Source organism: Cibotium barometz, chromosome 35, assembly GCF_041138505.1.
Source record: "Cibotium barometz isolate CiBa-2024 chromosome 35, ASM4113850v1, whole genome shotgun sequence".
NCBI lineage: Eukaryota > Viridiplantae > Streptophyta > Polypodiopsida > Cyatheales > Cibotiaceae > Cibotium > Cibotium barometz.
The window spans coordinates 50,039,393-50,111,481 of NC_141080.1; the positions used below are offsets into that span (position 1 = coordinate 50,039,393).

The following is a 72,089-nucleotide window of genomic DNA, read 5'->3' on the forward strand; positions in this document are numbered from 1 at the left end:
GAAACCACCCTACTCCTTTCTAAGGTTTTTTTGGGTAATGATGTAGCACTTGGTTCCATCATGTAGCAATGTGGGACTGCATTGCCAAGTGGCACATTTAACCTTTTTTTGGTGATGTAGCATTGTGCGCCTGCATTGCCATCTGGCACACGTAACCCTATTCCTTTCTAAGTTTTTTTGCATGATGATGTGGCACTACTACCATGTAGAATTATGGGCTTGTTGCCATGTAGCATTGTGGGCGTGCATTGCCACACATGGCACACATAACCCTACTCCTTTCTAAGTTTTTTTGGGTGATGATAGGGCACCTACTACCACGTAGCAATGCGGGACTACATTGCCAAGTCACACATGTAACCTTTCTTTAGTGATGTAGCATTGTTGGCTTGTGTTGCCACATGGCACATGCAACCTTTTTTTAGTGACATAGCATTGTGGGCTTGCGTTGCCACATAGCACATGCATTTTTTTTCCTTAGTTTTTTCTTCAAGTGATGATGTAGCATTGTTGGCCTACGTTGCCACATGGCAACCTTTTTTGGTGATGATGCGGTACCTCGTGCCACATGGCACTATTGATCCACATTGCCACATGGAACACACAACTCTTTAAAAAATTTATCAAGTGTTTTTTTTGGTGATGACATGGCACCTCGTGCCATGTGGCAACATGGGCCTGTGTTGCCATGTGGTACACAACCTTTTTTTTCACTATTTTCTTTTGGGTAATGATGTGGCACTTGGTGCTAGCGGTAACGTGGGCCTACATTATTACATGGCACATGCAACCCTTTTTTACCATTATTACATGGCACATGCAACCCTTTTTACCATTTTTTAAAAGATAGATCTGTATGTGTGTGAATTTTCTCCAAAGGAGGAGGGGTTTCAAATTTTAGGGGGAGGAAATTCAAAGGATCTATTTCGAGTACCTTTTTAGAGAGAGGGAGGATTAGCTTTTAGAGGCCTCTATGCGTGCATGTATATGCATATGTTTCCATGTGTAGAGAGTGTGCACATGCAAGCATGGGTGTGGGTATGTTTTGTGTGCACATAAGTGCATATGCATGTTTTTAACTTTTGGTTGTTTTTAGTTTTGTTTTGGGTTTCAAGTTTTTAATCATTCCTGGGTATATGTGTATGTTCAATTAATAGGAAGTGCTACGTTACATATGTACAACATGGCTTTAAGGTTTCGTCTTACACTACTGTGTGGCCTCACTAAGCAAAGGTGGAGAGTCACCCATCCACGATGAATGCCTTGACTTCACCGCCACACTGTCTTTTTTGGCGCACTTGATTGAGCTTTGTCTTTCGAGTTCTAGCTATTGACAAGTTAGTCTTGTAGCACGTTGCATGAGTGTTATAGAGTTCACGAGTGTTATAGGTCATGATAATCTTTTTGAGCCTTGGGGTTCCTCAACAAATGCCATGGACGTGTGTGCATAGTATTCTTTGGGGTTTGGCACCATGGGTAGCTCATATTTGATGAGAATAAAGATGGGTAAGGCCATTACACATGGGCAAGGTATTGCCTATTACTCCTTGGCATCCACAGACTCCTCCGACATCTTTGAAGGTGGTGTTGGCACATGAGTCGAGGTGGAAACCGTTGCTCTCATTCTTGGAATAAAGAGCTACAACTCCGTTCCTTTGTTGAAGTCCGAAGGACATTTCATGCTTAAGCTTTGGGGTTGGCGTCAAAGGTATGGCTTTTGGTCTACACTCCATCTTTGGTTTAGTGTTCGATGATGTGGTGGGTAGAGAGGCTTGTGGTGTGGTTTTTCTTAACTTTGGAAGCCAAATGAGGGATTCGCATAGTAGCCTTGTGCTTCTAACAGCCTAGTTTGACCCAACAGAATGGCACCTAGGCTTGAACTCGTGTTTGGCTTTGGAGATGTGCCATCTATGAGGTTTTTGGGACCCAAACACTACGTCCATTGTAGAAGCCTTAAGCTTCTAGTATCTTGATGAGGATTCAATGGGGCTTGGAGGCTGGGTAAAACTCTTTTCCATGGGACTTCCACTTAGCAACAAATCTCTACTAATGGGAAGGCTTCTGGCTAAATGGTGGCTCCCACCTAGTAACAAATCTCTCCTCATGAATAAGCTTCTGGCTAAATGGTGGCTACCACATCTTTGCATGGGCATCGTACTTTCCTTGCCTAGCCAAAGTACTCGTGGGTACACTTCTTCAACGTGACCTCCCTAAACGCTTATTGAAGTTAAGGTTGAGGTTTGGGAGGTGGTCTTCATCTTCGTTTTGACGAGGTTTTGGATCTCCATAATAGTTTGAGGGGGTGGTGGATGACGCGATGAGGCAAGAGGAGTGTGAAGTGTAATAAGTTACCTGAGGTGATGGCTTATAAGTGGAGGATGAGGTTTGGGATAATGATAGTAAATGCAGGGTGCCCTCATCCACACCAAGGATATGGTACCTATACCATTGGTAAGCTCTTGTGTTACGGTTCTTTTATGCCAACTGACTATACAATCAGTGAGTTGTCCCAAGGATAATGCTCTTTTATTGTACCTCACATAAGACTTGCAAGCTGCAAATTTAGTTCCAATATAAAATTCAGCTTCAAAACAATCTCAACGATCATCGATTGGGAATTGTTTAGCATGATAATGATTATTGTGGATGGTGCTAGGGGTGAGTGGCCTAGGTCCATGTCTCCCAAGACAACATGTTGTGGCTAGCCCCAGTGTCAATTAGGTGGTCTTTCTCGGATCTCTCTAGGGGAACTCAAGCTCAAGGTGAGCAGGTTCCACTCTTGGCTCTATTTCAAATGCATTGCGTACAACAAGGGTGTGATTTCGACACTGTCCAATAATCATGAAAACCTTATCCCAAGTTCTATGGAAGAGTTTCCATAGTTTTCAAAATGTGAATCCAATCCTCAGAGTCGCAAGTTCTAGGAGAGACTCATAGCCTTGGTTTGTATCTTCACCGTTCAACATCTTGTTACAAGATTTACAGATATCAATTGATATGGTCGAAGCGGTTGTGTCAGACTCATTGGTCAAGCTCATTGGTGTGAGAATGCCTCAATCCATGGGATGAGTCTTCCTTACTTTCTAGTTTATTTTTAAGGATAAGCATGGACAGTTTTGGTTGTCCTTTTATCTTAGGTATGGAAGAAGAGCTCTCAATGTGGCACAGCTCATCCTCCTCATCTTTAGATTTAGGAGTGTGGGCTCTTAGTTTCCCAATCATATAGTTAGATAAAAATCTCCAAAGTTAAGAATTTCCTTATAAAGGAGGACTTATCAGAACTCGAACTTCCAAGGATAAGAAGGTGTGAGGCTTGCTATGTCCCTCATGCGTATCCACGCTCACTTAGCTCGTACTCACTCGAAAGTGGACTCCTGCCAATTTATAGGAGATTTGCATTTTCCCTAGGAGATAGTGCCTCTAATGGGTTTGAAATGAACTCGTCATCTATCACATCAGAGAAAAGTTAGTGAGTATGATGGTGTTATTTACAGAGCTAGTTAGTGAATATGGGGCTTCGAGAATAGTTGTTCCTCTGCATATCATTTGCTGGGATCGAACGTTGCGTGGGTTTGAGAAAGTGTGATTTGATGCACTATAGTTTATTGTATTATCATGTGCAATAATTAGTCCAAATTAGCTTTGCATCAAGGGTTTCATTTTGGTGAAATGGTCTCTAGTGCTTCTTGAAGCATGTCTGAAACTGAAGCACGACTTATGTTGAAGCTACAAAAATTGTTATCTTTCTCACAAATATATATATATATATATGTGTGTGTGTGTGTGTGTGTGTGTGTGTGTGTGTGTGTGTACATATATGTATACATATGTATATATATATATATATATATATAAGTTTTGAGATTTTTTAGTTTTTTGAAATTTTTTTTCTAGACTCATGCCTCTAGGTTCATGTGTGTTGACTCACGTTTCCAAACTTACATCTATAGGCTCACATGCATTAACTAATGCATGTTCACTCGGCTAACACACTTTTTGTATGACCTAACCACATACTTTATTTATGAAATAATCCTACTTGGGATAAGGACTTTTATGTCGTAATTCTATTATGACAAGGTTGGTGTACAATGGGTAATAATTATACTTTAATGCCTTGACAATTACAAAGGATAAGAATTTTTATTAGAATTTGTAACTAGTAAAGATTGTATGACAAGAAAATGCTTAAAGAGCATAAGTAGATATGTCTTGAATTCCACTTCTAATCATAGTTACTAAGCGATTCCTTGGCTCAACACAAAAAAATCTAAACCTTTTGGGCTCCAAAATCATGTAAATCACGAAAGCACCGAGATTTTTTTCTTCCAAGACATAAAAATAGAATGCCCTAATGCAAATAAACTTTAAATCAAAAACAAAAACAACAAACTAAACACATCTAAGAGAAGGCACCGAGATTTTTTTCTTCCAAGACAAAAAAATAGAATGCCCTAATGCAAATAAACTTTAAATCAAAAACAAAAACAACAAACTAAACACATCTAAGACTCCAAAACCGTTCGTTATTCGAACTATGATCTCCATATCAACATCGAATTATATAGGGTAATACCTATAGCTTAAAATGAACAAATGATTAGAACTAAGCCCAAGGATAGTCCCCATGAGCAACACTCGGAGATATATTCAAGACAAGAGCTAACCATTAGAACTAAGCCCAAGGATAGTCCCCGTCAACAACACTTGGAGATATATTCAAGACAAGAGCTAACCATAACCTTACTAAATTATGTGCCGTCGGCAAATGCAACTTTTCCATGTGGATGCACTAGCTCCTCCATCGCAATCACTCCGTCACAAACGAAATGCTCCGTGCGATTGGGTGGAAAGAAGAGCTCTCTTTGCGTAACTAGAGACAATAAAGATTATCCTTCACGATGGTTTTCACACACAAAGTGGAGGAATAAGAAAACTAATGCAAGAGAATAACCTACAAGCAAACTTATTCAAGCAAGCATGCATCTAACATGCATGAATCCAATAGCATACAAGGAAGTGAGTGGAGACGGAGAGCTTAGAAGTATTCTATTGCAAAGGAATAATGGTGTTTTATTTATTGTCAACAATGACATATATACAAGTGGCTAGTTTTCACAATAGGTCGACCAAACTCAAAAATGGTCCAACCTCTATTTAAGCAACCATGTACACTAAGTCCTTAGACTTTTCTTATTTGATATGAAACACAAGGTAAGATCTTTATACATTCTAACATTGTCTTACAAAAGATAAATGCCCGTTCGAACAACAAGAAAGATGACAAAGCACCTTACAAGTAAAACCATGTTAACCTATGGAATGATTAACAACCTTCTTAGCTCAAAAGATTGCCTCATTACTAAGTTAAGCATTAAAATAAGTGTTTTTGTAAAACTTTGAAGCCCTGACAATCATCTTCTCTCCACCTAATAGTCCTAATAGCAATTAATAGTATTTGGCCATATGTTGTTATCTAAAACTATAAGAAAGCTTCATGTCCATATTTTGAAACCTTGATTTAAAAAATATAAAATTTAAAAAAAAGTACATCTAACCAACAAACAAGCATGTTTTACTCTTCGTAAATTTGACCAATAGGTGTAAATTATTCACCATAAGCTTAGCATAAGGTGTAAGTGGCAATTATCAACAATTTATCACTTATTTCAAAAATGTCACAATTTTCTTGGAAAAACACTTTTAATAAAAGTACTAATGTAAAAAATATCAATGAAGCATCAAGTATAGAGGAAATTTGCTTTTACCGACAATCCTGTAGCTCAACTATAGTAGAACCATCGGGTTCCATGTTGAGGACATGATTTTGATACGTAAGGACTACACAAATGCACCCTCCCCATCGGGTTCCATGATGAGGACCCGGGTTCGATACGTAAGGACTACATGACTGATGGCACGCACAATTGCACCCTCTTGATAAAAAATTGCTTTTAAAGTTTCTATATGCACACGTCCCATGCCCATTTTCCTCCTCGTCTTCCCATCCTCCTCCTTATCCATAGAAATAGTAATAATTTATCCTTATGCTGAAATTAATTGATAGATCAGCATCCATTGTGTGGTCATGGATTTAGAAAGGAAAGGAGCCATTATGGGGATGTGTTGCTATTAATGAAAACAGTGAAGAGCAGAAGATATGCTTCTCAATTTGTCACTACAGAGAGAGGGAGGGAGGGAGGATGGGAGGTAGAGGTAGTTCTAATAAGATAATAATAAGAACAGAGTAGGTGCGATTATTCACTTCACGGGCGAGGTCTCTGGTTCAAGTCCAGGATGGCCTAGCTGCGCCAAGGGGAATCAAGAGAAGCATCTAATCAGTTCACGTATGCTTTACTTGGCCCGAGCACAGGGGATATAGCTCAGTTGGTATCTCCCACCTGAACTGGTGGCTAACTCTTCCCCAAAAATGGGGGGGAGGACCTAACCATGCCACTGAGAGGCTCTGCTGGGACAAAGATGAGCTCTCGTGTAGGGCGGGGTAGGATGGGTTGTTGGTTAGATCCATTACGGATCGTACATGAGCAATAGTTGGAGTCCGCGGCTCTCACAAGGCTACCTCATCCGGATTCCTAGGGGAGAGAATCGAGCTGGCCCTTGCGAACAGCCTAATGGACTCTCTCTTCAACTCCCTGGACACAATGTAGCGAAAGGACTCAAGATCCATGGAAAAAACCCAATCGCTACGAACCACGGTGTCGGGGAGTTCGAATCCCTCCTCGCCCACAATCAATCATCCCTAAATGAAACGTCCCTTATATTTTGTTTTGGGAGTCGGCATGTAATCTCGGGCGTAGATCAAAGCCGATTAGATCTTGATCTTCGATTCAATTTCTCAGTGATTGAGAAGAATAGAAAGAAGAGATAGGAGCATTCTATTCATCTATTTTTAGATGAAATATTTACATTCCTATTTAAAATGAAATGGGAAATTAAAAGCGGTTAGATACTTGTAACCAAATACTAAATAGAGGGATAGGATTTTGAGTCCCATCCGAAGGATTTTGAGTCCTTCCAAAGGATGGGAGGCAGAGGTAGTAATGTCCTCAAAGAGAGGGAAAGAGAGAGGTATTAACGTCCTCAAAAAGACCCTTCTTTTTGTTTTTTTTTTTTGGGGGGGGGGGTGGTTGGGCCCACAACTTGAATGAAGAATCAGAAGGAAAAACATGGCAAAAAGATATACCAATGGAAAGTTCAAGTTATTTCGCAAACTTCCAAAAAAACAATGTCTGTTCTACTCACAAACTTAACAAAAACCAAAGTGCCATCTTGACTTCATGTCAGCCTACTCACAAAGCCGTGAGAGAGAGAAAGACCTACTCAAAAAACAATCACGCATTCATCCATGAATTCAGTGCACCATAATTTCTTGTCAGCCTACTCACAAAGCTGTAAGAGAGAGAAAGACCTACTCACAAAGCTGTGAGAGAGAGAAAGACCGAGTTAAAGAGTCATTACTGTTGTCTGCACCATGATACAAGGGAGTCCCACATTGGATTCGGAAACACCAGTAAAACGCATACAATTCCAACTTCCCACAAGAAACTTTCCCATGCAATTCACATACATAATGTCGCAAGCATCAGCACCAAATCATATCTCATGCATAAGATACCAGTCTATGAAGCCTCTCCAATTTGCACCTGCCAATTTATGGGGGTGATGCACTTCGATCTGAAGATTTTGCCTGTACAAACACTAAACATCAGCTAGTTGCCAACCCTACAAGGGCTCTATCAATAGGTTCTTCACCCACCTCTTCCCTGCCCTAGAGCTAGCCCCCGTAGGCAATCATCACAAAGGTGAAAGTAGGATTTAGGCATAGAAATGAAAAATACATACAGCAGGAGAACGAGAAGGCGACCGACTTCTGCTCAAACTGTGCCCTCCATCCTTCTGCAGATAAACATTTTCAATTAGCAGCAGAAACTTTTAGAAAAGCTCTTCTCAGTAAGCTTTAGTTGGCTTAAAATTTTGGGGAAAAATTTGATCATTAACAGATGTCCATCATTCCCAAGCATGGGATTTGATAAATGTTCCAGACAATGCAAATCTAGCAAACTTACTGCACCACGAGGTGAAGCAGACTTTGACCGGCTCCTGTTCAAAATATATTAGAAAATTAAAACTGATCTAGCAAACATCCGACAGAGGGCAGACATATCTTCTACCCCACATGAAAAGCCAATATAGGTGAAGTAAAATGTGCAAATGTTATTCCACAGGCTTTTGAGTACCCCTTCGAAGCTTACAACATAGACGTGTAAAAGTGGAGCAGAAAATGTACCTGGAAACACGCTGTGGGGAGCGGGATTGTGGTGACCTTGAGCGCGAACGCGAGCGAGATGCTGACTTGCTTCGAATTGATTTACTGCGAGATCGGCTTGTCAAAAAACACAAGTCAAAAGAAAAAAGGTTCACCACAAATCTGGACTCCCTTTTTAAAATAATGGTACCTCCCTCTCTTTCTCTCTCCCTCACCATCGCCTATGTATCACATATTACACCGCCATTATGGTACTGGTTGGAGCTAGACAGATCTGCATTGCATTCTTGCATACCTCTAGCAGTAGTGCTCCATCCATCACACCCCCCGACTAGCTCAGTACTTTCATAGTTTATTTCACGTTCATTTTGTCCTTTTTTTTTCTGGACATCCAGAAGACATTGATTTGTCTCATAGGTCGAGTTCGGCCTCTAGTAGACGTTAATACAGCTTTCTTCCTTTCTTTCTTTCTCTCAGGAATGGATGGGAATCTGCTATTATGGGCCAAACTAGTACCATTGGTCACTTTTCTAGCGCTGTATTTTGCTGTCCATCAGAGAAGGTAGGAGACGCTACTTTCAACGCAGCCACCAAGAGGAGGAGAGCAGTCCAAGATCCGCATCTTGTTAGCAGAGGTACATAAATTTTGGGGCTTTCTTTTGCATGCATCAGTTTTGGCAAATTCAAAGCTTCTATGCTGCATTTTTTGGGGATTCCTGTTCAAAGGGGAAAAACCTGTGAAGTGGAAGCATCCATAGGCACCCCAGTACAAGCGCACACTCTAGGCACACCTATTCTTGTGCATAGTTCCCGGAGCCTTGTTTTGCTCACTCAAGTAAACATTTTGTTCCTAGTATACTTTGGCAATTGCGTCCTAAATTTCGACAAATCCCGGTATCTTGTGTACACATTCTAGTCTTCATTCAATAATTTCTTACAAGCACATAGGGTGGGTGCATCAAGGGATCTCTTCCAAGGGGGGCCCTCCTGTTTTGAGTGCACATACGTTGCTTTGAGAAATCAGCATTGTGAGGAGAGATGGCACAAAGAGGATCTAATATTTTTGGGTTTATGGCCACCGAGCATAGAGTTGACGGCTCTAACTATTCAGTGTGGAGCTTCATGATGAAAAGCTTGTTGATGGCCAAGGGGTTATGGGAGATTGTCACTGGGGATTAACCATGGCCCCCCTCGCCAACAGTACCCACAACATGTGGGGCCAAACAGTTGATCACGTGGTTGCTAAAATTCCAAAGGTGGCTGCTGCTCCTACTGAAGAACAACATACATGGGATTCTCGAGATGCCCACGCGATGTGCACAATCACTCTCTCAGTCAAGCGGTCCATCATACCTCACAGTCGATCTTGCAATTTTGCTAGAGCTACATGGGTGGTCCTCGACACCATGTTCTAGTCTCACACGGGTCATGTACCTCGCGGGAGCTAGACAAGCTAGACAATTTAACCATGAATGAGGGTGATTCCATCGCAAATTACCTTACCAAGGTAAGGGACCTAAAAGAACAGATCTTGAATATAGATGAGAGAGTTGATAACAAGAAATTGGTCACCACCATTCTTAATTGCTTACCTGAGTTCTATCAGAGTTTTCATACTTCTTTGAATCTCTCTATGAGAGGAGTAGGCAATCCTATATCCTTTTGAGGGGCTGTCATGTGCACAGTGGGTATCTGCCGTGTGCTATACGCATGCAAGACTAGTTTCGAGGCTTGGGGAAGCTTGGAACTAGGCAGGCTGATTGACGAGCTGAGTTAGGGAAATACTAACGGGCGGGCACCCAAGTATGGACGGGCGGGCACCCAAGTGTGGACGCCCAATGACCGGCCAAGAGCCTATAAAAGGATGGCCAAGATTAGTTATTGTATTATAGAGAGTCTCGCGAGTTTGTGAGAGCTCTATGGTCTTGGAGCCTGGATCTAGTGCAGACGTGCACCTGCTTTATGCAGCCGAGGCCGGCAGCAGTCTCGAGGCCCGCGAGGGCAGCTTCGTGGCGGTATGGGACGTCGCGAGGAGGAGATTGGTCGGTGCGTCATCCTAGTTAGCTCAGCTCGTGGCTCGGTGGGGACAGCCAAGACTGTGGGCTTGCCCACGACTGTCATGGTTGGGAGGTGAGTCAAGCCTGCACCCCCTTGCTTGTTTGTTTGTTCGTTTGTTTGCAGGATTCGAGTTTCGAACCAAGATCGATCACGAGGAGATCCGTGGGGATTTGACAGTGGTATCAGAGCATACCTCGTGAACGAGCAAGTCGGTAAGTAGAGAAGAAGAGGTCGAAGAACGGTATGTGTTAAAAAACTTGCTGTTTTTCTGTGCATACTGCAGTTGGTATGTGTTTTTTCTTCATCAAAGAAACCCATGTTGATGGGAGATGGTAGTGTAGTAGGGTTGAATGCTTTTGCAAAGAAGAGGAAAGATGTTGTGCAGTCGCATAAACTGCAGGGAGAGAAACAGAAAGAAAAAAGAGAAAAAGCACGTTTGCTTTTCTGGTTCGAACAAGAGAGAGAGAGCGAGAGAAGAACTGGATCGTGTATTGAGTTGGCGCGTGGGCATGCTGGCCGGTTAGTGTTGGACGCGTGCGGTTGGCCGTGTATACGTAGATGCTGCAGGCGGCCAGGCTTGCGTGGCCAGCTCTGCGCAGCCAGCCTAGGCAGCGCCTACGCCAGGCGGGCAGCGCCGAGGCCAGCCCAGGCCTACGCCAGGCATGCGGCCAGGCCTGCGTAGCCAGCCAGGCAGCGCCTAGGCCAGGCAGCGTAGCCAGCCCAGGCCCTGTGGCCAGGCATATGCGCGAGGGTGGCGCAACCTATCTATGTGCATTCAAGCGCCAGAAGAACGGACAGCGCAGGTTGACATCAGCGCTAGCAGCACACGCCGGCGGGCAATTCCAGGAGGAGAGAAAAAAACAAGAAGGAAAGCACGTTTTTTTTTAAAGCTTTCAGTTTTTTTTTTTTGAGTTTAAAATTTTTAAGTTTTAAAAGCACCCTCCTCTAAGGTTTCCAAGGTGTTTATTTTTTTTAAGAAAAAAGAATATATATATATATATATATAATTTATTCAAGAAAAAAAAACACAAAAGCTAAAGCAAAAGCTAAGCCTAGCTTTTGGAGATTTTTGGGCTTTTGGGAAACCTTTATAAATCCCCTCAAGTGGGCTTCTTGCCACACATCTCTCGAGTTCTCAAGTTCTCAAGTTTTCAAGCTCTCAAGTTCACTCGCACTTTTGTTGTGCAAAGATCGAATTTTCTCTCCACGTACCCTCTTCACGATGTCGACCCAAGAATCAGAGTTGGAGCCCCTCGTGGAACGCGAAGGCTTGCCGGCTACGGAAGGAACCGATGCCGATCTTTTTGACGATTTTGTGTCAAAATCAGATTTCCAAGAGTTCAAAGTAGCTCTCAAAGCTTCTTCGTCGGAACGTCAGGCACAAATCGCAGCCCAGATGCAAGCTTTGCAGAACTCCATCGCTCTATTAACCACTACCCTCTCTACTTTCTCAGGTATGGATACCTTGGCTTTTGCTTTAGGCCCCAATATTACTCCGGAACCGTTCGAGGGCGAGCAAAAGCAGCAGACCAAGGAGATCGTGGACAAGTGGCTACACAAGTGGCAAGTTCACTTTCAGTTTCATCCATATGATGATGGAAAGAAGATCCAGTTAGCAGCAGGTTTCCTATCCGGCAAAGCTTTGCTTTGGTGGAAGGAACTGAACCCAAAGCCAACGACTTGGACACAATTTGAAGATATCTTCAAGAAAGAATTCCTCAAGAAAGAGGATGATTATGATGTTGTTGCCCGGTTTTCAGCTTTGACCATGACCTCGCAGTACCTCACTTATGAGGTCTACCTCCAGAAGTTTCGTGACTAGGTATGGCCATTACGAGTTTCTCGTATTACCTTTTGGGTTAACCAATGCTCCAGCCACTTTCCAGCAAATGATGAACGATTTTTTTCGTGAACATTTGGAGAAATTTGTGGTGGTGTTCCTGGATGATATTTTGATATATAGCCGTACTCTTGAGGATCATGTCAGACACCTCACGATTGTCTTAGCTATTTTAAGACAGAATCGACTATATGCTAAGTTGAGTAAATGTGAGTTCTTTATGACCGACATCATTTACTTGGGACACAAGATCCTTAGAGATGGATTAAGCATTGACTATGACCGAGTTCAGAAGGTTTGGACTGGCCTATACCGCGAACAGTGAAACAACTTCGTTCTTTTCTCGGTTTTGTTGTTTTTGAGAGGAAGGAAAGCTCGTTGGGCAGAGTTATTGCAAGATTTTGATTTTGAGATCCGTTATCAGAAAGGGTCCATGAATAGTATTGCAGATGCGCTTAGTCGGATTAGAGAGGTGAATACTTTGTCGTTCATCGAGATTTCTACTGACTTATTTCAGTCATTGAGAGGGCTTTGCAGGACTGATAGTTATTTTGGTCCATTTTGGCAGAAAATCCAGGACGGGAGCTCATTGATTGACCGAGACTCGATGACTAAGCAGTCTACTATTCAGGCTGCAGGAGGTCAGTGGATTATTCGGAATGGTTTGCTATTCCGTAATGACAAAATTTGTGTACCACAGATCCCGGACATTAGGTCCAAGATTCTTAAGAAGTGTCACGACGCCCCTTCTGCTGGACACCCTGGGGTACACAGGACGCTATCATTAGTGAAACACACTTTTTATTGGCCGAAGATGAACGGGTATGTAGAAGATTATGTTCTCAAGTGTCAAATTTGTCAGGCAAATAAAGCTGAACGCTTTAGACAGACTGGGTTGTTGCATCCTTTGCAAATCCCAGGTAATAAATGAGAAAGTATCAAGAACACATCAAGGCGACGATTCTATTTGGGTATTTGTAGCTGGTACGAAGTCAAACGTGGAAAAAGTTGTGTTAGCTAGCTGCTACATAGAAGGGAGAGCTATCTCTTGGTGGACACATTGGGCCCAGGCAAATTCCCACTTTGCAGTTGCTGCTTATGAATGGGACCAGTTTGTCACACACCTCAAGAAGCGGTTTCTATCACCTCACTATCTTGAGCGGCTCGAATATGAGTACCAAGGATTGCACCAAAATGCACAGCCATTCCCCCAAGAGTCCAATGTGCCAATAGAGTTACTCATTGGGCTTTACAATTGCAAAAAACAAAGGAGAACAAGAAAGGGAAATTCCTCTATGATTTACACACGCAAATCCAATGGGATATACATATGTTTGAGCCACATACCTTTGATCGGGAACTTGCGCTTGCGCAAAGTGCCGAGATGAAATACAACAGTGGAAAACCGAAGACCTCCCATGTAACTATTTGCCCTTCCTAGTACCGATTCGCAGGCCTGTACCAATTCGCTACGAGTTGTGCGCCGCCTAATCTGTTCGCCGTCGTACACCAGTGTCGTCGCCTGCTCGACTGCGCCTAGCTCCCGCCGCCTGCGCCTAATCTGCGCCATCCGTATGACTGCCAACGCTGCCGCCTAATGAATTGCGCCGCTTGACTGCCATTGATGGCTTCGGGAAATACTGCCTCTATAGCTCCGTCCAAAGCACACCACTGTGGGAGGAGAGTATTACAAGCACCACATCCCAGCAAAAACAACACTAGAAACCACCAACGCTGTCAAAACCCCATCGGATCTCCTCGTAGAACGCTCTTGATTCGAGGCTCGAAACCTACAAACAAACAAATAAACAAGAAGGGGGTGCAAGCCTGACTCACCACCCAACCATGACAGCCGTGGGCAAGCCCACAATCTTGGTTGTCCTCGTACCGACCAATTTCTACCTCGCGACGTCCCATACCACCACGAAGCTACCCTCGCGGGCCTCGAGATTGCTGTCGGCCTCGGCTGCGTAAAGCAGGTGCACGTCTGCACTAGATCCAGACTCCAAACCATAGAGCTCTCACAAATCTCGCGAGACTCTACATGACTAATGACTAACCTTGGCAACCCTTTTATAGGCTCTTGGCCGGTCATCGGGCGCCCACCCGTCCATACTTGGGTACCCGCCCGTTAGTCTATCCCTAACTCAGCTCACCAATCAGCCTGCCTAGCTCCAAGCTTCCCCAAACCTCGAAGCTAGTCTTGTGTGCGTGTAGCACACGATCGATACACACTGTGCGCATGACATACTCCCCTTCCTCTAAGAGCTCACTCCTGAGCTCACTAAGAAGCCAGGGTAATCTCTCTGAAGAGTAGTCAATGTCTCCCATGTAGCGACCTTCTCAACACGATCCGTCCACTTGATCTTGTATTCCGTGATAAGCGTATTACGCAATCTTCTTTCACGAAATCCAAGAATCTTTTCAGGTTCGTGTAGAACAAATGTCATGTCCTCGACATCTATGATTTTTGGAGGAGTAACTAACTGGTCTGTTCCACCCGGTACTTCCTTAAGTCTACTGACATGAAATACGGGATGAACTTTTCACATGAGAAGGTAAATTCAATTCATATGCAACTGAACCAATCCTTCGTGTAATACGAAATGGTCCACAGTATCTAGGGAATAATTTCGGAGATCGACCTGTCCGTAAAGTCTCGGAATCTTCCAGAACTCGCAAATACACTATCGTTTCTTCAGAGAACTCTCTGGGTGAACGATGTCTATTAGAAAAAAATCTGTCTCGGTCTTGAGCACTTCTAATAGATTCTTTCGCAAATTGTAACATTTCTTGCATATCTTGCAAAAAATTACGTGCTGCATCATGCTGAAGTCCTGAGAATCCTACTATAACATGTGATCTAGGTTGAAAACCATACATAAACATGAAAGGACTAAAACCTGTACTCGTATGCTTAGTATTGTTATATGCAAATTCTAACATAAGAAGATAATCCTCCCATGAACTCTCCCTTTTGGATACATATGCCCGAAGCATATCCTCCAAAATCAGATTCACTCTTTCAATCTGGCCATCAGATTGAGGATGATATGAGGAACTCAAATTCAAAGTTGTTTCCAACTTCTCAAAAACAAGTTTTCAAAAATCACTCGTAAACTTAGAGTCCCTATCACTGACTGTGTCCTGCGGTAACCCGTACAGTCTAAACAATTGCTCGATAAACTGCCGTGCTAATTGCGTAGCTGTAATAGTCTTCCGGGTCGGTAAAAATCTAGCCATTTTTGTCAAGCGATCTACCACAACCCAAATAGAATCGTGGCCTTGATGTGTTCTTGGCAATCCGGTAATAAAATCCATGGAAATACTTTCCCATTTATTACCTGGAATTTGCAAAGGATGCAACAACCCAGCCTGTCTAAAGCGTTCAGCTTTATTTGCTTGACAAACTTGACATTTGAGAACATAATCTTCTACATACCCTTTCATCTTTGGCCAATAAAAAGTGTGTTTCACTAACGATAATGTCTTATGTACCCCAGGGTGTCCAGCAGAAGGGGCGCCGTGACACTCCTTAAGAATCATGGACCTAATGTCCGGGATATGTGGTACACAAATTTTGCCATTACGGAATAGTAAACTATTCCGAATCATCCACTCGCCTCTTGCAACCTGAATGGTGGACTGCTCAGTCATGGAGTCTTGGTCAATCAATGAACTCCCGTCCTGGATCTTCTCCCAAAATGGACCAAAATAACTATCAGTCCTGCAAAGCCCTCTCAATGACTGAAATAAGTCAGTAGAAATCCCGATGAACGACAAAGTATTCACCTCTCTAATTCGACTAAGCGCATCTGCAACACTATTCATGGACCCTTTTCGATAACGAATCTCAAAATCAAAATCTTGCATTAACTCAACCCAACGAGCTTTCCTTCCTCTGAAATCATCTACATCACACACATACTTGATTGACTGATGATCAGTCAATACCACAAACTTGGAGCCATATAAATAATGTCTCCAAACCTTGAGAGCGTGAATCACAGCATAAAGCTCTTTCTCAAGGGTTGGCCAACGAGATTGAGTGTCGTCTAGCTTTTTACTTTCAAAAGCAACAGCTCTACCATCTTCAAATAGAGCACCCCCAATGGCATAGTCACTGGCATCAGTTTCAAGAACATAAGACTGACTAGGATCGAGTAATGCTAAGATAGGTGCTTCCTTGACTTTATCTTTCAATAGTCTGAAGGCCATATCCAAATCGTTATTCCAAGTGATAGACTGATTTGACTTACGTCCACGACCTTTCAACAAGTCGATTATCGGTAGTGTGAGCTAAGAGTACTCCCGCGCAGATTTTCGAAGAAAAACAACAAAATCGAGAAAAGAACAAAGTTGTTTCACTGTTTGCGGTATAGCCCAGGCCAAAACCTTCTGAACTCGATCATAGTCAATGCTCGATCCATCTCTAGTGATCTTGTGTCCCAAGTAAATGATGTCTTAAAAAACTCACATTTACTTAATTTAGCATATAGTCGATTCTATCTTAAAATAGCTAAGACAATCGTGAGGTGTCTAACATGATCCTCAAGAGTACGACTATATATCAAAATATCATCTAGAAACACCACCACAAATTTTCCCAAATGTCCACAATAAAGATCGTTCATTATTTGCTGAAAAGTGACTAGAGCATTGGTTAACCCAAAAGGTTAAACGAGAAATTCGTAATGGCTATACCTAGTCTGAAAGGCAGTTCTTTTGACATGCATTTCAGGAATACGTATCTGGTGATAGGCAGTACGTAAATCTATCTTCGTGAAATATTTCGCTCCTGCTAACCGGTCAATCAGGCCATCTGATCTAGGGAGAGGATAACGGTTCTTAATTGTCAGCTTGTTCAATCTCTTGTAATCTATACACATTCTCCAGGTATTGTCCTTCCTTCTCCTAAGCAACACAGGTGCACCCCAAGGTGATTTACTTGGACGGATCTAGCCCATCCTCAAATAATCTTCGAGTTGTTTAGCCAACTCATCTTCCTCAGCTTGGCTCATCCTGTAAGGTGGAATACTGACAGGATGAGCACCAGGGATCAAGTCAATACGATGATCTACTACCCTTTCAGGTGATAAACCCGATGGCAGTTCCTTACGAAATACATCTTGAAACGAGTCAAGTATCTTCTGTAATTCTTTGCTTTCAAATACACTTAATTCATTGACATCCAGGTATGAGAAATAAAGAAAGTGGAATCAATACACAATGGAAAGCGGTATACAAAGAAGAATTTATTATATTTCCAAAATCAACTGTATTTACAAGAGGTCCCTGAGAGGGATGTATACAATCACCTAAAATACTATACTGGGTGTTTCTATGTTGAAAAGAAAAAGTATGACTAGACCAATCTATCTGGACTTGAAGAGTCTTAAACCACTCAATCTCTAATAACAAGGCTATATTTTCTAGGTACATAACATAGCATTCCAAAGTATCTTTGTAGTCCTGAATCCGGATTGGTAGCATCTCCATCTTTCGATCCCATACTTGCCTTTCCGCAGGTAGGCGTACCTCATAGGTATGATCGCTAGGTGTCGTATCAAGACTCAATTTCTGCACAAGTTTGTAATTATCGGTGTTTCAATGCTTTTCTGTTGTTTTTTTTTCTCTTCCCTTCTGGTTTATCGCTGTCGGCGCCTGCGTTGCTGTCGTCGGCCACCTAGCTGTCGTCCATGCTTTTTACCGGCGCCACTTCGTGCTTACGTAGGCATTGCCCTGCGTAGGCCTGGGCGCCTGCCTCCGTAGGCGTGGGCGCCTGCCTCCGTAGGCGTGGGCGCCTGCCTGCGTAGGCCTGGGCGCCTGCCTCGCCGACTTCATGCGTACGCCTTCAACAGCCAGCAGTACACGACCAACACGGGACCGCCCACGATCAGCACGCGACCGCCAACGATCCACATCTCACGCTTTCTCTCTCTCGTTCAAACAAAAAACGAACATGCTTTTTTTTTCTGTTTTCTCTCACAACTTGTCATGCGACTGCACAAACACCGAACCTAGCCTTCTTCTTGGAAAACAAATCAACCCTACTAGACCATCTTCTCCATCACAGGTTCTTAGATGAAAAAGTACATACTTATCTGAAAAAACAACAGCATGCATAAACAAAACAGCAAGCTTCTTGAACACATACCTTTCTTCGACCTCATCTTCTCTACCTACGAACTTGCTCGTTCACGAGGCACGCTCTGATACCACTGTCAAAACCCGATCGGATCTCCTCGTAGAACGCTCCTGGTTCGAGACTCAAAACCTACAAACAAACAAATAAACAAGAAGGGGGTGCAAGCCTGACTCACCACCCAACCATGACAGTCGTGGGCAAGCCCACAATCTTGGCTGTCCCCACCGAGCCACGAGCTGAGCTAACTAGGTTGACGTACCGACCAATTTCTACCTCGCGACGTCCCATACCACCACGAAGCTACCCTCAGGAGCCTCGAGATTGCTATCAGCCTCGCCTACGTAAAGCAAGTGCACGTCTGCACTAGATCAGGGCTCCAGACCATAGAGCTCTCACAAATCTCGCGAGACTCTATATGACTAATGATTAACCTTGGCCACCCTTTTATAGGCTCTTGGCCAGTCATCGGGCATCCACACTTGGGCGCCCGCCCGTCCATTCTTGGATGCCCACCCGTTAGTCTATCCCTAACTCAGCTCGCCAATTAGCCTGCCTAGCTCGAAGCTTCCCCAAACCTCGAAGCTAGTCTTGTGTGCGTGTAGCACACGGTAGATACACACTATGCACACGACAAACACACCCAACTAACATCCCCCTGGTCCTCAGTTGCCCCATTTGGATACTTCAATACCCTCCCAACCTCCCTATTCAGCCTAGCAGTCTATTCAAAATGTCCTTTAAGGTCAGCACTGACCTCCAATGTCTTTGATCTATCACCTAACAGCCTCTCCTGACCATAGCCGACATCTAGCTGACGCAGAATTGCTCAGAATCTGCCTCCGAAGTCCTCCCTTTGTTTCCTGTCAAAAACCTGCTCCCCAAAGTCCCAAATTGTCCTCCACAATCAGCTAGCTTCAAAGCCTTGTCCTAAAACCTCTCAGAACTAAGCAGTTGTCCTCAGCTGACCTCTGATTGACAAAATACTCTCTTGACTGCCCAAGACAGTCATATTCTCATTGTTACCGGCCTCCGAATTTGGATGGCTTTCCCCAGTCCAAAGTTGATTCTCTAGTGTCCTCCACAATCCTTGAGTGTCCGCAAACCAGATAAACATGATCCCTCGACCTTCCTAGATGTCCTGCCAACCCTCTTCTGACCCTTCCTTCATCCTCCTCCTACAAAGTTCTGTCTCAGAAGTCTGCCACAGAACTGTCCGTCTCCAAGTCTACAGTAAATCTGAAACTTCCCAAAATGTCCTCCTACACCCACAAACCCTTAGACTTTCTCATCTTTGCAAGATATCACCTTACAGACTCTCAGCTGACTACTGCAAGCTCACAGCTACTTTCAAATGGATTGTTTTCACCCAACTAACCAAACTAATCAAGCTGACATAGATTCTCACTCCTTCGAGTTGGGGGAGCACGCGCTCCAGATTTATCCACATACAACCATGAATAATCCATATACACGGACTATCATGAAAAAGCTGCATGAAAACTCCCAAGAATATATATATATATTCCTTATCGATAACGGCCAACATAGCTTATCTAATAGTCCACACAGCTGTCCATAAATCCACAAACCAGCTTTTCACTTGGCCATTTCTCTGTACAAGAAACCATCTCAAGGGCCTAAACAAGCGCTTGATCTTTTGTATTGGGACCAATGAGAGTGTGCAGCAAGAGCAAGAACAGTCTGTATGGTTGCCATCCAAGCAGTCAGTGCAAAGGTATCATCAAAATCCACGCCAGCTTTTGAGAATAGCCTTTGGCCACAAGCCTAGCCTTGTGCTTATCCCTTAGAAGTAAAACCTTGCTCCCGAGATGAAACGTGTTGTGGAGTCTCCACCAAAATCTGCTCCTCCTGATCAATGTCGGATGATTCCTCCGCCTGAGGTACTCAAGGACGTGCCGAGTCAAGTCGAGGAAGAGGAACAGGAGGATCCAGCGAGGAACCAAGGAGAGGCTGAGTCGAATCAGCCCCTGAAGAAAAAGAAGCCTCCTCTGGAAGTTGAAGTCTTATCGACCACCACATCTCTGCTAACCATGATCTTCATGGTTGTAGGACTGTAGTGCCAATAACCTTTGGATTCTCAGCTGTAACCAACCAAAATATGCTGCTTGGATTTAGCATCCACCTTCCCCCTGTCACCATCAAGTACATGAACAAATGCATCTGACCCAAAAACCCGAAAGTGGGTTTTCTATCGAGGTAGGCATGAAAGGGAGTCTGCCCTGGAACAACAATAGTAGGGAACCGATTAATAATATAAACAACAGTAGCAACCGCCTCCGCCCAAAGCTTTTCAGAAAGACTCCAATGTTCCAACGTTATCCGAGCCATCTCAATCACCGTTCGGTTCTTCCACTCCACCACGTCATTCTCTGAAGGAGTACGTGTGTTGGCAAACTCCCATTGAATGCCATGTAGCTCATAATACTAGTTAAATTGACAAGAAGTAAACTCGCCTCCTTTGTCGGCTCGTAATGTCAAGACAGAGTGTCCCAACTGTTTCTCCACCAAGGTTCTCCATGTTTGAAATCTGTCGAAAGTTTCATCTTTCGATTTGAGAAAATAGACCAAAGTATACTGGCTAAAATCACCAATCAAAAGAAAAACATAACTAGTGGAACCAAGAGACAAAGTGCACATCAGGCTGCATAAATCCGCATGAACCAACTCTAGAGGTGACGGAGCTCGTTGTGTAGCCTTCTTTGAAAAGGCCTCTCCATGTTGTTTTCCTTTGAGACAAAAGTGACAAGGGCCCTCATGTGTGCCAAAATCTCATAATCCATCTACCAACTGCTCTTGAAAAGCCTTCCGCAAGGCCTTCATATGAAGATATCCAAATTTAGCATGCCAAAGATCGCCTATGCGGGTACCTATGTGAGTAAAGAGCCGTGAGTTTGTAGAGGCCATGGTCCTCAATGCCTAGCCAGAGGATTCTATCAGTGAGAGGGTCCCGAATGATTACTAACTTCTAAGTCCTCCATAAACTCCACCTTAGTGCCCAATTTGCAAATCTCCTGTACAAAAAGGAGATGAAATCCTAAATCTAGCACATATAGCACTCTTGAGGTATACTTCCCTCCATTGCTATCCAGAATGAGGGGCATTGTCTCTTCACCAAGAATGGGGATAGTAGAGTTATCTCCAAAGGCAACTCTGCCACATTGTTGCTAGAGTTCATCAAGCCAATCCTTGCAATAAGTCATGTGCTATGTGGCACTGCTGTCCAAAATCCACTGAGGAGAGTGGGAACAAGAAGGAAGAGCCTGCTCAATCACTGGAGGGGGAGTCTCAGACTCGAGATCAATCAAGGTGACGAAAGCTAACTCCACAACTTTGACGAATGGGCTTGCTCCTTTATCCTTTGACTTCCCTTCCAAATCCCACATGCGACTCCGGCATTGTTGCCACAAGTGCCCCTGTTTGGAGCAATAATCACAAACCTTCTGGTTGCCAGAAGAATTAGAAGTTAAAGACCCCTTCGGCTTTGCATCCTTGGAGTCCTTAGAGTCCTTAAAAGGAGGTGCCCCACCTTTGCCTTTGTTACGCTGCCCCCCTCTCTATCCAATGAAAGCTTCGTTGCCCTTCTTTGAAGATGAATGCCTGAATCTGTCCTCCTAATCAAGGACCATAGACACCAACTCATCACAGGTAATGGTTTCCGTCCGTCCCGAGGTAAGAAGAAACCAACAAATTGCAATGACTCCAGTTTGTTGAAGTGACCCCGCATGGAAGTGGAATCAGTGGGTAAAAGCTGCAACATTTGAAGCTTCAGAGAAACCCTCTTCATGGGTGTCTTCCGGTCATAGATATCAAAGACACTCTTCCAAGCAACATGTGCATGGGTATCCCGTTTGATATGAGTGGTGACTAAGGTTGAGAGTTAAGAAGAATGAATGACCGAGCACGAGCATTAAGCCGATCCCATAGAGCAGCTTCATGCCAATGGACATCCCTCATATCCTCATCCTCTGCGGTGTGCAGGTTGGACTGGAGGACCGATCGAGTGATGAACTCCAGAATATCTTAAGTCTCCAAGACACTTCCACCATGACTTTCCAGTTTGTGCCATCCAACTTGGCATTTGAAGAAAACATCGGAAGAGTGGGTATCTAACCCGCCCCAGGTTGGATGAGTGCCAAGATGTACCTCCTCTAAAAAACGCACAAAACAGCCGAAGAGCTGCTCTCCGCACTTGTAGGGAGGGTGGGCGCGATAGACAGAGAGTAGATGGGAGAAGAAAACGCAAAAAATGCATATTTGCCTCTCTAGAGAAGAAAATGCAAGTTTGAAACACTGCAAACAGCCACCAAGTTTGCGTGAAAACGCACAAAATCAGCACCAATCAGCGATTCTAGGTCTAGACACCTCTGGGTGTCAGAGGGCAATGAAAAAATGTAGACGAATGACAAAAACGTTGAAGTCCCAAGAGAGAGATGAAAGAAAACAACAAAACGCTGATGCACTAATCCTCAAGAAAAGACAAGATACAACCAACCCGTAGGCAAGGAGTGGACTCCATAGGCAAAAGGCTGAAGGTGCTCACCAAAGCGATCAAGGATGGATGGAAAATGAGGAAGAGGGCAGCACATATATATACTCCAATATGAGCTGGTCGACTGCATCCTAGTCCCTCACGACCTGAAAATATGTGAAAAACTCCTAAAAGGGTGGGCAACCCACATCAAAGGCACATAAAATAGGAGGAAAATAGGGAAAAATGTGGGGGAAAATATGGGGAATGCTAGAGCATAGAAATGTCCCCGTAAACACCAGAAAAGCCACCAACAGGAGATGATATATGCTAACACTTCCATGTCTTGTATTACTCTCCTTGGATTGTGCACCTTCATCTCGGACTGAATCAATGTTTAGCCTTGCTGAGCCTGATGCTCTAATACCAATGTCACATGCAAAAGCTCTAGGAGTCTTCTTTCAACCCTAAACACCATCCTGGAACAACCTGATGCATAACGCAAGCAAGAGAGATGGAGAGAAGAGAGAGACATAGCTGAGTTTTAGAATATTCATATAGTACAAAAAGGTACAAAAAGGTGTACACCATGGCAAGCCATAGGCTGCCTTTCAAAAGGTGGTAATCACCTAATCTATGCCTAGACTAATGACTCAACCCATGAAGGATTGAATGATCATCAAGGAGCCAAGCAATTGCTATTTATAGGCTTGGAAAACACTTGTGGACTGGCCGACCTGCTGTTGGCCAGGTCCCCTACACAAATTCCCCACTTGTTGCAACCGACACAAGTATATCTATATACCTAGATGAATCCAAGAACATGCCCAAATTCACCTTTTAGGAACGTGCATGTTATATACTCATAGTAGTCAACCCACAAGACTATATATATATCTCAATGAATCCACGAACATGCCCAAATTCACCTTTTAGGAACGTGCATGTTACATACTCATGGTAGTCAACCCACAAGACTATATAACTATCAAAATTATGCAACTCCATTATGCATAGTATGGACTAGATACTACAACATCCCCACTAACATCATCAGTGCCCAATAGTAGGTGTAGAACTCTGTATCAAGATATGCTCTCACACACGCACTCCACACGCGCACACACACAAAAGAGCATATATTTTCGTGTGTGAAGGAATTGCTTCCAAATCAAGTCAACGAGGTATTCATTTGTGATCCCTTAGTTTCACCAGCATTGATTGATATGAAGAAGAAGACCTCCGAACTCGCATCCTATTTCAAGCCAATGAAAAATAAGAACATTTATTTTGTTGTTTTGCCGTATGTAGAGGTGTTCATCTCTAACTAATGCTTCCTATGTGACATATGTGTACAATTCTTTTAAGGATATTCGCTTTCTTAAATATTTCTTTTACTTTTTTCCAGTGAACACTGGAGTGCTTGTGTTATCAATATTCTGAACAGCTTGACAGTCATGCATGGGCAGATTAAATTCTAAGTAGTTCTCTTAATAACTTGAATATTGATCTTCTTTCTAAGCTTCATACTTATTTTTCTTTACTTTTTTGTATATAATCAAATATAATTTAATTTTTAATAAGGCATGTAACGAGCTATTGCAGCTATTGAAGACGAATATCCAAATTTGAAAAGGGAGGCACAGTATAAGTTTCTAAATCAGCCAGTTGCTTTACAAAAAGATTCGACCTCATGTGGATGGCATGTTATTGTCAATGTGTGGAAATTTCTTTTGTCTAAGTATACCGAGATTGATGGCAGTGTAGGTTATGTTAAAAACCTGCTATTTTTCCTACCCATGCCTAGTTGCTATAGCTCCAGACTCTGGTTCCAAAACTGGTTTTTTAATTGCTGGCCTTAGAAAATAGCCTTGGGAATGAGCATACACAAGACACCCTATCCATGGACACTTTCTTTGGTCTTCTTTTCTTGAGTATTGAGTCCGGCACCCTCACTCCACCCCTTGGATGATCATCATCCCTTGGAACCGTTTTCCTCAAAGCCTTTCTTGGTATGCCCCAGGTGTTATCCGACTCACAAGATTGCCATTCCCCTTGGGTCTTGTGGAACACCACCAACCAACCTCCTAGGAACTTCTTCCATGTCTTGTGTTACTCTCCTTGGACTCTGCACCTTCATCTGGGACACCATCAATGTTTGGCATTGCTGAACCAGAAGCTCTCCAATGTCACATGCGCTGAAGCTCTGTCTTCTTTCAACCCTAACACCTTTATAGGAACATCTTGATGCAAAACACAAGCCATAGGCATGCCCTTGAAAAGATGAAAAACCTATCCTACTACCTAAGCTACTCGGTGACCTAATCCCCAAAGGTGCCAGATGTTGAACTAGGAGCCAACCTTTGCCTTTTATAGGCCCTTTAAAGGACAGGTGAACTAGCCGACCTGCTGTCGGCAAGTTCCTTGGACATAAATAAATCATTTGTTGCCGACATCGGCCCTCAAAGGCTCATCTACTGATCGACAAGCACCCTAGTCCAGACTCCACATCAATGTCCTTCCATGCCTATGACAACTGCTGAAGCTCCAATATCAAGTCTTTTAACTGCTGTTGTCACGACCCTGTGTTTTTCTCTCGACAATATGCAGGCGTGCACGGGGACATGGTGGACAGTGTGAATGGCATCAGTTTGGGGCAAATTGCTTCATGGCCTTTAGAAATTTTGTTTAAAGTTCATACTTGGGGACAAAAGGTAATTAGTGTTGATAATCCCATGTGTGGACAACCCGGACAACCCCAAGTGTGAAGGGGACAAAGAGAATTTAATTTAAAAGGTTTCATAACCTTTGGTGGCCCAAAAGCTAATTTGGGAGGCTACACCACTTTTGGGAGACAAGTCTCTCTTTCTTTCTCATGCTTTTTGGGAGGCACGAGCTGCATCTTCACGTACGTGCTTTTTCACAAGAGGGACTGGCGGGCTGAAGCAGGCGCCTTTCTATGGGTAAAGAAGGCGGAGGGCTGAACTGCCTACTGTTGCCCTTTTTGCAAACGGAGGGATGGACTGCACGTGGTTGTACTGAAAAGCAGGGCTGCAGCACGCGCCTCTCTATTAGTGAAAAGGTGGACGGTTGAACAGAAGGAAGAGGCGGGCTGGAGATGCGGGACATGTTCCCTCTCTCTCTTTCTCTCTCCACTGACTGTCGGCTGCATGCTGAGGGCTGACACAGGTTTTCGGAAGACTGGCGGGCAGTTTTGCAGGGGCGCATAGGGGCTGAACAGCAGGCTCTTTACCTATTTGCAACAGGCTGGCTGCAACTGCATGTGTGTGCTTTTTGTCAAGGGAAGGTTGGTGGGCTGAAGTGGCAGCACGTGCTATTTCAATCTCTCTTGGAAGGAGGCGCACAGCCGGGAAGTTTGTGTGATGTTGTTCATAGGGTGAGAGGCTGTGGATGGTTGTGGCAGCCCTGATCAGGGGAGAAAGCTTCTGTATGCAAGACTCCATGTGAAAGAGTCTTTTGATGTGAACAATGGCTGAACTTGTTTGTGGAAGCCGAGTGGACAAGAAGCCATGATGCAAGGTCTTTGCAGGCTTCTGGAGTTCTACTGTGACGGCTGAGTTTTCCAGCCTTATTGTAATCAAAGCTCATATAATCAATTAAAAATACCGCAAGGGGCGCCACTGCGTTTTGGGGCCAATTGGGGTCCGTGTACTGTTTGCAGGAGCACTCTAGTTCCCCTCTTTGTTTTTTCCTTTTTCTAGGTCCTCAAAGGTGTTGAAGTGTTTTGTGTGCAAGTTTGTTTTTGCACCGCCCTTTGGTTTTGTCTAAAGACCGAGGCCGATTTACAGCTGCAAATCACGGATTAGCATGTCCACGTGCATGCACATGGCAAGATACAACTCAATCATCATTGCTAACTACTTTAGACCTCCTCACGTGGATGTGAGATTCTGCCATCCGAGGGGATTTGAGACACGGACAAGACACCTCCTCCTTGTAAGTGCCCAATGGACCTGAGACCTGCTGGCATTTTGCACACAGGAAGTTATCCACGATTTGGCACAGACCCTCTAGAAAGCTAGAAGTCTCGTCCTTTGAGATCTAGGCGTATTTCGCACACGGGAAGTTATCCACGATTTGGCACAGACCCTTCAGAGAGCTAGAAGTCTCGTCCTTTGAGATCTAGGCGTTTTTCCACCACCTCTAGATCCGGAACATCCTCCACCAACATCTGTGTCCCAAGTGATGAACCATGTACGCTATAAAAGAGAAGGATGATCGGATGAGCACCATTGGTCATACTGACCTTTTCTGTAACATGCAATCGGTATGATCGTGTAACAAGGCCTTCTTATACCTTTATGTTAGTGAGCATGAAGTAATCCACTTTAATCTTTCTTCACAAGAGATAGAGCCATAAAGAGAATGTAGAGACGACACCAAATTGGGTCCCAATCTACCCACTTAAGGGCCCTCTCCCGTAAGCAGTAGTATTTGCCTTACTGCTTTGGAGAACTACTTTACAATGAAAAAAACTTACTGATAACGATAGACTAAGGATTGCTAAACGCAAAGGACAATGGAGACCAGACGTCGACTAAACCATCAAACGGACTACTGTGAAGCTACTCCGGAGGCGTTTATGCACACCCAAATCTACTGACGGAAATGCAAGAATGAAGGCTGAATACTGGAGAGAGCTACAGGCTACCTTGGCCTGTAGCACAATGAAGTGCTTGGCTTAGATGATGTATGTACAAGCCCTAGGAATTAAGCACACATACTTCTGCACTTGTACGACTGCTGAATTATGTTTCCCTAGTTGCTGGTTCGTTTTTCATGCTGCTGTCAGCCTGCCGAATATGCTCATGACTGCAGAAATTAAGCACTAGATGCTACTGTTTTCACACGTGAGCTAGGAAAAAGTCCTCCAGCTCACCAACTACACCTGACATTGGCCGACATGCATCCAATGCTCAATAGAGCTGGCCCACTCAGTCTAAGCCTTCGTTAGACCATTTGGTGGCCCATGGGCTGCCCTTATGCTAGGCTCCCATGGCTAGCCAAAAAGCCTTGCATACCCTTGCTAACCAATGCTTCTAAATGCTTGCTATCTATGCTAGGATAACCTACATGAGCCGACTATTCTCCAAGTGACAGACTCTTAACACCTCCTAAGGCTTGGTTTTGAACACCTGTACTTTTACATTTCGGGTATGTACTTAGGGTACTTGTGGTTGTACACATCTAGCTAGGGGCAACTGAACATGGAAAAGCTAATCAATCTTGAAATCTGAAAACACAAATGCCTGCCAGATAAAACAAGATGACAAAGCTGCACAATACACCACCCTTTTTATGGTTAGATTACCAAAAAGGAGTCTACTTCCAGTACAACTTTGCGGGTGCCCAGGATTCACCACTAGCTGCACCTATTTCTTCCAATACAATATGAAAACAAGAAAAACATCACCATATCTGAATTTGCTGACAATTTCAACACAAGTGAGCATTCCCGGCATCAAGCACATGCAGGACAACTATGGAAGCCCATAGCACTCCCACATCAGCCCAGGACAACTCAACATCATCATCTTCCTCCTGTCAAGCTCATAAAGCAAGTCGACCAGCCCTCAAAGGCTGTTTTCAGCAGTCGACCAGCCCTCAGTAGCCACAGAAGAAAGCGACCAACAGATGTGCACACGCCTACAAACCTCCGGTCAGAAGGAAAACTGTCTACAAGCCCACGACCAGCTCTTCCTCCCTGTTTTTAACCTCTGTCCAGCCTCTATTCAAGCTATAAATCCCCCGGCCATCAAGGGAGAACATGCAGAAAGAGTCGGCCAGCTTCTCCCATGCATCCGGTGAACTTCACTCGTGACGGATGGCTGTAGAAACTTGCCAACAGGCTGAAAACCAGCCGACCAGCCCTCATGCACTCTTGAAAAGCATGCACCCCCCTCCAATCTGGAGATTTTTCAATAATAGAGGCTTCCCCACTGAAAATAGCCCACACGAGTGCTTTTTGGTCCAAAAAGGGGCGCCTGCATGAAGGGAGTCCAAATAATGTCCAATGGCCGGTCTTTGGCCGCCACGTGTATTAAATAAGTCCTGCTCAATGTGTACTCACTTAGAAGTTGTCCGGTCTGAGTGTGAACCTGCATCCATAATTATTAACATGAGAACTCATAAAGCTGTAAATTGAGTTTTTGGGAATACTTACCACCTGCAAAACACATGTAGACCACCTGTCGATCCCAAACAAATGTGCACATACACGTCCACAGGGTGCCCAGGCATCCACAGCCCCATGGACAAAACAGGCAAAAATCTCAAGCATTGTCAAGGCAAACAAGACAAGTCATCCAAAGATTAAATCAAAGTCATGCACACACATGAGTGCAATTATATTGGAAGAAACACCCATCTGCGCGGTTGTATCCGATAAAATGTCCAAGACTCATGATCCTTCCGGAACCTTCCCAGAACATAAATACACAAGATCTCCAAGATAGCTAGTCCCAGAGACTTTCATCATGTCAGGCTACACCAATGTCATGTGCACAGTGTGTATCTACCGTGTGCTACACGCACACAAGACTAGCTTCGAGGATGGGGAAGCTTGGAGCTAGGTAGGCTGATTGACGAGCTAAGTTAGGGATAGACTAACGGGCAGGCACCCAAATATGGACGGGCCGGCGTCCAAGTGTGGACGCCCGATGATCGGCCAAGAGCCTATAAAAGGGTGGCCAAGGTTAGTCATTAGTGATATAGAGTCTCGCGTGTCTTTGTGAGAACTCTATGGCCAGGTGACTGGATCTAGTGCAGACGTGCACCTGCTTTATGCAGCTGAGGCCAACAGCAGTCTCGAGGCCCGCAAGGGTAGCTTCGTGGCGGTATGGGACGTCATGAGATACAGATTGGTCGGTACGTCCATCTAGTTAGCTCAGCTCGTGGCTCGGTGGGAACAGCCAAGACTTGTGGGCTTGCCCACGGCTATCAAGGTTGGGAGGTGAGTCAAGGTTGCACCCCCGTCATGTTTGTTTGTTTTGTTTGTAGGTTTCGAGTCTTGTAGCAGGAGCGTTCTACGAGGAGATCCTATGGGGATTTGACAGTGGTATCAGAGCAAGCCTCATGAACGAGCAAGTCGATAGGTAGAGAAGATGAGGTCAAAGAAAAGGTATGAGTTCGAGAAGCTTGTTGTTTTTCTGTTTGGACTGCTGTTTTTTCAATTTCAGCGTGTTGCTTTTGCATCGTAGGAACCCGTGGTGAAGGGTTACTCTTGTATGGGTTGTTTGCTTTGCAAAGAAGAAGGCTAGAGATGTGTTTTCAACTATGTAAACAGTTTGAGGAGAGAGAGTAGTAGTAAAAGCTAGTCAGCTACTTTTGTGTGAGAGAGAGAGAGAGAGAGAGATGTATTGACAGCTGTTTACTGGTGGCGCTTGAATCACTTCTCAGTCCATGTAAGCAGGCACGCAGGCAGGCACGTGTACACAAAAAGTACATACGCGCAGCCAGGCATGTAAACATGCATACGTGGGCTGCTTTGCGCATGCAGGTGCAGGCGCCCATGTAGATGTGCAAGCGGCCAGGTACGCCACGCAGAGAGTCGTCGCAGACAGGTGCTATTCACACAGGCGGGTACACACGCGCAGACACGCAACCGTCGGGTGGCAGAAGGCGACGCTGAGGTTCTTGCAAAATTTAGCGAAAAGCAAACACGTGGAGATTTTTTTAGCTTTCGTTTTTTGCTGAACCTTAGTGGAAGGGTTTAAAAACCCAAGTATAGCTTTATAAGTGTTTTTTTTTCTTTTTTTTTTAGAAAACTATATATATATATATATTGCCCAAAAAAAAACCCAAAAGCAAAAGCTAAAGTTAGCTTTTGGGGAACTATATATTCCCCTTAAGCGGGCTTCTTGCCACACATCTCTCAAGCTCTCAAGCTCTCAAGCTCTCAAGTTGTCTAGCACTCTTATTTGTGCAAGATCAATTTTTTCTCTCACCTTGCCCTCTTCAAGATGTCAACCCAAGAATCCCAGTTGGAGCCCTTTCTCGAATGTGAAGACCTGTCGGCTAGGAAGCCACCGATGCCGATCTTTTCGACGATTATGTGTCAAAATCAAATTTCAAGAGTTTAAAGTTCGAAGCTTCTTCCTCGGAACGTCAAGCACAAATCGCCGCTCAGATGCGTAGAACTCCATCTCTTTGTTGACCACTACCCTATCTACTCTTTCGGGTATGGATACCTTGGGATCTGCTTTAGGCCCCAATATTACTCCGGAACAGTTTGGGGACAAGCAAAAGCAGCGTACCAAGGAGATAGTGGACACTTGGCTACATAAGTGGCAAGTCCATTTTCAGTTTCATCCATATGACGATGGAAAAAAGATCCAATTAGCAGCAGGTTTCCTCTCAGGCAAAGCTTTGCTTTGGTGGAAGGAACTCAACCCTAAACCAATGACTTGGACACAGTTCGAAGACGTCTTCAAGAAAGAATTCCTCAAGAAGGAGAATGACTATGATGTTGCCCGGTTTACTACTTTGACCATGACCTCACAGAACCTCACTTATGAGATCTATCTCCAGAGATTTAGGGACTTGCAGATGAAAGCTACGTAGATGGATTCCACAACTCTTTTGGGTTTCTTCGTAGCCGGTTTACCCGACTCATACCATTTACATGTTGAAAACAACAAATGCAAAACTTTGTACGAGGCCATTCATTCTGCTCGTATCTATGATGATACAATGGTCTCTTCCAAGTCTAAACCCGTTTTTACCGGCAAAGTTCATGGGAGGATTATCTTCCTATGTTAGAATTTGCATATAACAGTACTAAGCATACGAGTACAGGTTTTAGTCCTTTCATGTTTATGTATGATCACCTGTTACAGTGGGATTCTCAGGACTTGAGCATAATGCAGCACGTAATTTTTTGCAAGATATGCAAGAAATGTTACAAGTTGCGAAGGAATCTATTAGACGTGCTCAAGACCGAGAGAGATTTTATTCTACTAGACATCGTTCACCCAGAGAGTTCTCTGAAGGCACGATGGTGTAATTGCAAGTTTCGAAAGATTCCGAGACTTTACGAACAAGTCGATCTCCGAAATTATCCCCTAGATACTGTGGACCATTTCATATTACACGACGGATTGGTTCAGTTGCATATGAATTGGATTTGCCTTCTCATGTGAAAGTTCATCCTTAATTTCATGTCAGTAGACTTAAGGAAGTACTGGGTGGAACAGACCAGTTAGTTACTCCTCAAGAAATCATAGATGTCGGGGATATGACATTTGTTTCACACAAACCTGAAAAGATTCTTGGATGTCGTGAAAGAAGATTGCATAATACGCTTATCACGGAATACAAGATCAAGTGGAAGGATCGTATTGAGGAGAACGCTACATGGGAGACATTGACTACTCTTCAGAGAGATTACCCTCGCTTTTTAGTGAGCTCAGGAGTGAGCTCTTAGAGGAAGGGGAGTATGTCATTTGCACAGTGTGTATCTACCATGTGCTACACGCACACAAGACTAGCTTCGAGGTTAGGGAAGCTTGGAGTTAGGCAAGTTGATTGACGAGGTGAGTTAGGGATAGACTAACGGGTGAGCACCCAAATATGGACGGGCGGGCGTCCAAGTGTGGACGCCCGATGACCGGCCAAGAGCCTATAAAAGGGTGGCCAAGGTTAGTGATATAGAGTCTCGCGTGTCTTTGTGAGAGCTCTATGGTCAGGAGCCTGGATCTAGTGCAGAGGTGCACCTGCTTTATGCAGCCGAGGTCGACAACAGTCTCGAGGCTCGCAAGGGTAGCTTCGTGGCGGTATGGGACGTCACGAGGTAAAGATTGGTCGATACGTCCATCTAGTTAGCTCAGCCGGTGGCTCGGTGGAGACAACCAAGACTTGTGGGCTTGCCCACGGCTGTCAAGGTTGGGAGGTGAGTCAGGCCTGCACCCCCGTCATGTTTGTTTGTTTTGTTTGCAGGTTCACTTATGGGGATTGGACAACCAACCATACATGTATTGTCATGTCAGGCTCCATATGCCACACAGACATGCCATGTCAGGCTACACTAGCCATACATGTACTGTCATGTCAGGCTCCCAGTTTCCAGAAATGCCGTTTCTGGCCCACCGAAACGTTTCTACGTTTCGGAAACGTTTGCGTTTCCAGAAACGGCGTTTCCAAGGCCCTGTTTTTCCAGAAACGGCGTTTCCAAGGCCCTGTTTTTCCAGGGTTTAGAAACCCGCGTGCTGTTTTTCGCCACCATTCTGCGCGCTTATTTCCGCCGCCTGTTTGGAGCTGCTCTACCCATCTACCTTCCCCTCTACCTCTCTACCTCCACATCAGCCCTCTACCACGCCCTCTACCTCTACTTGGGGCCTCCACCTTTGCCATCTAAGCTCTACCAAGCAAGGAGGAGTCGCACCTTGCTCGCAGCCTGCAGGACCAAAAAAACAGCCTCCACTTCTCGAATCTCTCCGAGTCTCCCGACCTCGAACCGCACAAGTAACATGGCTCGGACTCCGGATCCTTTTTGGCAACATGTGGAGCAAGTGGGGGGTTATGCAGGATCTGGTGGCTCCAGGAAATGGAGATGTAGATATTGTGGGTTGGTCAAAACGGGGAGTGTCACCCGTGTGAAGGACCATCTTGCTCATGTTCCAAACAAAGATGTAGGGCCATGCCCCTCTGTTCCTCTAGATGTTCGGGAAAGCCTTGAAATGTGGAGGCGAAAGCGTTTGGCCATTCCCGAAGAGGAAGTATCTACAGCAATGGGTGGTCAAGAGCATGAAGCTGGTTCAAGTCAAGCAGCAGCAACAAAGAGGGCCAGAGGCAGAGACACAGGATCAGATTTCTCCTCTACCTCAGTGTCGGGTGTGCATGCAAGGAGGACTCTTTTGCCAAGTGATGTATCACATTCACAAGACACCCCTCCAATAAATACTGTACAAAGAGCTAGCATCCAAGCAGGATTTCAAAAGCAAGCAATTGCAGAGGCAACTAGGGAGCTCACCCGGATGTTCATACGGTGTGCCATTCCCTTTCATGTGGCCAAGACAAATCAATGGAGGAAGACCATGAGGGCCATCAGCCGCATTGGATGCGAGTGGGATGGCCCTACATCTCAGGCTCTGCAGACACGAGAGCTGAAGCGGGAAAAATCATGCATAGAAGTGCAGCTACAGCCCTTGAAGGAAACATGGAAAAAGTATGGCTGCACTGTATTGTGTGATGGGTGGTCAGATGTACGCAGGAGAAATGTATACAATGTTTTGGTGTCATGCTGCAAAGGCACTATGTTTTTGAAAGCCATTGATGCCTCCCTCCCAGGTCTCACAGTTACAGGTGCATTTATTTGGACACATATAAGGGAGGCTATAGAGCAAGTTGGGCCTAAGAATGTTGTGCAGGTGGTGACAGATAATGGAAGTAATTGTAAGTCTATGGGCTCTATGCTAGAGGATGAATTTCCAGCCATTGTGTGGACCCCTTGTGCATCACATAGCCTCGACTTATTGATTGAGGACATAGGTCAAATACAATGGGTTGAAGCCATCTTTCGCACCGGACGAAGCATGGTGAAGTTTGTGAAGAAGAGGCCAAAAGTCTTGAGCATGTATCAGGCCTACAGCACTCTTGAGCTATTGCAGCCTGCAGCCACCAGATTTGCATACATGTTCATTGTGCTTGAGAGACTCCTGCGAGTCCGCAGAGGGTTGGTACGCACTGTCTACTCAAATGAATGGCTAGAGTGAGATGAGAGAGAGAGCCCCAAGGCAAGAGCTTTTGTGCGTGATGTCATGAGAGAGGAGTGGTGGGTAGAGGTTGAGGGGTTGCTCAAAACTCTCAACCCCATCTACACAGTGTTACGCATTACAAACATGGAGGGCAGTACTCTAAGCCTTTTATACGAGTACATGGACAAGATTGGGGAGGCTCTCAACAAGCAAGACTACTTGAGAGCAGAGCAATAAGTCTCCTCAGTCATGGCTACCCTTGCAAGTTGCTTTGCTTCTTATCTTTATTTTACTCTCGAGTCTTTACATTGGTCTCGACTCTTGACTCTTGTTTTTTGTCCTTTTTTATCTTATGGTTTGATCTCTAAAGGGTTGATGAAATCAAGGCTGTGTGGAATCGGCGATGGGATTGGTTTCACAGGCCGATTCATGCAGTAGCACATGTATTGCATCCTTTGTAAATTGTGGCGAGATGAGGAGCAATACGAGAACGAGGAGCTAGAAGAAGGCTTCATGACAAACATCAGGAACTTGACATCTGGTAACGTGCTGTCATGGCCCTGTGAAAATGGAGCAGGACAAGTGTGGGCATGGTGGTTGCAGGGTCAGAATATTTTATGATTCACATGGGGGGTGCCCGGACAGTGTTTAAGATGTGTGGACATCCCTAGGTGTGAAGGGGGAACATTAAAACATTAAGTTTGAATGTTTATTGAAGTTTGCCCCTAGGCCTTAGTGGCCCTAGGAACTTATTAAGTTGGGGCCCTAGGGATTAAATTGGAAGGGAGTTTTCTCTCTCTTCACTCTCTCTCCTCCCTTTTTGGGGAGTCGTGTAGCAAAAGGAGAGGCTTCCTTCATGCGCTTGTGTACAATCGTGGGAAAGCTGAAGAGGAGGAGAAGGCGGCTGTTTTGCTGCAGACTGTTGCTGTTTTTCTGAAGAAACCAGCCGTACAGCACTGTACGGCCAGTGCTGGACTCTCTCTCTCTCTCTCTCTCTCTCTCCCCTGTTGCTGGCGGCGCACAGAGCTGCTGTTGGTGGCTGCGCAGAAGCCCTAAACAGGCTGTACAACCTGTTTTCCAGCCCAAACCCTACTGTACGACTGCCGTACAGTGTACGGGCAGTCAGGTACAGCAGGTACAGGTGCAGGCGGTGCTTTACTGGGTGCTGGACAGACCTGTGCAGGCTGATTCAGGCTGGTACAGAAGTGGACAGCAGGTTGTTTATGCAAGTACAACGCCTGGCACGCATCCCGAGGCGGTACAATCAAGTACAGTGCTGATTTTCAGATCTGTACTTTCAAGGACAGCATAGGAGTGAGCATCAGGAGGAAGATACAGGCAAGTGCAAACACACGTGTGAAGCAGGATTGTGGGTTCAAGTGCCTGCAGGCACAGATTAGTGCTGTTGCTTCCTCCAGTGTTGTTTCACGAGCTGAACTTGGTAAGCCTTGACTCTGTTCATCTATCTCTCTTTCTATTGCTTGATGTCTGCTACAGGTATGTGTTATCTGGCTCCTTGTGAGAGGAGGAGTATGGCAGATTGACAAGGGATTAAGACAGAGATTGAACAGCATGTGTATGTTTGAGCTGAGAAGATGTATCAGGCTCTTGAGTTATGCCAGATGTATGCCCATGGCTGGCCTGCTTTGTGAACTTGGCTGATCAGAGGGAGGCACAATGTGTTGCTTGAGGACACAGATCTGTGTGAATAGATCCTCTGTGCTGAGAAGGATTTGTGGGCAGTCAGATTGGACTACAGGTGTAAACTCTTGGCTGGTTTTTGTTTTGTACTCAGCCATACATATTATTTTAATGGAATAAAGAAATACCGCAAGGGGCGCCAAGCTTTGGGGCCAACAGGTGTCGTTGTGTTTTCAGATTTGGGCACTCTAGCTCCAATCTGTGTTTTGTTTATCATCTAGACTACAAGTGGACGGGTGTTAGCTCTTACCGCACTCTGGTTTTCTATCAGAGGCCGGTTTCAAGGTTCCGTCCCCGGGACCAATCATCAACTTTCTGAAGGGGGTGAGCTCGTGGTTGCTTTGGAGAAAGCCATCGCTGAAAATTCAGCAATCATGTCTGATACAGAGGAAGAGTACTTCTATCATGAAGAAGAAGAGCAAGAGACTTCTCCTGAAAGAGATGTATCTGAGGATATTTTTGCAGGAGAACAGGCTGCAGATGTTGAGCCTTATGAGGATGTAACACAGCCAGAAGATGTGCATGGTAAAGAGGATGATGATGCTCGGTTCAAAGATCGCTTGGCTGGTGTTATGGATACTTTTATGCAGCTCACACAGAGCGAGAGATTTGCTGAATTTATGAGATCTCGCACAGAGCCCCGCACAGAGCCCCAGAAAAAGAAGAAGAAGGTTCGTTCGAAGAATCTTTCTCATGGTCATAGTGGTACCACTCCACAGGATCCATCTCCTGCCCAGTTTCCGAACATGCAGCATGCTTTTGGTGCTAACCCACAGAGTTCCTTCTATGGACAGCCACCTATTCCTCAGCAGAACATGCATCCAGGGTACTTTGGTGGTGGCTCAGTGTTCCAATCCATGACTGGGGGTTATCCTCAGGGAGGCATGGGTATGTATGGGCCTTTTGGAGCCAATTTTCAGCCTGGCATGCAGGGGAATATGTATGGTGGTATGCAGTCCGGTATGCAAGGAAATGTGTTTACAGGCATGCAACCTGGGATGCAAGGCAATATGTTTGGTGGCATGCAGCCAGGTATGCAGCATGGAATGTATGGAAACATGGCTGGGATGTATGGTATGCCTGGTGTTGGAATGGGAAATGTTGACCCAATGATGGGTATGAATGTTGGGGGCAGCAATCTCACGAAACCACTTCCATATGATAATCTAACGCCTATGGGCAAGGCGAAGGATTACAAGGAAGGGGGAGCTGCAGTGAAGTTTGACACTTTCAGTGGGGCCAAGGATAAATTGAAGGCACTTACCTTTTTACAGCAGTTTGATGCTGCTTTTTCTGGTGGGAATTATACAGAGTCCTCAAAGGTGAGGAAAGCTGCCACTTTTCTCAAGGGCAATGCTTTGCAGTGGTGGTCTACTCTTCTTTTGCAGGGCATAGCACCCACCACATGGGTCCAATTCAAACAGGTTTTCTCTTCCGTATGGCTCACATCTACATTTGAGGTGGATGTTATGACAGCATGGCACAAGCTGGATGCTTCAAAGTGCGATAGTTTGGAGGATTATAATAAGAAGTTTTGGGAAGCTCTACTCCCAGTGACTTCTTATCGTGCCGTGCCATTATCTGAGCAGGTAGAGAAGTATTGTTGTGGGCTGCCCAAGGAGGTACGAGATTATTGTATAAAGACAAGAGTAACGAACATGTCACAGATGATTGAGAATGCTATGACAGCTAATGCGTTACTCACAGGTGGTTCATCTGGATTTAAAGGCAGTAAGAAATTGGGCAAGAAAGCTGAAAAATTTGGGCATGCTTCTCGTGATACTAAAGGGTCTTCAGAGACAAAGTATAAGAAGTTGCCAATGCCCAAAAGGACTTCTGAGGAAAGACAGGCTTTGAGAGATGCTCAAAAGTGTTTTTACTGTACTGAAGAGGGGCATATGTCATTCAATTGTCCCAAGAGAACGTCCAAAAAGGATCCTGACAATAAAGGAGAGCCCAAGCCAAAGAAACCAAAGCCTTCTGCAGGCTTAGTTCCTGATCTTGTGGGTGAGCAGCTAAGTGGTGAAGCTACAGAGTTGTGCAGGGCATGGGGCAAAGTGAGAGATCAGAATGCTTTGATCTTCTTTGACACAGGTGCTAGAGCCAACTTCATTTCACCAGATTTGGCTAGCCGATTGGGGATTCGCGCAGAGGAGATGGGGCCGTTACATGAGGCTAATATGGCTTGTCCAGGATATGCAGAACCCGTTACTCCTATCATTGGGAAGCTTCGGCTTCATTTGCAGGGTTATGTGGACAGCGAGGAGTTCTTCATCATGCCTTTGGATGGCTGTGATGTTTTGTTGGGGATGCCATGGTGCCACAGGGTACATGCGGTGGTGGATACTTACAATAGGAAAATTACTCTGACTCATAGAGGGAAAGAGCATGTATTGGATGTAAAACTCAAAGGGGAATCTGTTCCTATTGTATCCGCTTCGGCGATTTCATCAGTAATAAAAAAGCATCTTTCCGCGTACTTGATTTATGTAAAGGATGCACAGGATGATGAGTCTAAGTCTAATTTGTCAATGCTAGATAAAGACAGGGCTGATTTCTTAAGTGGGTTTCAAGACTGTTTTTCCGAGTCATTGGCAGGAGAATTACCTCCTGAGAGGCCAGAAGATCATGCCATAGATCTGATTCCTGGTAGTACTCCACCGAATAGACCGCCGTATCGTGTTAGTGCAGCCCAACAGGAAGAGATTATGAGTCAGGTGCAGGAGCTATTGAATAAGGGGTTGATTCAGCCTAGCTCATCACCCTTTTGCTCACCTGTGCTCTTAGTGCAGAAGAAGGATGGTTCTTGGCGCATGTGTATAGATTACAGGGCGCTGAATAAGAATACCATCAAGAATCGATTCCCCATACCGAGGATCGATGACATCTTGGACCGCTTACAGGGCTCCACAGTTTTTAGTCGTATTGACTTGAAAAGCGGGTATCATCAGATACGCATTAGACCCGAGGATGTGCATAAGACAGCATTCCGAACCACGTTTGGGTTGTATGAGTTCTTGGTTATGCCCTTTGGTTTGACAAATGCGCCTGCCACATTTAACAGAATGATGGACAGGATTTTCAGACCTCATAGAGAGTTTGTGGGCACATTCTTTGATGATATGATTGTGCATTCACAAAATGAGGAAGAGCATAGAAGGCATTTGGCCATTGTGTTTGCAGAACTCAGAAACCATAGGTTGGTGGTGAATGGCAAGAAGAGTGAGTTTTTCTTGCAGGACATACATTTCTTGGGGCATATTGTGTCTGGTCATGGAGTCCGTATGGATCCAGCCAAGGTAGAAGCAATACTTAATTGGCCAGCTTTGAGGACCGTGCATGATGTACGCAGTTTTCTAGGATTGTGTTCCTATTACAGGCGTTACATACGGCACTTTGCTGAAATTGCTTCGCCTCTTCATGCTTTGACGAAGAAAGCAACTCCGTTTAGATGGGCTGATCGGGAAATTACAGCATTCAAAAAGCTCAAAGAAAAGCTTACTTCGGACCCAGTATTGGTGTTACCGGATCTCCGAAAGGCTTTTGTTGTCCAGTGTGATGCATGTGGAAGTAGCATTGGTGCAGTTCTCATGCAAGAGGGACATGTGATAGCCTATGAGAGTAGAGTTTTGCAAGATGCTGAGAAGCATTTACAGGTGTATGAGAAAGAGATGTTGGCTGCAATTCACGCTCTTTCTACATGGAAACACTACTTGCAAGCAACAATGGGAAAAGTATCTTCCTTTAGTGGAGTTTGCATATAACAACACTGTACATAGCTCGACAGGCAAGGCGCCTTTTGAGATTGTAGAAGGAGGGAAGAAGGTACCACCCATTTTGCATACAAAGGATAAGATCTTTGAGGCTGATCAGTATGTGGAGAGTTTAGATGAAGCTTATCGGAGAGTTAAGTTGGCCCTCCAGAAAACTCGGCAGAAGCAAAAGAAAGCCGCAGACCGTCACAGACGTGATTTACAGTTTGCATTGGGTGATTGGGTTCTTTTGCGTTTTGAAAAGGCTAGACTCAAGAAGATGAAGGGTAAAGAGCGCTTATTCCCTAAGTTGAGTATGCGATATTATGGGCCTTTTCAGGTTTTGGAAAAGATTGGTGAGGTAACCTATCGTTTGAAGTTACCAGATCACTGGAGGATTCACAATGCTTTTCACGTGAGTCTTCTTAGACCTTTCCGTGGGGATGTGCCTGAGGATGTATCAGATGAGGCTCAGCCGGAAGTTGAGGAACTTGATGAGGTTCTGATTCCAGAGCAGATACTGGCACATAAAGAAAGGAAGGTACGAGGTCAAGTTTCCCGTCGCTATCTTGTGAAGTTCAAGAACTATTCACCGATGGATGCGAAGTGGATGGAGGAAGGTGACTTAACAGATTCACCTCAGGTTTTGCAGCTTTATCTCGATGCCTTTGAGTTAGAGCCGACTCTTATTGTGGCTCATTCAGGTTCAGCAGAGCATGGGTCTGGAGCATTACCTGATGCTCAAGAGGGGGGTAGCACCTCCACTCCCTTGATACAGACAGGCTCAGATGACATCTAGAGGTTGCTTGGTGCAGATTTTATCTCATCCGAAGGTACTGAGGCTGACAGTACATCTGTTTATGGGACTTCTATGATATATGTGTACTAGTCACATGGAGATTGTTGTGGATATGTATGGTTCACAGTGGTATACAACTTGGACTATTACTATGCCATTGGTTTGCAGTGAATGTTGATACATGTGTATGGCTCAGAGAGATTGGGACGCTGATCTTGCCATATGGTATATTTCACTTTGGATATTTTGATGCATCACCAGAATGCAATCGAGGACGCTTGCCATCTTTCAAGAGGGGGGTATGTCATGGCCCTGTGAAAATGGAGCAGGACAAGTGTGGGCATGGTGGTTGCAGGGTCAGAATATTTTATGATTCACATGGGGGGTGCCCGGACAGTGTTTAAGATGTGTGGACATCCCTAGGTGTGAAGGGGGAACATTAAAACATTAAGTTTGAATGTTTATTGAAGTTTGCCCCTAGGCCTTAGTGGCCCTAGGAACTTATTAAGTTGGGGCCCTAGGGATTAAATTGGAAGGGAGTTTTCTCTCTCTTCACTCTCTCTCCTCCCTTTTTGGGGAGTCGTGTAGCAAAAGGAGAGGCTTCCTTCATGCGCTTGTGTACAATCGTGGGAAAGCTGAAGAGGAGGAGAAGGCGGCTGTTTTGCTGCAGACTGTTGCTGTTTTTCTGAAGAAACCAGCCGTACAGCACTGTACGGCCAGTGCTGGACTCTCTCTCTCTCTCTCTCTCTCTCTCCCCTGTTGCTGGCGGCGCACAGAGCTGCTGTTGGTGGCTGCGCAGAAGCCCTAAACAGGCTGTACAACCTGTTTTCCAGCCCAAACCCTACTGTACGACTGCCGTACAGTGTACGGGCAGTCAGGTACAGCAGGTACAGGTGCAGGCGGTGCTTTACTGGGTGCTGGACAGACCTGTGCAGGCTGATTCAGGCTGGTACAGAAGTGGACAGCAGGTTGTTTATGCAAGTACAACGCCTGGCACGCATCCCGAGGCGGTACAATCAAGTACAGTGCTGATTTTCAGATCTGTACTTTCAAGGACAGCATAGGAGTGAGCATCAGGAGGAAGATACAGGCAAGTGCAAACACACGTGTGAAGCAGGATTGTGGGTTCAAGTGCCTGCAGGCACAGATTAGTGCTGTTGCTTCCTCCAGTGTTGTTTCACGAGCTGAACTTGGTAAGCCTTGACTCTGTTCATCTATCTCTCTTTCTATTGCTTGATGTCTGCTACAGGTATGTGTTATCTGGCTCCTTGTGAGAGGAGGAGTATGGCAGATTGACAAGGGATTAAGACAGAGATTGAACAGCATGTGTATGTTTGAGCTGAGAAGATGTATCAGGCTCTTGAGTTATGCCAGATGTATGCCCATGGCTGGCCTGCTTTGTGAACTTGGCTGATCAGAGGGAGGCACAATGTGTTGCTTGAGGACACAGATCTGTGTGAATAGATCCTCTGTGCTGAGAAGGATTTGTGGGCAGTCAGATTGGACTACAGGTGTAAACTCTTGGCTGGTTTTTGTTTTGTACTCAGCCATACATATTATTTTAATGGAATAAAGAAATACCGCAAGGGGCGCCAAGCTTTGGGGCCAACAGGTGTCGTTGTGTTTTCAGATTTGGGCACTCTAGCTCCAATCTGTGTTTTGTTTATCATCTAGACTACAAGTGGACGGGTGTTAGCTCTTACCGCACTCTGGTTTTCTATCAGAGGCCGGTTTCACGTGCACATGCTGAAATGTATAGAGGATGATCTCTTGGCCTTTCGCAACCAGACAGGGAGCTTTGGTCGAGAGACTGCAAAGCTTCGAGAGACTCAGCTACAGCCTGTCTCATGGTGGGAGAAGTATGGAAATTGTGCTCCCACGCTGGTAATTCACTACCCTTAACTACAGTTTACATAGTACACTGTACAATGTGCATCTTTCTTGTTTCCACTAAGTTCTAATTTCTAATTGTATGTGCATTTCAATAACAGAAACGCATCGCCATTCGAGTGCTCTCACAAGATTGCAGTTCAGGTCCATGTGAGAGGAATTGGAGCACTTGGGCCCTCTTCCATACAAAGAAGAGGAATAGGCTGAGTATCGCTCAGCTAGAGCGGTTGGTGTTTTGTCATTGCAACCTCCAGCTCCTTGAGAGGAATGCCCGACATCCGGAGCCTTCGCAGGTGAATGTGGATAAGATCGACATCAGGAGGGAGAGGTTCATCCCAGAGATCCCACGGAATGAGCGTGATATGTACACCTTGCTTTATGAGGAGCTGACAGTGCCAAGCCACAACACCCGCTGCACCACCCATTCTCAGAGGCAAAGGGGGGGATCCATCGCTTCCACTTCAGCAGAGGCAGAGGACCACGATCCTACCATTTCTTCATCTGAGCCTGACTCTCATGAGTCGGAGGATGACTCCTCCATGGATGATCTTGATGAGTGATTTTTGGAGCACTTAGCTCTAGGATTTTGTCATGCCAACAACTGCTGCCAGCCACATGGATATTTTTTGATCATGTTTTGTATTTACTATAGTCTATACATATGGATTATGGATGATGGATGATGGATGATGGATCTTGTTTTGTATTGACTCTTTTGAGGCTTGAGCCTCGAGCCTACAGTTGTCATTTCTGAATTTTGATCTATCATTTGAGTCTTTGACATTGAACTTGAGCAAAGATGTATTTTTCAAGCTTTTGTAATGTTTTTATTAATTATATATGTATGTATTAAACCCTAAAACCGAAACTCCGTTTCCCCGTTTCTTCTCGAAGGCCGAAACTCCGAAACTCCGTTTCCCGCCGTGCTCCGCACCCCCGTTTCTGAAACTCGTGGAAACTATGGTCAGGCTCCATATGCCACACACAGACACACCATGTCAGGCTACACCAACCATACATGTATGTCATGTCAGGCTCCACATGCCACACATGAACAATAGAAAAATAGAAGCTGTAAGGAATTTTGTGACACCTTACATGTCCCTGGACTAGGGCTCACAATGGGGTCACCGCATACAACAAATAATCCCAAAAAAGGTACTAACTCTATACAAGTATGGCACTTATGATGAGCAGTGCGTCGGTGTCACATGGCACCTCAGTGCATGGGGGCATGTGACACTTTCATTGTGCATGTAGTACACAGGTCTATTTTTCTTTGGCACATTTTATCTCCATGTTTATGATCTTCAGTTTACACATGGAACTTAGTAACACTTTTTAGTCTCATAAACCCATTGGGCCTTTGGTGGACGTTAATAAAATCTTTTTCTTTCTTTCTTTTTCCCTGTTTAGATAGATCATATTATTCTCAAGTAAAACACGGCATATGAGACCCAAACATGCAAGTACATATCTATAATGAAAGAAAGACACTAATATTTAACTCTGAAAATGTTTACAAGGTGTCCCACCATAAATACCATAAGTAAATCCTATTATTGAAGCATGCATGAGCTCTACAGCATTGCTGTTGGCACATAATCATTATGCCTCACCTACGACCTGGAGAGCGGCTTCGACTGCGGCTGGCACTGCGACTTCTGCTATGGCTGCGGCTGTGGCTGCGGCCAAGGGAGCGGCTGCGGCTTCTGGTATGGCTACGGCCTCGGCTTCGACTACGACTGCGGCTGGGACTATGGCTTCTGCCTTTATCTTCTTTGACCTGCACCATTACTCACAACTATGTATACAGAAACCTTATGAGGTCTTTGAGATACTCTCACAAGTGCAAAAGCTTTTACCCGTATGTATGATCGAGAAAAGGGATTCCGGAATTCAGAATCATCAAGCTTCCTGATCTACAAGAAAACAGCATTCAAAGAGTCATTGCCAAGGCTTCCAAAGATGAGCAAGTAGGGATGCAATCACTGCCTCATAACTTACTGCATATTTCATATCATCATAATTTGTGTAGTCCACAATTCCCATGGTCCCTACACAAAATGCGGCACAAAAGTACAGAAACAACAAAAAACCCTCAATGTTATCTAATAGTTAAGCATATGTATTCTAAATAGATCAGCATCATTCTTATGGACAACAAACACTTACCCCCACCATCACGAAAGACTTGAGCAAAACAAACGTCCCCAGCACGACGCATGTGATCCTGGCAAAGAGAGTACAACATATGAAGACCTCCCTCCTTAAACCGGTTTTACAGCAACATAGTGATGTGCTCAAGACCAAATCAAACAGCACATGTTCCTACCTTTAAATCTTGCCAAGATGCTGAAGATGGTAATCCAGTAACAATTACTGCCGTAAATGGTTAAGATGATGAGTAACAGTACTGTGTCCTTTATAAACTGGGATGATTGAATATGACTATGGTCAAGCTTTCATTGCATCCATCACAAAAAATTGAGTTAGCAGCAGCATACCCCTGTAATCCGAACGCCTTGAAACACCACCAACACGTCCACCACCACCCCCGCCATTACTATTGTGGCTGCTATGACGATCAGCAGATGAAGAGGTTCCTCGACCACCATGGGCAAGTTCAACCTAAATCAAAAGGGGAAAACCAAACGGTGCATTTATTGATCAAGGACATGTAATAACACATACAATCTGCAATACATATACCTATTTGAATTGAGAAAGAACAGAGATAAAAGCAGATGTCACATACTCTTGCAAAAGCATAAAGGAATTATTCACTATGTTCCACAATTATTTTTACAAAATAGAAAGCTAACAATAAGAGAGAACTACGTGAATCACCCACACAAAGATGAAGTACTCGGTCCCCACCCCCCCCAGTGACCCTTCCGCTCTTTGCGGAGTATTCTCTTATGCAAAATACACTTCATTGTGTGCCCATTGCTCAGTAGAATTCCTCTTCCAGAACTACTGCAAAATGTAAGCTGTAGGTAGGCTGCTGATTGACAGGGAAAGAGAGAGAGGTTTGGGGGGGGAGGTTGTTAAAATATTGCATCTTCTTAATGCTGTCGTGGAGGTCTTGTCGGCCTGTTTCTACAGCCGACCTGCTTAATGCACAAGAATATAAGAGTTGCTCTCTTTTATTCATTCAATCATCTTACATTGCCCTATTTGCTGGCTCTTGTACTCTGTAACCTCAAGCTAATAAGCTCTTGTTCTTGCTTGCAATCTTTCTCTCTCATGTTTATTTGCTTCCGCTTGTGCACATTCTTTCATGGTATCATTCGCTTAGGCTCCGGCTGTTGCACAAAATCTGCTCTCTGTCTCTCTCCTTCTTCAACTATGCCTTGCGTTTTTTGCTTCCCTACATTCTCTAGGCTGTAGATACTTCAACAGTGGCTGCGTTTTCTTCATTAGCTGCGTTTTTTGATCTACAAGCCCTCCTACTGCTGTCGGCCAGCCTCCAAGCTGCATTTTCTCTTACAGAGGCAAGTGGAGGAGTTCTCGCTGCAAATTCAATAAGGGCATCAATTTTGTGGCAAGTTCTTGAAGGATATTTTTTGCCTGACAAGTAGCACATCAGCTCTTCTCCCTCCAAGATCCCCTCCCCCTTCCGGAAAGAGGTTCCCGATGGTGTGTTTTGGGTTTCTTTTGCTGCTGTCCAGCCTGCATCTTCAAAGGGGGCTACTAGTCCCTAGTTGGATCTTGTGGAAAGGTGCTTGAGAGAGCACGTGGATTGCTTAGCTACAGAGGTTGTTTGAGACATAGCTTCTTTGAGGCCGACATGGGTCCCCCCCCCCCCCCCCCCCCTGCACGAACAAGGAGGACAAGCTCAGTGGTTCAAACTATGATCACTGGAAGCAACAGATGAAGGTCTGGTTCGCACACAAGGGACTCTTGGAGATTGTTCAGACTATGATCACTGGAAGCAACAGATGAAGGTCTGGTTCGCACACAAGGGACTCTTGGAGATTGTTCAGGGCCACGAACGAAAGCCCGAACGCCCTACCAGCTCTAGGAAGTGGACTCAGGACCAGGAGGATGCCTTTCTCGCAGAACTTTCAGCTTGGGAGAATCAAGACTCAAATGCTCACTCTGCACTTGTACGAGCCATCTCACCAGAGGTCTCCCCCGCCGTGCAAACATTGGATTGTGCTGCTTCTGTTTGGAGAAAGCTGACAGATCTATACGCACGGGACTCTACAATGCGGTCTATCAACCTATTGGGTCAGCTCTTTTCTCTAGAGTTTACAACAGGGACTTCCATGCGGTCGTTTGTATGAAGGTTAAGGTAATCCATGACCGATTAGTGGCAATGGGTACTGCCTTGACCTCTCCTCAGTTAGCTGCTCTCCTCCGCATCAGGCTTCCTACAGATTATGACATGGTTTTCCAAGTTTTGCGGGTTCAGATCACAACACGTTCCCTCGAGTTTGATGATCTGTGTACTCTCCTCTTGGAAGAGGAATCCATCCTAGTTTCATAGGGGAAGTTGAAAGTTTCATCGTCTATTGGACCTGATCAGGCACTTGAGACGATGCAGAAGAAAGTTCAGAGTCGGTGTTACCAGTGTGGTAAGAAAGGCCACCTATCAAAGGATTGTCAGTCAAAGGACAAAGGCAAAGCCAAGGACAAGGGCAAGTCTTCAAAGAAGGGCAAAGACAAGTCACAGGACTCTGACACTGGCTCGTCTAGTGATAACCCCAGCTCTCCCAAGGCCTTACAGACTGGAGAGAACATGACTGGTGTCCTGCTCTCATCCTAAGGGCGTCCCCCCGCGTGCTGTCTTCCAGAAATGGCTTGTGGGCGGGAGAGGGGCCTTTCAAAAGCTCTCTTATATTAAATCTGGAGCATGGGACCCGTATGTCGGAGTTCCAAGTATAAAGACAGGCAAGTTCACTTGATGGTCCGGATGAGTTCCAGGATCGACCAAGTTTCCTTCATGGTTCGGATGAGTTTCAGAACTATTGGTCAGCAGAGACTATGGACAGGATGTTTTCCATGTTCATTTGTTCGAGGTTATTAGATGTGATGTGTTCACAGTTCTACTTTGAGTTTGGAGCCAAGTAAATTTTCTTTTGCTCTTTACAGTGGCATTATGTTTTCTGAAGACAACAAGCTGACATGTGCATTTTCCGAGGTGTACTCAATACTGGCCATGCTGAGGTGTCCATGGTCGCAACCTTCGTCATCAATTTTCTTCTGACTCTTTTGCACACTTCAAGATGCAGAGGGGGTGTTAAAATATTGCATCTTCTTAATGCTGTCGTGGAGGTCCTGTCGGCCTGTTTCTACAGCCGACCTGCTTCATGCACAAGTATACAAGAGTTGCTCTCTTTTATTCATTCAATCATCTTACATTGCCCTATTTGTTGGCTCTTGTACTCTGTAACCTCAAGCTAATAAAGCTCTTGTTCTTGCTTGCAATCTTTCTCTCTCATGTTTATTTGCTTCCGCTTATGCACATTCTTTCAGAGGTTACTTAACATGGGGTGCAGCCTTCTATATTAACCTTCTCTTGGCAAAAGTATTGCATCCTTGCATCTCGTCCCAAGTCATGGAAGCATTCCATGGTATTATGGCTGCCATCCATATAAAACACTTACCTCTTACATACACGCTCCTAAATGTGGACCACTTGAACAAAGACAGGCCGTCTACAAACCGTGTAAAGATCAAGTTTCTGCACCCATGTGATTTTGCCATGCAAGTATGCCGAAGTGTACCTTGCTTAAAACACATGACAGGTACACATATACCCAGATGAATCCAAGAACATGCCCAAATTCACCTTATAAGAAAGTGCAATTTATAACCTCGTCGTAGTCATCCACAAGATAATAAGCCAGCAACTCCATCATGCATAGTATGGACTAGATACTACGACAACCCCACTAATGTCATCAGTGCCCAATAGTGGGTGTAGAACTTGGTATCAATATATACTCCCACACACACCCCATCCACACGCACACACATGACAGGTACACATATGCCACACATAAAAAGCATGAGGACCCTACTACACGAGTGCACAGATTATGACTACTTAAGTAACATCTTTATCCCGATGTTGAAGAATACTGCCCCAGAAGCCTGAGATCTCCTAATATGCAGCAAGGATGCATAGCAAGGCAAACAAAGATTTACCACAACACATAAAAGACTGCCTTGGCCAGTTAGGTGCAACCAAAAGCCTACAAACAATCTCCAAAACACATGAGCTCTGCTAATAAGGACTTTGGCAATAGAACAAGTTATTTACCCTGAGACGATGCCCATCGTAGTTGTAGCCATCTCGTCCTTTAATTGCATCCTCCGCATCTCGTGCATCCTCGAACTGCAAAATATGAGCCTCTATTCAAACATACAGGTTCCATCTTAGCTCAAAAGCAAGGCATAAAATTCTATCCTTCACAGGTTATTGGCACTAGTAAGGGGGAATTCACAAATGTCCATGGACAGGTTACACTCCCCAGTTAGATGTCCAGAACTATGTCCAATGACCTTGTGGAGGTGTCCATCCTTATTTTCACAAGCGGTGGGTAGACACCTGTTATGAATGATACCTCCTCACCTTTTCAACAAATCTTGGTGAGCCCAGTGGTTAAAGCCACACCGTGATTGGCCAAGGTCATGGTTTCGAATGCTATCAGGGCCCACCATTCTGTATGTTTACTACCTATCTGGCCTGTCCTTGCCAGACAACTTTTTGAGGTATCCAGTATGTGATTGGGCAGGGATGGTGGGCCCTCGCTTCACCTTGTGAATATGGAAATTGCCCGACATAATATTCGAAGGAATTGTCTTTTTTCCACCCAACAGGGGGATCATGACTGGGCAGATGATTGTGAAGGAATGATCTTTTAGCAACCCAACAGCGGTATCATGACCAGGCACGTTACATAACAACTCCGTTTTTCGGCGGGGAGGCCATCTTGCCCACCCGTGAGGGATGGACAGGCAATCAAAGCCTTCTAAAAATTGACAAAGGGAATAGTATCAACTTTAAAGGCATGTAAACACTCACCTCGATGAAGCAATAACCTGGAGGGCGAGGTGGCAGCTTCAAGTCAATATCAACAATGGGTCCATACTGCATCCACAAAAATATAAGATACCATGGTCTACAAACATGTTAACCATACCCATGACTCAAGAAGCGTTTCCAACCTTGAAAAAGAGATCTTCAACCTCTCGCTCTCTGGCATCACCGGGAAGGTTGCCGACATATATTGTCCGACTAGCCCGGCTGCTCATGATCGATCAGTTACAACTCGGATGGACAAACTCGACTGCCAAAATCAAGCTAAAAGAATACTGGAATGTGAGTGTGAATTCAGTATTACTACCAGCAACATAGAACTACAAGAAAACAAGCGACACAAATCTGGCACACTCGGAAAAAAAGCGCTATATCATACAAATAACTATTAATGAGCAAAGAGCTTTTGGCTATGAACCGGATGCTATGAAGCAACCCCAAATCTTTGGTCCAAGCGTAAGCGCAACGCTCTCCGTCCCTCGCTCCTTTGCTCCGAAGAAAGCTCCTCAGCCATCATGTGCAAATTCTCAGGATTAAAACCAATTATTGCCTCCGGCTCATGGGTGTGTGTGCACTTTTCTCCTACATGGTGCCGGAGGGTGAAGATAATGTCCATTCCTCAACTCCCTTTCACCCTTGGGCCATCCCGCCATCTCCCTCCTCCCTCTCACTACCAAACTATGGCACGCTGAAACGCTCCAGCTATGTCCGAGCTCCATATGCATCTATCCATAAACAAAGGGTCATGTCATGTCATTCATAAGAGAGCACAAGCAAACTTTTTCAATTTTGCAACTCCGTGAAGCAAAGGCCCTTAGAAAGTGTGCTGGGCATAGCATGTACTCTTGTGCTTCTCTTACCACTACATAGCCCCGAGCCGCAATGTGACCAAAAAAAACATGAGAGCATTACAATGACATATACACTGAAAAGGTGCGTGGAAAGCCTCTAAAAAATTGTGCCAAGCGTACAGAGTGTCAGGGTATATCTATTATCTAAGACCTCTTGAAAACAGTAATGATCTTGTGGGTTACCTACCTAGGAGCTCTTAGGAAGACTTCTTAAACAGAGTAACGATCTGCCTAGGTTACCGAAGACCTCCAAACTCACAGTAGGTCTCGCCTAAAACAGAGTATATTAGTCTTATCTGGGTTCAATAGAATCCCTTAGTTACGGTCTAGCTTAGATCTCTTAAGCTGTTGGATTTTTTTTTTTACAAATATGGACAACGCAACAAAAAAAAACAAAAACAAAAACAAAAAAACCCCCAAAAAACAAAAAAAAAAAAGAGCTTGTGCAGCGACTGTAACCCACAAGAAGATCCCTCTGCTTCCGAGGCTAATCTGGCCCAATTCCTGCAGAAAAACTTGCTCTCTTCTCTGCATTCGAGGCATAAAGCCCTAAAATGAAGACGCTTCAAAAAACCCAAGAAGCTCAGCGCCCCTGCTAAGCTCTCCTTGTGCAGGGAAAAAAAAATGCGAGGACGTAAGCGTGGCGCTTACCCGGGGAACGCTCGCCTGCTGTGAGAGAACAGACTGCAGATGTCCCCCTTGTCCTCCTCCTCCACTGCTGAGTTAACCTAGGCCCTTCTTGAGGAAATTTTTATTTGGTCATGTCTTGGCTTATGCAAGACATTTTCGGTCAAAGCTATTTAGGGTCAACAATAAAAAGGGCGAAGATTTATTTATTTTTAAAAAAATTGGATTTGGTGTGGATATATTTAAATTAACATTTATTTAAATATATTCGGGGGCTACTGCCCGTTTCATTAATTGCTGTTTGCTCGTGCCCGTTTCATTAATTGGTGCCTGCGAGCAAACACCAATTAATGAAACTGGCTAAGGTTTAACACTTAGGGGCTCAATTACATTTATTTTTTTATTTTTTTCGTTCATCACGATTCATCTCTCTCTCTCTTGCGCGGAGGCTTTGCCCCAGCTTGAATACGCTTTTAAACCCTTCAGCACTCCAGAAAGTCGATGCTCCGAGCAATCGAAATACTCCAATTTTAAAAAAATATAATTGCTCTAACGTCTAAGCCTTCTATTGTCCCATATCTAAGGTTCCCTCTCTTCAAGTAATTAATTAATAGTGCCCAAAATTGGGCCCCTATATTCATAGTTATTTTTCACAAAAAAAAAGTCAATCAGCAAGCAATCCAAGGGTGATTTTGAAAATTTTAGATTTGTTGTAGATATATTTTAGTTAGAATTTATTATTTATGTAAATACAGTTATTGTCTATTATTTATTATTTATGTAAATACAGTTATTGTCTATTATGAGAATATGATGCAACTCATCTTATTTGTATTTGGGAAACCTCATGCCTCCTTCTAAAAAGTTTTACAAACATGTTTTTCCCCATTTCTTTCCAACATTAAGTATAGATTCAATGAAAATTTTAGTCTTTGGAATGTATGGTGTCATATATGTCCATGGGCAACTCTTTCTTAAGGGTTTTAGTCTTTATTTTGTATTTGGAATGTATGGTGTCGTATATTTCCATGGGCGACTCCTTTTAAAGGGTTTTAGTCTTTATTTTGTATTTGTAAGGTATGGTGTCATATATTTCCATGGGAGAGCCCTTTTAAAGGGGTTTTGGTGTCATATATTTCCATGGGAGGTCGCTTCTGAAGGGGTTTCACATATGAGCCCTAAAAAGGAAATTTCCCATTCCAATCCTCAAATTATTATTTTTTTGCAAACTCCTCATAAAGTGGAATAAAGTGCTAGATTTTAAGGGTCATGTGTTGTGTATTATATTGCTAGACTTACCTACGTATAATAAGTACATTTAGAAATGTAACGATTAGATTCTAGATGGGAGTTGGTGCATTCATCTCAAAGAATGATAGCATCCAATAACGGTTGTGCCATTATGATGTTTCATGTGTCATGCTCCCTTCATTCTTGTCATGAGTGGTGACCATGTGTGTTATGTTCTATGTCATTTTGTCTCATGATATGCCCTCTATACCATACTATGTTATTTATTATTGTGGCTTCAATCCATCAATTACAATGCGTGCCACAACCTATTTGGTACATCGAAAGGCATTGCCTTAAATTTGCATTAACTTTAGAAGATGAGAAGGAACATTGGATAATGATAGCATTGAGTTGATGAGGTACTTTCACATGGTCAAGGTATATATAAAGGCAATCGCATCCTTCGAAATCTAGTAGGTTACATTTTTTGAACGATCTAGGAACATTAGATAATGGTAGCATTGAGTTGATGAGGCACTTTCACATGGGCAAGGTGTACACAAAGGCAATCTCATCCTTCAATCTCTAGTAAGTTGCATTTTTTTGAACCATCTATCCACCTATTGTAGTTCTTAAATGAGCTTGCATTCATGCTAGCCAATTGCCAAAGCACTAGATGCGTGTGAAATCTCCACAAGAAGGCACCTCAAAACTTTGTTGATGGGCTAATCATTCTCGCTACAATCTTTGTCTCGAATACTAGTCATTCTTATGGCAAATCCCTTGACCTATGCAAAACCTTTGGCCATTAATTGTGCCTTGTACTTTTGCAAAGTACCATCAAATCTATTTTTAGCCTTTTAACTCACTAGATGTGAATTTATAGTGCCTCTCACATGGAAGGATAATGCATAAATATATCCTCTCTAATATTGGATACATTTTAGTTAACACTCTATGTTCTTTCATAAATTACGATCCCTCTTTGCTCGAATAGTGATATCAATATACATGTTTGAGGATCCGCATGCCCAAACCTCCATGGAGCAATATTTTGAATTCACTATATGATAGGATCTTAGTACAATGAGAAATCTCTCGTTGCTCACTTACCTTAAGTGAGATCAATATAGATGTTGGAGGATGCACAGGCACAAACCTCCATGGAGAAATATTTTGAATTCACTATATGATAGGAGCGTAGTACAAGCAATCCTTTGCTATGTGACAAATTTTGCCACAATGATGGCAGGTTATCTTTGTTCTTGGTCCTTCTCTGGTCCTTGATCCTTGGTCCTAGTCCTCTTAAGAAGAGTGCTTTCTCCTCGCTTAATGTAGCTCGAGCTGTCTTCCCTCAAATATGCTTCTCTTCTTCTATGAGTGCTGCTTCCACTCCTGCAATGGTTGGATCTGGGAGATTCTTCTAATTTTTAACAATATGGCTATGGCATCCTCTTCTGCTATATTGTGCCCTAAGGCCAACCATTGCAGGAGTGCTGCTTCCACTCCTGCAATCGTTGGATCTGGGAGATTCTTCTAATTTTTAACAATATGGCTATGGCATCCTCTTCTGCTATACTGTGCCCTAAGGCCAACCAATTGTTGAGTTATACTCTTCATTTTGTTAAGGTGTGCTGAAAATGATTCACTATCTTTAATGTCCAAGCCAAAGAATTGTATTTTTAAGCTTATTTTTTAATTCTTTTACTTTGCTCCAAACAATTTCTCTAGCTCATCCCATGCACCCTTAGATGTATCTTGTAATGCAATGTGATGGATAAATACATCTTCCAATCCTAATACAATGATGGCTAATCCTTTTTCATTCAGGCTTAACCATTTGTTCTTTTCATCCTCTGAACATTTTTCCCTTCCATTTACAATGCCCCATAGCCCATCCTTCATTAACATAATTTTGATTTTAACTTGCCATGTGTGGGGAAGGACTCCCCTTTGAACTTACCAAAAGCACAAATGAACTAGTCATGTTAGGATTGAGATGGTTTTAAAACTTGAGTACTACTCAATGCGAGTGTCTAATCTCAATATAAGAGTGATTTGAATGAAGAGATTAGTGCTAATGCAAGGGATTAACCATGAAACCTCAAAAGCAAGCTCACTGTTTTTATGCAGAAAACTGTGAATGTTCAAGTGAACAATTGACCTATTCAAATCAAGGGGGAAATTGAATGTGATAATGTAGACTTATAGAGCAACTCCCAAACTTATGATTTGAGCTCTCACTTACCCAAAACCACCAAGAAATGAGTGAGATAAAGGCTTGACAGAGGTTGTTTTTGAGACCAAACCAGTTTTAAACTTCAATGTGTAGCTTGATTAGCTCACTAAATCACATAGAAACTTTTAGGCAAACTCCTTTTAGGCTTAGTAGTAAGCTCAATTTTTACCAATTTGATGATTATGAGACTGATTTTCTACTTCCTGCTGGAAATTTCGCCGCTGCGCGTATGCTGCTCACCTTTGGGACATTGTAGCTTGATGTTGGATGCTCCTTTGATGATGATAAGCCTTGCTTTAATCTCTCCTTAGATCCACATAGCTCAAATGAACTTTAAATAAACTAATTTGATGATGCTCTTCACTCAATGAGTGGGATAGAAGGTAGGATTAGTAATTGACTAATACGAGAATAGTAGTGCCTATTTTGCCTACTAGCTTGAGATAGGATGAATGAAGAGGGATTCCTCTAATACCATGTTGAGAAATCAAACATGATTTAGCATGTTGATTAAGATAATACACAAAATAGGATTAAGTTAATATCAAGATAATGACGATAATAATTAAGAAATACACCATCATAATCTCATTGCATCAGAGTTGATCCAAGTACATCCTTTTATAGGTCTCATGGAGCTCCCAACTCACAAGATGTGTGCGCCCTTGTGCCAACCATGTGTCCATAAATGCTCACACTACATGTGCCTCCTTGCACTTTCCATGTGCTACCTTATGACCATACAAATCAACCTTTGCCAATGTACCCTTAGTCTATCCTTTTCTAATGTGCATGCTCCTCCTCTTGCTCTACTCATGTTGCACCCTCACACATTACTTTCCTCACAAATATGAGAGTTATATTGATGTCTCCAAGGTTGTATCGATATCTTCATAGTATGTGTTTCATAGTCAATCTAAGGGTTATATTGATGTCTCCAAGGCATACCTAGTATGATATCTACTCCCTAACTATGAAGGTACTACGAGGAAATCCATTTTCTCCTCTAAGGTTTGATGCTTATACCTACATCTTTTACTACCTTAGTGCAATATACTTTCTGTAAGAGTGAAAGTAGATTTAACCTTATAATATAAGGAAATAGACTCTAGGTTGAGCAATCTCATAGTTCTTTCATAAATGAAGTCATGTGTGCTACCATCATCATGCATAATAGTAACATATTTACCATTAATAGTTTCTTTCATTCTCAAAAAATAATGAGATTTGCTTTTACCTTTATAGTCAAAATATTCATGATCGTCTCCTTAATCGTGTGTGCTTGTCATGGCAATGCGATTATCAGGAGCCTAGAGAGCTTGACCGTCCGGGCAAGGCACGGGCGAGGTTTAGGGAAGCCAAAAAGACCAAGTACGAACTCAAGAGTGGCCAGACACTAGCGAGAGTGGTCGGGCACATGTGAAGAGCTGACTAGCTAATAAAAGTGTGGAGTCCTTGTAGTATCGAGGGTCCAGAGTTAATTTTGGCTGTGGTTGGGAGGAGAACCAGGAGCTCTCAACACCCTTGCCTTGGAGAAGAGAGCCATGCAGTTGAGGTTGCCCTAACACTGGTATCACAACACCCCCATCATTAACACGTTGAGTGCTGCAAATTATGGAGGAGTTCACCATTAGTCTGCGCATAAGTTTGAAAATGGAGAGAAGTCCGAAGCTATCCCCAAGATATTGTGGTTCATTTACAATACTTAAAAAAGCAGGTATTGTTGCTTATAAGTTAGCTTTACCAGAAAGCTCTAAAGTTCATCTAGTTTTTTACATCAGTAGACTGAAAAAGAAGTTGGGTGATGAGGACAATCTCGTTAGTCAAGAGATCCTAGTAGAACTTATTAAACCCCCATCTTTACCACATGAACCAGAAAAAGTATTGGATTTCTAAGAGAAAAGAACTCTACACTCCGTATGACAGGAGTGTTTAGCTAAGTGGAAAGATAGACCATAAGAAGGTTCTACTTGGGAAAAAGTAAGCACACTCAGAAAGAGGTTCCCTAATTTTGTTTTCGAGGACGAAACTCCTCTTAAGGGGGGAGTAATGTCATGACAATGGGATTATCAGAAGCCAAAAGAGGGAAAGGCACGGGCAGGGTCTAGGGGAGCCAGAAAGACTAGGTATGGACTCAAGAGTGGCTGGGCACATGTCAAGAGCTAACTAGCTAATAAACTTGTGTAGAGTCCTTGTATAGAGGACCCAGAGTTAATTTTGGATGTGGTTGGGAGGAGAACCAAGAGCCCTCAGCACCCTTGCCTTGGAGAAGAGAGTCGTGCAGCTGAGGCTTCCCTAACAATGCTGCTTTGTGCACGTTACTCTTCTTCTTCTCTAGATAATCCGTTGTTACACTCCTAACATTGAATGACACAAGACTTGAAGTCCCCTTTATTAGGCTTGCTAGAAGTGTCAACCCTCTTAGCATTGTCGTCATTGTTGTTGCTCTTGGGTTTGTTGATTTTTTTAGAAAGAATCCCAATTTTTAGGGTTTTGTCACGTACTGTTCGGAATTATTTGCCTCTTTTAGAAATCCATTTTTTCTCTCACAATTCATGGCTAAAGAAATGGAAGAGAGCTAAGGAAATGTGGATGGAACATATTTACTTCGGCTCTAATAGGGGGTCCATTGAAATATCAAGTGATGTGGAGTAAAGGAGAAAGGGGGAGTGGTATGTAACCCTCAAACATTTGTAATGGTTGCATAAGTCATATTTTATGTTTCAACAGGTCAAAGGGAGCCCAAAAATCAATGAAAAGGTGTAATGTCCAACCTATGGAGGCCGAAAGTAGGTGCCTACTAGAACAAGTAGGAATGGATGCTTCATGGGCGCTCACTTTAAGGGAAACGGTGCTCAAATCTAGAAAAGATTAGGGGTTGTTTAAGCAAGCTTATGGGCCATGATTAATGACTGATAGAGACATAGTCAAGCCAATAAAAAGGCAGTCTACAAAATGGATTATTGTGTGAGTTATTTACTAACCTCTTATCATTATGCTCTAGTTTTATCATTAGTCTTAATATATTTTCTTATATGTCAAGATGTTGATGTTAATCCACTTCTACCCATCTTAATCCACGAATAGCCATGCCTAGATCTATGCATCTTAACATGGTATCACAACTAGCTGTATGTTAGGATTAAGTAAATGATAGCATGGGGAGCTTAGATAACACATATTAATGTGTGATTAAGTATTAGCATACCTCTCTATTAATAATTGTCCATGGGTACATTAGAGAGCTAAGCAATAATTGTGATTAGCATTAAAATAGGTAAGTTTTCGTTATCTCAGTATATGAGAATACCTCTCTATTAATAGTTTTTTCCATTGGTACATTAGAGAGAATTGTGATTAGCATTAAAATAGGTAAGTTCTCATTATCTCAAAGTTTATGAGCTTTAACTCTTAGGATTCTTCAAAGCTTATGAGCTTAACCCTTCATTAGGAACCAACGCAAGCTGCCCAACTCAAGCTAAACAAGAACACGCATCTAGCATAAGGAGCAGCCTGTAGGAGGTGGCCAACAACAGTAGAAGAAGGTGGCATAGCCACAGTCGGTGTCGTAGTTGGTAGCACCGCAAGCGTAAAACGCTTCATGCGTTCGTTTTTTAATGTGGAGAAGCTAACCATAAGCTTAGTAAAAAGGAGTGGTGGAAAGCAACCTTACACAAGGGGTTGACATGGAGTTCATCAATGTGGTATTGACTTTTAGACCTTCATCAATGAATAATTACATCAACATCATATATGATCAAAGGAAAAGGACAACTCTCAAGAGTAATGTGTTTGTATGGTTAGGTGCCGTGCCCAGATTTTTCGGATGCAATCTTCATTGTAAGCGGCCTTTATAACCTCACATGTTGTGAACCAAAATTTGGATATGATGTGTGAAGGACCCCGGAGAGAATATGGGGACAAAACCACTAAGTCATTCACAAACAAGGTGACCAAGCTCAAAGCCTCTAAGTCTTAAGCGAAGAACAATCAAGAGCAAACATCATGATAAAAGAAGAGCTAAATGAAGGGGCTTCCAAGGAGGCTAATTGTCAGAAAGACTCTTCTAGTTAATGGAAGAGGAAATCCCTCTCGCCTTATGTTTATAACCAGGAGGCTAATCATCGGAAAGACTCTTCTAGTTAATGGAAGAGGAAATCCCTCTCGCCTGTTTGGAGTAAGGGGGGAGTGGTATATAACCCTCAAACATTTGTAATGGTTGCATAAGTCATAGACTATGGTTCGAAGCGTTAAAGGGAGCCCAAAGGTTGATGAAAAGGTGCAATGGCCAGTCCATATAGAGGCCAAAAGTCGGTGCCTAAAAGTGGGAATGGATGCTTCATGTGTGCTCACTTCACGGGAGATTATGCTCAATGGCTAATGGAGATGTACTCAATCCTATAAAAAGGCACTCTACTTAATGGATTATTATATTAGTTTTTTGCTAAACCTCTTATCATTATGCTCTAGTTTTATCATTAACTTTGCCATTAGTCTTAATCTCTCTTTTTTTCATTTCTTGACATTTCTTGTATGCCAAGATATTGATGTTAATCTATTGCTACCCACCTTTATCCGCCATAGCCATGCTTGGATCCGTGCATCATAATAGGGTCTAAGTTCTACTTTAAATTTCCTCCTTTTCTTCTCATGGACCTTGTCTATGGCTTGCAATTGATTACAAGCGATAGATTGTAATCAATGCCTTACAATATATGGACCTTGTCTATGGCTTCTTTTTGTTCCTTCTCATGGACCTTGTCTATGGCTTGTATTACAAGCCATAGACCTTGCTAAAATCTATCAACAAAGATGGACATTAACTCTTTTTCCAATTGGTGCAAGATGTCCACAGTTACCTAGCTCTAGCCTTGTATTATGGTGGAAGAGATTCGTTTTGATCATCTTCTTTAAAAAATTCAAAGTTTGGGGTTTGTGATAGCTATTCTCGGTGACATTCCACCATAAAGCATTGCTCCTCCCTAATGGATGGTTGATAGTGCACTTGATTTTATCCTGTTCGAAGAATTGATCCCCCGAATAGTAATCGTCAAGCTGGATAAGCGAAGAAAGTGCAACACGTGCCTCTTACCATTTTATTTTTAAAAGTAAAAGCTTTATAACTAATCTTACTACCATTCCTAAAATCTTGGGCATGTAATGTGGCCTCAACAGTTTGACATATTCTAGAGTCTTTAAAATCTAATGAATCTATGCTTCGACTCCTCTTTCTTCAAGATAATCTATCTTCTAGCTCCCTCCTCAACTCCTTGTCAGTGGCTATTTGACTTTGCAAAGTGTTAAGTTGCTCTTGAATAGATGGAAGATGTGGATTTTCCCCCATGATAGATAAAAATTTGAGGGAAAATAGGAGATAAATGATAATTTTTGTTGAAAGAGAAATAAAGAAAATAAATGGCTTATCTTGAGAAGAATGTGATGAGGGGGAGGGTGAACTTGATCTCCTTGTAAGAAAACACCCACACACGAGTAAACAAGCACACAAATATGATGGATGGATGGATTTTTTTTTTTACTCAGCCTCTGTACTCGACTGCTCTAGCTAACAATAACACTCCCAAAAGAAAACATAAAGCTATTAATAGAACTCTTGTATGAGACACTACCAACCCAATTTACATTTGTACACCCATGTGCATGTACCTATATTCTAGCCTTATAGAAGTTCATAGTGTACTACGGACTTTATATACCTCAATATCCTTCTAGCTACATCCAAGCGTGGCTTCCTCGAGGCCTACATAAGCTAACTCACACCAATCTAATAACAATGGGCCTGGTGATAGTAATCATGTAAGTCAAACTCCCTACAATGCACCTATATAGAGTAGGTTCCTCTAAAAGATCACATGTTATCTATAACCAATTTTGTGTTCAGCTCCAATGGCACCGAGATTAGCTTACAACTTGTCATCCCCCATACTTGGCTTTTACATAGGCAATATCTCCAAAGCCTTAGCAAAAGCCAAATCCCATCACGTGATCGAGTCACTTCTATACCTAAGAAGTCTCACAACTCACCCATATCTTTCATTTTAAACTTCTTCTTAAGGAGCATTTTCACCTCATGAATGCCAACATCACTGTCTCCCATGATGACAATAAAGTCATCAACATAGAGGGGCATGGCTTATCAACTTCCCTACCATGATACTAAAAAAGAAAAGATTTATCAGTTAAAGGATTGGTATAGGAGCACCTTTTTCCTTTGTTAGTGTTCTCTTGCTATTAGTTTGAGGCTCTTGGTGTTAGGCTGTGACTTTGGTTTCAATAAAAATGTGTATAGAGACTCTGGAGGATGATTTTAACTCTCTAAATTATGTCAACCATGGCCATGATTTTGTAGGCTGCAGAATCACGATGCACAACACATTATTGTTTTCACTTGTTTCTACATCAGAACACTTTGGGGAGGGTGTTTTCATGATGGATCATCACTTGTGATTATATGTGATTCTCTAGAGATGATACGGCACCATGATTGTCACCCCTGATTATACAATCACGATGGGCAATGGCATGATTCTATAGAGATGATATGACATAGTGCTTGGTGACGTGGTAATCCGAGCCATGATTTTGCAGGTGAAGAATCACGATGAGAGTTTTTCTTGAGATTCATCTTGAAAGGGCCCTTAACACTTCTTCTATACTTTGAAGTGGTTGTGTTGTTTTTCAGTGGTTTCACATGCCGTGATTCTACAGTCACACCACCTAATGGTGTGATTCTACCGACGTGATTGTTGACATGTCATCGTGATTGTTGCTGATATGAGTAATCGTGAGTGATTATATAGGATAAAAATCACGGTGTGATTTTTGTGGATTTTCACCCTCAAAGGGGCTATTGGCATCTCCAATTTCATGGTGGAAATTTTAGGTTTTGTAAAGTTTGGATACCGTGATTATGCAGTCATCACGATGGCATGATTTTGTAGTTTGCATAATCATGCTTTTTGAAGTGTTGATTTTTTAATTGCTAAGATAATAGAGGGGTGCACATGCATGGTGTGAATCATTCATGAGAAGAGATGAGAGTAGCATTTTAAAAATGTGGGTTGGAAACCAAGTTCTTGATTGCTTAATCATGCAGATGCTTGTTGGACAAAGAAACATAAACCAATAGGATATGGATGATGCTTCTACCTCCGTGTGTGGTATTTGATGGATGCAAGATAAAGGCACGCTTGATTTGCAGAGATTGGAAAGCTCGATGAAGGAAAATAATGAAAAATAAAAAGACAATTGAGATGGGATCATGATGGCTGGGCATTAATTCATGGAGTGACACATGGCAGTATCCCATTGGCATGGTTATGTGTGCTGTGATCACATCAACCGATCACATCAGAGGAAACACATCAAATAGGTGAAATTCACGCACATGCAATTCACATCAAATAGGTGAAATTCAAGCACATGCAATTCACATCAAATAGGTGAAATTCAAGCACATGCAATTCACATCACATCATGGGGGCTCAAGATTTTACAGTTTGGCTCAATTTGACTGACTTTGATTGCTATGATTTTGTAGGGTTACGAATCACGTGTGATTCTTGAAAAATCATGGCAATGAAAGTTGGTATTTTTGGAGTTGGGAGGCTTTAGAGGGGTTGTTTATACATTGTGAAGCTCATGTATGGTCCTAAATGTGAATTCTGCCCAATTTGGTTTGGAGTGATTCTGTAGGGTTAAGAATCACTACCATGATTCTGCAGAATCACGATGATGAATTTGTCCCAATTTTGAATGGTGAGGCTTCCAGAGGGTTGTTAGTAGTGTTAGAACTTAGTTAGCATGTTAGTCCACATTTGTTGGAGCTAGTGCTATGACCGTGATCACGTTATGTGTCATTCTCCTGTTTTGTTGCTGTAGCTTTGTCTTGACTTTCTTTGCTTCTTTGGACATGGCGTGACTTTTATTTGGCTAAACCCAACCATACCTCGATGAAACTCTTGATGTGGAGGGGGTTTGCTAGTATAACACTTGTAGTTCATACCTGAAACACAATAACTAGTGCTTTATCCCCACTGAATTAGCCAGTCCATAGAGTAGGTAGCAAGTTCTTGTGGATATATGTCATGTTTGGAGATGTGTTCTTGTGTGTTTGCTATAACAACTTTGCCCTTGGGGCAAGGAATCATGCAATTCTCTTGTTTCACCCCAGTTTGCTCTTGTTTTAGCTTTTCTTATTTCTTTTTTTTGCAAAATTGGTCCAACATATCATTGGTTAAGGGTCCATAATATATTTTTTAGCTTGTTACCATTTATGTATCTTTACATCTCTATTCCATTAATGGTTTTGACACACCTTGTAAGGTGAGCTTTACAACCTTAAATGGCCCTAGCCCTCGATATTTTAGTTTATGTCTTTTGGATGAACGAACTCCATACATGAGTATCGAGTATCTTTCCTTTGTTTTTAGGTTTTGGTTAAACCATCTTCTGTATCTGAGCTTTTCTATAATCATCCCATGGAGAGAAACAACTCTAGTCTCATCAAGCTTCTCCAACTTACCTCCTCAACTAGAGCATTCTCCCTAAGACATTCTTTAAATGCTATCCCATCTCAATTGTCCTTTTTGGCTCGTCGATACAGGATATTCCATAGGCATAATTGTCTCAATCCTGTATCGACGAGCCAAAAAGGAGTTTACTTTGTGGCTACCTTATAGGAAGTCCTATGGGTCCACATAACTGCTACCAACTTGTGCTCCCAATCATTATGACTAGCTTCTATAGTTTTGGTTAGTATACTATAGAGGCCTTTGTTTTAACTTTTTGCATGTCCATTGGATAGTACGATGATGATTTTCGGTGCACCACCAAGAATCTAGTCAATAGATGTTCAATGACTTCAATGATGAAGTAAGGTCTATCCCAATCAGCTACAGTGAGGAAGCTTCTAGATTGCCAAGAGCAATAGGATATTGATGTATGGAGCCCCTAAGTGAGTTCATTCTACCCCTTAGTCTAGTCTTCCACTATGAATTCTCTTTTGGTAGGGGGTAGGGTCTCACATTTGGTATCAGACACGATTGTGAAAATGAAACTTATAGGATTTTTCTAGGTTTCTTTTTAGATGGTGCAGCAGGTGACTCAATTATGCAAGAGACTTGTTCTAGCTCGGCATTTTGAGGAGCTATATATTATGACATGGGTTGAGCGACATTGTTAGTTCACTCACAACACCATCATCCCTTACTATAGTCATGGCATGATGATCTGGGATAACATTTCTTTAGTTATGATCCGTTTCAAGTGAGGACCATAGCTTAGCTTAGATTATATGAGACTATGCTTAAGAATTTTGGGACTTATAGGTGAGTTTTTTATGTTCTTAGTTACTTCACCCCTCGACCCAAGATGTTTGCCCCTCATTGAGTCAAGATGTTTGCCCCTCATTGAGTCATGGACTGGGTTTTATCGTGGCATAACTAGGAGAGAGTATCATAGGGTTGTCCAGATTAGGGCTGTCAAGAGAGCTCACGAGAGGGAAGAGGATCAATATTGATGAGATTCATCTCTTTATGCATAAATAAACAAGGTATCCAAGAGTAAAGTCTACCTACTCTGTATGTGGAACATTATGTGATAATGGTCTAGTACATGTAGCCTATTTGGCAGTGTGCCAAATCTAATCCAAGACATCTCTAAACCATTTGGCCTTTTAGGCCACCTTCCCATCTGAATACATGGATGTTTGGCACCCGGGCTACTCAACCATGGCTAATTCCATAATGGGCAGTGTACAAACATGAGCCAAACCTATAATACAATATGAGGGTGGAGCATTGATATAGAACTATCGATAGTGTACATGTTTACTAATAATGGAGGCTTGAGTCCACCGACTGTAACCAATTATAAAATAAAAAATTCAAAACAAAAAAATTAATAATTTAAAATATCCAAAATAAAATTTAGTTTGTTCCAAATTTACAACTTGTTTTGATATATCACTTACAAATCTACATGCATTATAACATGTTTCTATCATTCATGCATGTATGGAAAGAGACAACAACCATCGTGGGGGGATACTTACCTTGCTTCCAAGTTCAATTTCTCCATGACCTCCAAGATTCACCAGTAAAAATAGCTAACTCCAAGCTTCCGAGCATCCCTCTTGCTTTTAACAAGAAGTTTACTACACCTCCTTGTGAAGACACACCTCTCTCACTATCTACACTCTCTCTTATAAAGTATAGAAAGGTACATGCGTTAGGAGCAAGCAAGCACCTCCTCTCAACTCTCTCTCTCTCTCTCTCACACACACACACATACACAAGAGCAAGAAATCTCTTAGCATAAAGGGGGATTGTGTCTTTATATTATGAGAAAATGTCTTATAAACAACTCACCCTTATTCACATTTGGGCACCCAAAACTTAAAAACTAAATATTAAGATTGGTCATGGTGGTGGCAAGATTTTCTCATAATATTTATAACTTTATAGTGCCTTTTCATGACACTTATTGCTACTCCCGTATGTAGTAGACAATACTTTTGTTAATCCCAAAAATGGGTTAGCATCCCCCCTACTTGATGTAAGTTCCATCCTTGGAACTTTATTAAGGCCTAAAGGATGGATCACCAAGCTTAAATCTAATGATTCCTTCTGGATTGTAGCTTGCATAGTGTTCTTTTAAAATAGGGATGCAAGGTTTAAAATGATGTATCTATCATGTCTTGACATGCATATATCTTACTAATCATCAAAGATGATGATAGTAATACATGATTTGCTCCTCCTCGAGACCCATGTTTATGTTGAAGCATAAAATTTCTTTATCATAATTCTCCATAGCTTCCTTCTTCTGGTCGAGAAGTACAACAATCAACTTCATAAATCTACATGATGCTATAATCGCTAGATTGGGCATCCTTTGCCAGGTTCTTATCCATCGCATGAGAGGTTATCTCTAGCTCTCTATGTTGTTGAAACATGTTGGATCAAACAAAGGAAAGTAATAGCAAACATGAGAATCCTTTTTCTGTTCTATTGCAAACTCGATAGGGGTGAACCTTCTTTTGATTGTGGCATGTACAATAGATCCACTCTGAGTGTCAAAATGATGCCCATTTATATATCTTCCCATACTCTTGAATGGCTAAGAACTATTTCCTCCGCCAAATTCCTCTATCTTGGGGTTTTCATCATCTATCTCTATCTTTGGGTACCCCCCCTTTCCCTTGTATGTATAGGATGCTGCTTCTTCCATCATCTATACCAATATAAGCTCTCATAAATGTTATCATCCATATCTCTAGCAAATCCTAGAGCTGTGGATTGACGAGCTTTCTGCCAACTGCTAGATTCTCCCATAATTTACCTTCCCTTGCCATACGCATCATCTCCTTCCATTTTGGTATCATCCCCTCCCATTTTGACAACCTTGATTGGATAAGGCATGTAAGGGCTCTTTCTAGGGGCTCTATTGTAAGCTTCTAGAAAAAATTATTGTTGCAGGGTATTATGTGTATTAAAACTTTTAAGAACAATTTTGGTCGCAACATTGGATTGACAACCCTTATTAAATCTTCATAAGTGGTGATTCTTCCAATAGATCTTTGTCAATATAATGTAATGGTAAAGAAATAGGTGAGGGTGGTGTTGCCTCTATGAAAGTCCTCGCTGTCAGTGACTCCTTGGGGGTGAGTATCACTGGGAAATTCAAAGTGAACAGAAGAAGATTCTAAGTTAGTAGGTTAGACGTAAATATTGTTAGGGGCGCATTCGTGTCAAGAGAGTAATCTAAATGTAAGAGGGCAATGAATTACATAAGTATAGTTAATAAGAATTATCCCCCTCTATCTTATTTAGATGTGGGTGGTTGTAGGGGAAGGGGAAGCTTTTTCGTTTTTTCCAAGATTGATGGCATGCAAAATCTATGCATAAAGCTTTGCTCTTGGTCTCAAAACGAAAAACCCTAATCGTAAACAAGAGGAGAAAAATCACACAAGCATAGGAGTATGCTTACAATAACTCTAGGGGTTCAACATCCTCACCCTTACTTGCACTTTTCCATTGTTTCAAGAATGGACAAGAACAAGAGAAAAGTGAGAAAGAAAGAAGGAAACACATAAAAGAAGTGTGCACTTCTCCAACCAACTTTCCAACCATCCACACCTTTTCTTTATTCAAATAAAGGTTTTACTATACATATTGCATTCTTAAGATGTAAAGAGGCCTTATTTAAATCTTATCAAAAGACTAAAGGTCCTATACTTTTGGCAAATGTGAGAGTGACTTGTGAATTAGCTTGTACATGTGTGGACCCACTATTTAGCCAACCACTTTACATCAAAATGCATATATCAATTATTACAACCAAGCATATAAATGCTATCAAAATAATGCTCAAGCATCAAATATGTCCATGTGTGAAACAGGCCAAAATTATGCCAAAAATAGGTATCATCATTTCTCCCACACCGAAGTCGAAAGTGACCTCACGAGCCAAGTTGAAGAAGAAGCACCAATCAACTCTAAGATCTTTGCAATGATGATGAAGCTACCAAACACCCTCATGCCAAGAACCACCTTAATTGGTACCCATCCCACAACATAAAAATGATCTACACTCACCTTACTCTCACTCTCAAACAAACATCTTCTTCTCTTACTTCCATAATGAAATTTGAAAACTTTTAAAATAATGAAATAATTGGTCATCACAAAAGATAGGATTCTAGCTCCAACATGACTCTTAATCATCACCTCACAACCCAATGTGGAAACAAATAACAACATCAATAATTGAAGCCCAAAAATATACCCAATCAAAGATATGGAAATAATTTGCATTATTGCCTACCTCCCATATTTGATTTGGCATAAGACAAACATAAACATAAAAATGGAAATCCTAATGGCCTCTAGATGATGATTAGGCTTGATATACGCGTTCTCCTCTTGTAAAGAGACTTGGGTCACCATGGGTGCAAAGAAAAGCTTGAAATTCAGCTTTGAAACACACTGTATATGAACATGTGCTCGTGGAAGACATTCACACATGATCTTTAAACCTTAACTAATTAAGGTTTAAAATGTAAACCTTATCTTTTATCTCTTTTGCAATCAGGTGGAGTGGACAAAATCGATGTGCTCAAGATGGGTAGCCACCATTGACAATCCTTGGCACCACCGACGACACGTGGCAAACTGCTCTTAAGAAATCGGCCAATTCTTGATTTTGCATGGACTACATACTTCAACAATTGACCATTAGTGGCTTTGATAGGGTTACTCAAGTTACGTAGACGAGTCATGCAAAAGCTACCACGTGTAGGAAGTCTATCTCCATTATCTTTGTATTCATGAGAGCTAAGGAAACCTCCTTCTTCTCCTTTCTCTCCATGAATTGCAGTCATCACCTTCTTTGGAGTAGCCATTTAATCTTGCACCATAGCCCCCCATGCATTAGGCAAAAATGTAGCCACCATTGACAATCCTTGGCACCACCGACGACATGTGGCAACAAACTGCTCTTAAGAAATTGGCCATTTCTTGATTTTGCATGGACTACATACTTCAACAACTGACCATTAGTGGCTTTGATAGGGTTAAGTTACGTAGACGAGTCATGCAAGAGCTACCACATGTAGGAAGTCTATCTCCATTATCTTCGTATTCATGAGAGCTAAGGAAACCTCCTTCTTCTCCTTTCTCTCCATGAATTGCAGTCATCACCTTCTTTGGAGTAGCCATTTAATCTTGCACCATAGCCCCCCATGCATTAGGCAAAAATGTAATCTTCTTATAGCTTGATGGCTCTAAAGTGCATGCCCATAGACAATGCCCATAGACAAGTATGGTTATGTGCATATGAGAACAACACATTGTAGTAATGGCCATATCTTCTGATTTGCCTTTGCATCCTCTATGAACACATCTCCACAAACATAGTAGCAAGCAACAAGCATATCCAACAGTGATGGGGATTATTTTGGCAATACTAAGTTCCTCCTAAATTGCTATTCCTTTAAAGCATATGGATGTGAGAATGATGATTCTTTTCAAGAGGTGGTAGTAGTAGGCGGCTTCCTTTTCTTTGATTCCCTCCACCAACTACAAACATTGAATTCTCTTGAGCAGTCGTGTCTTGTGAGAATGGCAATGGTTCTTTTTCTGCATATGACCTTGATAAAGCATCTTCTCCTAAGTCATTGTTTTCTTTAAATAAATTGGGCAGCACTAAGCTTTGATCTTCCTCTCTTCTCTAAGATAACTTTCATAACTTATCATAAATTTAAATCGAATATTTTCTTGCCCACAACACTAAGATTACTAAAAAAATTAAACTTCGTCTTACCTCTTCTTTGCAAACAATCTTGAGAGCAGCCACCTTCGTCAGTTGTGCCCCAAATGAAGGGGAAGATTTTGCCTTCTTTTCAACTTTGATTGCATGCAAAATCTATGCATTGCTCTTGTTCTCAAAACAAAAAACCCTAATCACAAACAAGAGGAGAAAAACCACCTCAAGCACAAGAGCATGTTCATCATCCTCACCTTCGCTCTCACTTTTTGTTGATTTAAGAATGGATAAGAACAACAGAAAAGAGAGGAAAAATATGTAAGAACAATAGAGAAATAAAGCTTTGGGGTTTTCTTGGTAAAGTACCTTACAGTAAGGGGTTTTTATATATAGGCATTGGAAATTTTGCTACCTGCAGATGAGGAGTGATTGGTGGGGTTGGCCCGCACCAATGGTTTCCTTGGCATGGCCTTGGTGTGTGTGCTATTGTGATGCCGAAGTCTACCCAACTCAGTTTCCTTGTACCAACAATTATCTATGTCATGGTTTCCATGGAACTGGCAATGAGCACAAAATTGTTGATGTCTAGGCATCAGCATTGAACACTTTGTATTTGTATATTTTGGGGGAAATTACACACCAATGTTTTATGAGGGCTATGTATCATATGGATATACTTGGTTCTAGCAATGTAATCCTGCATTGTTTCTCCCTTCTCCTACTTGAGGTTATAGATCTGTGCAATGGGGCTCCATCTGGTTCCACTAGGGGAGAATCCCACAATGAAAGTGTGTCTCTCAAATCACTAGCTTGCTTTGCCTTCAAGGCAAAGTCCAAACAAGTAGATCTTGGTGGGATTGTCAATCTATCCCATGGCCTCAAAAATTTGATTGAACTTTCTCTAGGTAATGGGATTTCTAGTTCCATTAAATTTGGTCGTCATCCTTAAGATGTGCATTGGATTGGTTTTGGCTAACTGTGAGCCTCTAGATATATTACGTATTGCAACCCTCCTTCCCATTTCAACAAACGTTATCCTTACCATGTCTTCTATCCTTGTTCCTCGCCCAAATGGAGAAGAACTAGAAATTGGTTCCATGGTAAAGGTGCTTCTATAATGAGCTCTTGTTGAGGGAGGGACTCCTGCTTACCCCTAATAGTATAACAAAAGAGACCTAGCTCATCCATTCCATTGTTACATGGGAATGCTCCTTTGCCAAAAGGGTGAAGGGAGAGCTCTCTATGCCTAGAAATAGGCATTAAGAGATGGTCCTTCATGATGGTTCTCTCATAAAAGTTGGGAAATAAAGGGGGGAACTAATACAAAAAGACATCCTACAACTAAACCTATCTAGCATGCATCTATCAGATAAGATTCAATAGCATACAAGCAAGCAAGAAGAGAGAAGAGGAGAGTTCACAAGTAAACTATTGCAAGAAGAGAGAAGAGGAGAGCTCACAAGATTCAATAGCATACAAGCAAGCAAGAAGAGAGAAGAGGAGAGTTCACAAGTAAACTATTGCAAGGGAATGATTGTGTCCTTATTATAAAAAATGGCTTATATATATACAACTGACTAGTTTTCACACTAGGCCGGCCAAACTTTCTCTTCTCTCTCCTTCTCACGCTTTCTCTCCTCTGAAATAAAATAATTAAAAAAGTAAATTTATTTTTGGGTGATGATTTTGCATTCAATGCCATGTGGTAACATGACACATAACCTTATTTTTGTGTGCATATATGTGTGTGTGTGTGTATGGAAATTTTCTTTAAGGGAAGAGGCATTTCAAAAATTTAGGGGGAGGAAATTTAAAGGATCTATAGGGGTAATTTTTCAAAGATAAGGGGAAGAAGGGGGTGACTCTATAAGCATGTGCATGTGTATGTGCTATGCGTATGTAGGTGCATGTGCGTATTTTATTTTATTTTATCATTTTTGTTTTGTTTTGTTTTGGGTTTCAAGTTTTTAATCATTCTCGAGTATATGTGTATGTACAATTAATAGGAAGTCCTAGTTACATATGTACAACATGGTTTCAAGTTTGGCTTTATCGTGTGGCCTTATTGAGTGAAGGCATAGAATCGCTTGCCCAACCACAGTGAAAGCCTTGATGTCACTACTACCCAAACTTTGCTAGCATGCTTTATGGAGCTTTGTCTTTCCACTTTTAGATGTGTGATGAATGAGTTGGTGTTGTAGTGTGGCACATGGGTATTGTGGGGTCATGGTGATGTTTTTGAGCTTTAGGGTTGCTCTCGGCAGCGCCACGGAAGTGTGTTCACGGCGTCCTTTAGGTGTTAGGGTAGATCTGATTGTCCGTTCTCTTTGACTATCCGCCCATCCGCCCAAGTTATCTCGAAGTTTGACTATTCTAACTACCCTTTATTTTTGTATTCCAATTTTGAGTAATGTAGATATGAAGTGCCGTAACTCTTTGTATCCATGCAATGTAACCTCTCGGCATCCATCTATATAAGGATAGACAAACATAAATAAAGAGATAATATGTTTGTACGCATAAGTAGTTTTTTTAGTGTTTCTCTTCTTTGTTTTGTTAATATCTTTTTTTATTTTTTATTTTAAAATTTAGCGAGAAACATCGGTTTATATGCACTACTCACACACCCAACTTCGGTTACAAGGACGCGCAACACCGTAGTAGAGAGCACGGATCGAACCACACCACTAGCTGGGACTTCGTCCACTTTAACCACTCCACTACAACCGGGTGTTCTATTTTCATTTACTTTCAGTTCGAGTATGATGTTTTTTTGTCTAACATTAACATTTTAGCACCACGATTTTCAAACAAACTCAAGAGGGCTGGGTGGGCTTCTTAGGATCCAAGTTCCTTGGCTGATGGATGGGTTCAGTGCCGATGGCGGACCGAGAAGCCTCTTTGCAGTTTCAATACCATTCGAGTTGTGGCAGGTCCTTGGTGGTGGGCGGTGATGGCGGATATCCGCAACCTTCCCCCCTGTGATGGCAACCGGTCTAATTGATGTGAGTAAAATAATAGTAGTTCCTCTGAATTCCTCATCATCCCTGATTTCCTTGCCCTTATTGGTGCTAAAGGCTATGTAGGGGTTCCTTCGGTACCTTCGCCACTTCCACCCCTA

At 42.9% G+C, this 72,089-nt stretch overlaps 1 protein-coding gene across 5 annotated transcripts; it reads right to left on the bottom strand.

The window, feature by feature from the left end:
* Positions 1-7,204: 7,204 nt before the first annotated feature.
* Positions 7,205-51,372, bottom strand: LOC147618564 (serine/arginine-rich-splicing factor SR34-like). Of its 5 annotated transcripts, XM_086775017.1 has the most exons (15): positions 51,235-51,354; positions 50,151-50,457; positions 49,861-49,996; positions 49,718-49,783; positions 48,953-49,027; positions 45,186-45,309; positions 45,014-45,060; positions 44,854-44,911; positions 44,686-44,735; positions 44,544-44,600; positions 44,298-44,464; positions 8,309-8,404; positions 8,088-8,121; positions 7,864-7,917; positions 7,205-7,708 (listed from the first exon to the last, which is right to left on the bottom strand). In XM_086775017.1, the coding sequence occupies exons 3-15, from the start codon at positions 49,945-49,947 to the stop codon at positions 7,673-7,675; spliced, it is 951 nt and encodes a 316-aa protein (XP_086631143.1). In that variant the 5' UTR covers positions 49,948-49,996; positions 50,151-50,457; positions 51,235-51,354; the 3' UTR covers positions 7,205-7,672. The 5 variants fall into 5 exon arrangements, with proteins under 5 accessions (XP_086631143.1, XP_086631144.1, XP_086631142.1 ...); XM_086775018.1 differs by lacking the exon at positions 50,151-50,457 and having other exon boundaries at positions 8,309-8,392; positions 51,235-51,372; XM_086775016.1 differs by lacking the exon at positions 50,151-50,457 and having other exon boundaries at positions 51,235-51,372.
* Positions 51,373-72,089: the final 20,717 nt, after the last annotated feature.

Coding starts and splice junctions, on each gene's coding strand:
- LOC147618564 (XM_086775016.1), bottom strand. CDS start 49,947: ATGAGCAGCCGGGCTAGTCGGACAATATATGTCGGCAACCTTCCCGGT. Junction 49,028..49,717: donor CAGGTTATTGCTTCATCGAG/GTGAGTGTTTAC, acceptor CATATTTTGCAG/TTCGAGGATGCACGAGATGC. Junction 44,465..44,543: donor TTTCTCGATCATACATACGG/GTAAAAGCTTTT, acceptor GTAATGGTGCAG/GTCAAAGAAGATAAAGGCAG.